Raw genomic sequence first — 72,089 nt, 5'->3', positions numbered from 1 at the left:
AAATACATCCGTTACCCTTGTGTGGGAATCGTATCCTGTTGGCTCTTATCTGTGTGTGTCATGTCTGGCAGTTCCCACACTGCTGCCTCAGCAGCATTTCTGGGACACGTAGCAAGTGGGGATATTTATTTTTGGTTTGGATGATGGGCATGGATGCAGCACTGGGCTGTTAAGATAACACACATAAAGAGGCATTAGGTATTTCAAAGCCTCAAGTCAGCCTTGGTGCAGGAGTTTCAAATCTCACTTTTAAACACACAGTTCTTGAGGCATAAAACATGGGCAAGTAATGTAGCCCTCAGGTAACTGATTTGTTCCTCCTCTTGTCCCTCTAAGGCTCATTTAACACTGCAACTCCCCAGTGATTCACTCCTGCTTGTACGCTGACTGTTCTCACTAGAACCGCAGGGAAAGTCCAGCTTGTTTTAGTCATTTTTAGTCCAACTCCTATCACTGTAACAAAGCTTAAACCTACATGGAACCGTAAGCACCAACCAGCTCCCATATCTCACCACTGGATGTCACTGTTTTCTCTCACTGCCAGAGCGGCACAGCATTTCAGCTGAAGAGAACTGCAATTCCAGTTTTAGGAACTGCTGTAGTTTTAGGGAGAACATCTCTCGGCTTCTCTCTGATGAGAGCTTTGTTGTTGTTCTTTTAAATGTGCCCATTGTCATGGCATCTGGGCAAAGGACATGTGTTTAAACCAGCCTTGAAAAGCTGGCATGAAAAATTTAAACAGCACCACTCCCCCCCCAAAAAAGCTGCTCATCAGCCCTTTACCATGGCAACAATGAAAAGACACCAATGCTGTTTTACTCATTGTCAAAAAAGTTACACACCCCGTAAGAGTAATATTTTGAGAGGAGGTGTGTTAAATTTCAAGGGTCAAAAGAGTTGAAGGTGTTATAAATTCTTTCACTGTCCAACAGAAAAAGACAGTGATACAAGGGGTCTTGGGTTTATTGTAAAGTTTAAAGTTTATTGATTGAACACAAGAAAGAACAAGAAATTAAAACAAGTCTTTATACTGAAACCGAAATTGAGTGATTGTGCAAAACAAATAATCAAAACCTTTAAAGTATCTCTCCTTTGGAGGCAAAATATTAGTCTCTTATTTTCAGAACAACCTTTCTTTGATGAAAAGGAAAGGATTAATTTTACTCAGTTGTTTACCTGATGTTTAAAGATGTGACATTACCCAGGGTACAATCTGGACTGATGGACAGCTGTGTCGCCTCAATTCTCCAACCTGGGGTTCCTCTTACGCTGCTTTGCTGTGAGAGCAACCACTCCTGGTCTGCCCCCACACAGCCTCTAGCATGTAAATCACTCCCAGCTATATTGTATGAGTGCTATAGCTAGCCACTCTTAAATTATACTGCAAGCAACACCAGAAAACTCCCAGTCCCAGACTTTCCGCCAGAAATGTGCATCTTATACTGCCCAGCTGTGATGGGCATCCGTGGGGTGCAACCTGGAACTGGGATACCACTGAGCCCTTTGTCTACCAACCTAGGCTCCCTCTCACACTGTGATTATGTGACAAGCTGCAAACCCCTCCAGGTCCTGCACTCACACAAATATTCACAGGCAGGGACACACCCAGCTGAGTTATATGAATGCTTTCGCCACATACTCACAAACCAACAATAGAGAGGCTCCAGCCAGTTCCACTCCCCAGCTCAGGACCCCAGAAACGTACTGTCTTGCTCTGGTTAGAAGCCTGACCAGTGTAAATTTATAATCCAGTCTGCCCCTCCCTTGATGTCGAGAGGAGATACACAGGTTTTTTTTAAGTGAGCTTAGATTTTTTTCATGCACTTCACTCAAACCACACTGTTTTTAGTTAAAATATAAAACAGATTTATTAACTGCAGAAAGATAGATTTTAAGTGATTATAAGTAATAAGTGTACAGATCAAAGTAGATTACCTAAGAAATAAAACAAAATTGCAATCTAAGTTCTATAAACTAGACAGGATTTGAATCAAGCAGTGTCTCACCCTGATGCACAACTGTTCACCAATCTTCCATACACAGGCTGGGATTCCTCCTTTCTTGCCTGGGACTACCTTCCCAGTCACAGTCTTTGTCTTCTAGATGTGTTTTCAGGTGTTCAGTTGTGGAGAAAGTGAGGTCAAAGTGATGATGTCACTTCCCCCTTTTATAGCTTCTTTTATCTTGCTGGAAAGATCCTTTGCTGAGAGGTGAGTCAAACAACCTCCACTATGTACGTGCTATCTCTGAGAGGTTTCCATTGTATAGTTCCTGGGGTAATCCTTGCAAGTGTGTGTATTTCCCTTAATGGGCCATCAACACTAGCTTCTGCACTGTTGTACCTGAAAGGCTGCTTGTGGATGTTCCCAACCTCACAACATATTTCAGTACAACATACATAGCAAAACTTCATAACTTCACATACAATGATAGCACATACAACTTAATAGAATATTAATGTTCAGCAGATTAAGACTTTTAAAATACCACCTCACAAGGCATATTTTGTACAAAACATATAATTATTATATCACCATGGTGAATAAGGGAGTGACAGGGTGTTGCTTTGGGGTATAGACTGTCACACCAGCTCTCTCCTGGACAATACCAGCTCATATAAAGACTGTCATTGCATTTATAGAAAATTATATGCACAAATCCTGTTATCCCAAAACACACTGGTTTAAATAAAAGAATAAAACAAATTTATTAACTATAGAAAGATAGATTTTAAGTGATTACAAGTAAAGGGGCATAAAAATCACAATTAGTTGTGTTTTACCTTTCTTTGTAACCAACACCTAACTTAACAAGCTAAGTGAATTCAAAGCAAAGGTCTCTCTCACCACAAGTTCCACAGTCTTAATGGGTGAATCTTTCTGTCAGGAAGCTCTGGTATGAACAACTGTTGGTGATGGGATACTAAGCAACATGGATCATGGTCTGACCCAGCATGGCTGTTCTTAAGCTCTTATGTTCTAGGCTGAGAGGCCCAGGTGAGGGAACCAAGGGGGTGAGGATGGGTGGAGGGGTGGGACACTGGGATGGAGGATGGAGGGATGACTAGCAGGAGGACTGGGGGAGAATAAGAGCAGGGGCACCTGTCAGCGACACATTTCCCCCCCATATGTCTGCCCAGATCTGGGAGCTATTGCCCCTCTGAGGGTGTCTAAACCCTCTTATTGCCCTTTGTACTTGTGCCAGTATCTGGGTGGGGCATGTCAGATACCCTCCCTGGCCTCCCCCCCATGTGACCCACACGTGGGGGTTTTGCACTTCTGGAAGGGTCTGAGGCCCCCTCCCCTGCCCTTTCCTCCCCACGTGACCCAGGGTCTGGGGAAGTCCTGCCCCTTTGGATGGGGAGCTGAGGACGAGCATAATTCATGTATATCATAGGTGCTAAAGCACACAGGAGGAGGCTGGGAACACCCTGTGTGATGAATGGAGGGGATCACATGGCTCAGAGCTATCATCTCAGGTTGTAATCACCTCCATGGGGTGTTCTCATTGAGCTGAGAATACCACACTTAGATGAACAGGCCACTTTTCCTGTTTAAAGGATGGAATTTAAGTGCTCCAAAATCTGCGTATTTGCATTGATTTTCTTCAAAGACAGCTCGTTAACCCTACTCGGCATTCCCACAAACCAAAGCAAATGTCAAGTCTCTTGAGTCAGGGATTCAGGAGATATAAGCGTCCCCCCACTCCCAAAAAGCTGTTTTTCAAAAGTTTCTAGGGGTTTTTGCTCAGAGCTAGAGATCAAACTTTTGCTGTGATGCAGGTCCAAAGGGTCTCAATCAGTCCATTTTTTTACCCAAGGAAGTGAGTGCATGGCACCCAATAAGCCTTTGGGGGACCCACATTGTAAACTGTATTAAGAACACGTTCATGTCTTTGTGTGCGCAGACGTGCAGTGTGGAAGGACTACAGCGCGCATACACGAACAAAGGGAAAAAACATGAGCGGGGTTCTATGCAGCCACTTTACGCTCACCCAGATAGTCTGAGGGAACGTGCCTATGCTGCTGCCCCTGAGGAAAACCCCGCCACTGATGTTTCTGAGCCAAACCTTTGTACACCTAGGCAATAAAGATGTAATAACTCATGTTACTGGGTGTGAGCTGTTTCTGTTATAGCATGTTTTTATTTTATGGGGAGGTTTGCTGGGAACACAGTTGACTAGGCAGAAGCCGGTCTAACCATCATTTCTGTTATATCAGGTGGGGAGGAGCCAGAGCCAGAAGTCTTTGTGGGTGAGTGGAGGAGAAGGACAGGGGGACAGGCCTAGGAGTTGAGGTGGGAAATGAGGACTGTTGGCAGGCAAGCCTTGGATTGGTTGGTTGTGACAATGTGTATTTGACTAGGCAGTGGTGGGGGAGGGAGAGGGAGTGGCCACCTTCTGATCTCATGGGAAATTACTGTGGTGTTTCCAAAGACATGTAGCATGGAGGTTTGGAACTGACAGCACAGGTACCTTGTCCACTGAAGGAAAAGAAATATGTGCACTGCCAGGATTGCTAACATGGGGATTCTGGGTGACTCCTAGATCACGAGGTTGCAGAAGTTTGTGGGAGAGCAAGGAATACGCCATGGCACGGGGATTGGTGACTACAGGCTGATTTGGGTGGGGAGAGGAGGCCTGCACTGGCATCATGTTTTTTACGCACTCTGCAGCCTCTAACCAGTGACTTAAGAGGTTGTGATTTACCACAGTGGTTCTCAAAGTTGGGCCGCCGCTTGTTCAGGGAAAGCCCCTGACAGACTGGGCCGGTTTGTTTACTTGCCACGTCCACAGGTTCGGCCAATCATGGCTCCCACTTGCCGCGGTTCACTGCTCCAAGCCAATGGGGGCTGCGGGAAGCGGCGCGGGCCGAGGGATGTGCTGGCTGCCGCTTCCCACAGCCCCCATTGGCCTGGAGCGCTGAACCGCGGCCAGTGGAAGCCGTGATTGGCTGAACCTGCGGATGCAGCAGTTAAACAAACCGGCCCAGCCCGCCAGGGGCTTTCCTGAACAAGCGGTGGACCGGCTTTGAGAACCACTGATCTACCGGACATTGTGGTGGTTCATTGTGGCAGAAATGATGTGGACCTCAGACAATGCATAGGAGCAAATCTGGACCACATCTGAGATTTGTGTCCAGGAGCTGGGACAGTTTTCTCTGATTTGGTGAGCGTCTGAATAATTGCTACAGCGACAATATGGAAGCGATTAGTAAGTGTGGGAAGGACATTCAACGGGAACTTGGAGGATTTCATGCCTGACCAGAAAACGTGTACGGTATGGCATAGAAACGCTACAAGCTCTGACACCTCACTGTCCTCAGAGGTGGGATGCATCTATTGGACAGGGTTCAGAGGATGTGAGTCTTAAACCTAAAACTTTGAATAGTTTGGAACGGACACAGTCTATGGTTTCTGTCACTGGCCCTGCCACAAACTCCACCCTCTAACCATTGTGAAACACAGCTCCACTGTAACACAGATGTCCTGCGCTCCAGGCACTGTGGATGAGTCAGGTTATAGGAAGAGGGAAGACTTCAGAGAGATGTGTTCCCTGCTTGCCATGGGGGAGTCTGGGTTGAGTAGTGGGGATGGAGCCAGGTTGGGGGGGGGTAGTGAACGGGTCAGGGGTGTGGCTAGGGAGGCATGCTGAAGCTCAAGTGTGGGATGGGGGGAAATGAGAAGGGGCTGGCTGGCTTGGTATGGAAATTGGAAGAGATGCTATACAGTTGTCTAACTGACTACCAACTCCTACCAACAACTCTCTTTTCCTGTTCAAAAAATTAGGACATTTAATGGCAAAAAAAGATACATTAACGCTGCTTGGTGGTATGTCGTCTCCTTGCAGAACGGTGAGTGGAACAAAACTGAAGCTACTAAAACCCAGGAAATGCACGGGTAAGGGTGCCCATGCAACCTGAACTCTACCCTCTTTCAGCAGTGCCCCAGTATGCCCAGCTAACACACATACCTTTAACTCTACCAACCCTGCAGTTGCTGAAATGTACAAACTCTTCACCTCCTTTCATAACCCCTTCACTCTCCTCCATAGGATTCCATCTAGCACTATCACAGGATAAAGAGGGGAACAACAACAACAACAACAAAGATTGGCCATGACCCCTTCCCTCCACCCTTTCTGAGCAATGTCTCAGTAGGCACACAGCAAAGACTCACATGGGCTCTATCAGATTCAGGAGGTCCCAGATCCTGGTGTATACTTACTCATTTAGGCCTACTTGCAGGATACCAGCTCAGTCTACCCTTTCACTTACCCATCATTAAAATCCACTCATATTCCACCTCACTGCCAACAATAGCCATTGTAATAAAAGTCCTATGCCCTGCCACAGGTATAACTTACACAATACTCCACAGAGGTGATGCGTACTGCACGCACCTCTCCCCTGTGCTCACACACATCAGGAGCTGCACAGATCTCCTCCTATCGCAGTCACAGCTCTGTCATACACCTCCAACTAAACCACAGATCTTATGTACACAGCTCTACCAAGCAGAGCTAGCTACAGTACCTCCGCCGTTCACTACAGCGTCACTTGACACGGACCGCACTCTCTTTGCCTGGAGGGCATGAAGATGAAAAATGCTTAGACTGCTCTCATATCCCAGCTCGCCATTGTCATAAAGCCCTTGTGCCCGGCTCCTGACACAACCTACACAATACTGCACCGACATGATGCATGCTGGGTACTGAAGGGACCCAGGCACCTCTTTTCCTTTCCTCATACACGAGAAGGTGAAAAACATAGATCTCCTCATATCACAAACACCCTCCCCCCCGCCCCAAGGAATCCACACATGTCCTCATATCCCAACACACCTTTACCAAGCTGGCCCAATTACTGCCTCCACCATTTCATATACGTACACCCAACACATTGATTACACCTGGAGTGCAAATAATTCCCCTTGGCCCTGGCCAGCTCCACAGCAGCAGAGAGAAGGTGGCATGGGCAGCCTCTCGCCTCCACTGTTGTCCTCCAATCGTGCTAGAGGGAATCCTGTGGAGGAGGTGAAGAGCTTGTACATGTCAGCAACCCCTCCTGGCTGTTTTACTACCATGAGCACAGGGTAGCTCGGTAAGTGCTACTGCCACAGGACCATCACAGAACACACAAGTCAAAGTGCAAGTTCCCAGGCACAATCACACGTGCTCCCCCTGTATGGCCATCAATCCATCCTAAGAAAAATCCTCCCAGCAGCGATGTGCGTTTGAACCACTGCATGACTGAATAGCTGTGCCTCATGCGAGGCTCTGAGTGTCACAGGCGGGGCTCTGATTGACTGCCAAAGGGAGCCAATTCATCAGCAAGGAACTCCTGGATTATACTCATAGACTCATAGACTCTAAGGTCAGAAGGGACCAGTATGATCATCTAGTCTGACCTCCCGCATGATGCAGGCCACAAAGCCGTCCCAACCCCTTTCCCTTGACTCTGCTGTTGAAGTCCCCAAATCCTGTGGTTTAAAGACTTCAAGTAGCAGAGAATCCTCCAGCTAGCGACTCCTGCCCCATGCTGCGGAGGAAGACAAAAAACCTCCAGGGCCTCTGCCAATCTACCCTGGAGGAAAATTCCTTCCCGACCCCAAATATGGCGATCAGTAGAACCCCGAGCATGTAGGCAAGATTCTCCAGCCAGACCCTCATTGGCCATTGATACTATTTACCACCGATGGCACGCTGTTTATTTGACTAAAATCACGTTATCCCATTAAACCATTCCCTCCATAAACTTATCTAGCTTAATCTTAAAGCCAGACAGGTCCTTCACCCCCACCGTTTCCCTCGGAAGCCACAGTCCTCAGGGTTCAGTCCCAGTAGCAAGTTGGCTGAGCTCAGGGGAAATGCAGGCTCTGAAAGAGAGCCGGCCGGGGCTCATGGCCATAGCTGTCCAGCTGCAGTCCCTTAAGCTACAAAAAGCAACTAACAAAATGCCACAAAAAATGTGTTCTAAGTAAACTGCTGGCCATGAATTATAAATGTATGAACTCCTACACCGTTATTTGGATGGGCAGTAAAAATGTGGCATTGTCTGAAACAGATGGCAAAACTCGGCCCTGTGGAAAGGACTGAATGGTTTGAATTAGGGTCTAGTGTCCAAGGCAACAAGTTAGGAATATACGCAACCCTCAGTCCACGGTCATTCTTCCACAGCTGTCTATAGTGTTGCCATGGTCTCAATGTACTAATTAAGGGCCTGATTTTCAGAGGTGCGGACGCTGATGACTGCGAGTGCTCCATACCCAGAAGCTGCTCAGGACAATGTGCTGCCATAGGTGACACTTCAGTGTGCTGCCCCGCTCCTCGTAGGCCAAGGACAGCAGATTTGGCCTGACCACCCCTCTCTCATGGAGGGGCAGCTGGACCAAATCTGCCAGCCAAGGCTCCCCGTGTTGTTTTTCACATACAAAAAGACCAATGGAGTATTTTCAGGCAGCACCACCTCTGCTCAAGTAGACTACAAACATCCCCCTGAGGAAGCACGCTGCCTGCGTCTTCTCCAGCAGTCAGCACTAACGTGACATACAGCGGCTGCCGTTCTCCGCAGCAGCCGGGGACTTCCCTCCATGTAAAGAAGAGGTAGAAATTAAAAACAAGTCATGGCAGATACGACCTGACTGCACCGCACAGAGATATGCTGCTCGTATGAGCTGGCTCCAGAAGGCCCTGAGGCAGCATATTCAGCGCCAAGCCTTTCTGATGCTTCAGAAAGGTGCAGCACACACTCATCTGCGCCTCTAGCCAACAGCGGCTCACTGGTGTGGTTGAGCCATGCCCTCAGACCAGCTAGCCCCTTCCCCCAAGTCCAAAGTGGCACATATTGAGGCGCATTAGAACAACATCAGCATCCTGCAGGGCTGAGCAGGAAGGAGCGTGGAAAGGAACTGGTTCTTTGTGCCCTCTTCATTCATAGGATGTTTGTGCAAGACAAGGGAAAACTTTGCTTAGATTTACAATGCCAAAAAATGACAAATTGCTCTGAGAAGGGAACTGGGCTGCATTTTACAATAAATCTGCACTGGATCTGAGCCATTGCCACCGGCATAAAACAAAACAAACCCCTTTGCCTCCCCAACGCTTGCAGCTTGTCACATTCAACAGCCAGTCTCCACTTGCCCTTTCTTTTTGCAGGATCTCTTTGAAGATTGGCTCCTTAAGTCTCTTGATCACACACTGCGGATAGCGCAGTTGGAATTATTTGGAAGTTCAGCCCAACCAGAGAGTTGCCTTTCAAAGAGAGGGTGGGTTGTGCAGAGGGCGGGCACAAAGTCGATACCACTTAAGCCCTCAAAGTAGGGATTAAGTGAGATTTCAGGACTGTGTATACTTTGTACCAGGCCTCTGATCTAGACCAAATTTCAGCCTTAATGAACAGAAGCTAAAACTGGTATCCCATCCACAATTTATAATACAGTCTACAAGGGGTAGGGACACACACATTATAATTTTCCTGCTTTGAGCTGGAGAGCAGACAAGGTAACAACAGTTTCACTTTTGACCCACAGCAACACAAAGCATTAAGCCATCATCACTGGATCTCCACCCACGCACATATTTTTCCTATTGTAAATTTCAATGAAGCCATGACAGCTTTTGTGAAACTCGTCCTGGATGTAGAGGGGTTCCAGGTAACAGAGTGATTCACACCACCACTCCATGAGCATGTGCTACTGTTTGTTACACTTCTGGCAGGTTTTGTGTTTCTAATTGGGCATTACTCATATAGGAGGCCACCCAGCTAAAGAGAAGTGAGAGCCACCGGAAGAATGTAAATGTCAGAACTATATTAGTGCTTTCATCAAGAATTCTGCAGCCACTTGAAATCAGTGTGAAGTTATTACTTAGAGCATTGTCATCACATTCAAGGTCTGAAGTCAATTGGTCACAGCAAGCTCACACCAAGTTACCTGGAAAACTCACTGTTGAATTTGTCATCCAGTTCCTTTGGTGTGGTCCCTCAATGGGGAGGGGAAGCTGAATCAGCAAAGACATTTTAGATAGAAGTTACAGTAAAAGCAAACAGGTCCAGGCATGGCTATATGAAGAAGTATGTGTCACAGCCAGAAGCTAAAACAATTAGTGTGTTCTTACAGGCAGGAAAATTTCCCCACAATATTACTAAGTAATAGAGGACCCCCATCACTGTAGTATCAGAGTGTTTTGGGTATAAAGGAGCAATTCTACAAAGTACCCAAGACTGCTAGTCCCAAAAGTGGAAGCTGAAATATTTAGAACAGTTCATATGTGGAATGTTTGCCAACGCTGTTGCCTCCAGCTGGAGGAGCGAGAGCATTTGGGCTAGCAGCGAAGAGTCTCAGGTGCGGCATGTACAGGTTGTATGTGAACTATGCCTTAAGGCAGTGGTTCCCAAACTTGTTCCGTCGCTTGTGCAGGGAAAGCCCCTGCTGGGCCGGGCTGGTTTGTTTAACTGCCACATCCGCAGGTTCTGTTACCTGTAACCCCTCTACATCCAGGACGAGTTTCACAAAAACTGTCATGGCTTCATTGAAATTTACAATAGGAAAAATACGTGGTTCTCTGCTCCAGGCCAATGGGAGCTGCTGGAAGCGGTGCGGGTCGAGGGATGTACTGGCTGCAACTTCCAGCAGCTCCCACTGGCCTGGAGCAGAGAACCGCGGCCACGGCAGGTAAACAAACCGGCCCGGCTCGCCAGGGGCTTTCCCTGCACAAGTGGCGGAACAAGTTTGGGAACCACGGCTATAAGATCAGCTCACGAACTGAAGAGCAACACCTGCTAGTTGTTGAGCCCCATCAACTCCCATGCAGCTCAAATAGGAACTTGATGTCCTCCAGGAGGTACTTGTTTCCTTGCAGAATCAGGCCCATGAATTCTATGGATACCACCACTTTCAAAGCCTGCCAGTTATAATTGTTTACATTTACACTATCTACTCAATCACAAGACATTTTATAAACATTATGTCTTATGCAGCAAATGATAACCATTTTGCAGGTAGGTAAACAGAGGCACCGGTGTTCGATTACTTACTCTAAAACTAGAGTGCCAGAAATATAGTTGGGAATTGAACTAATGATTCCTGACAATCATCTACTCTACATCCTAGACCACGCTCTCATTCTTAGTTTATAAGTATGTATTGCAGCTTGCAGCCACACAATATTAAGCTGTGCTACAAGTACATGAGAGTATTTAATAGCAGAATGCCTCAAGGATCCGTTCTAGGATCTTCTATTTATTCATGAGCTGGGGGAGGCAAACAGTGAGGCAGCAGTGTTTTTGGATGACATTATTTATGTTAGTTAAGGCTACAGGAATGAAGAATATTGGAAGGACTCGACATAGCTTGGCAACTGGGTGACACTAAGGCAGCTGAAATTCATTGCAGAAGCATGCAAGGTAAAGCACAGTGGTTGGAATGATTTGAACTATTTATGTATATTAATTGATTCTAAACTAACCACTTAGGAAAACATGGGCTTCCTCGTGGACAAGTCAATGTGAATATCTGCTAGATGCCCAACAGTGGTCATTACATATTAGGTCCACAACTCTAGAGGGCTGACATTTGTGCTGGATCATCCCATCAAACCCTAGGACTCGTGTCAATGTAGGAGGACCGGGGGGCCTGACCTAAATCTACATACAGGTCAAAGATCCCTGGGGCCAGGGTGAAAGACATCTAAACATGCCTACACCCTTTCTCCAGCACCAGATGAGTTCAGTACTGTCCTTCCACAACCCCTTAATTGTGATCACATGACACTTCCAAAATGGATCACGAAGATCAAAGAGTATTTTTGCCATCCATCGCATCCATAAAATCAGAGGAAAGACACCGTGTAGAGGCATTGTCCCTCTATTTGGTGCTGAGGGCCTGGTGAGCAGTATCAACACACAGCTGTGTGAAATAATAGATAGCCATACTATCACATCTCCACCCCCAACTCTCGTCTGCCTCACTTACATCCATCTTCTGCACCAAGAAGAGATGGAAGCATGTAGGCCCCGATGTCTGATTGTGCAACATTAGCTAATCTCGTTACAGTGGCTCATCTCATTCCCCATATCATGTAGTCATTTATATAAGAAGAGTTTCATATCTGCCCACTTTCATATCCATTTAAACCTTCATATTGATCTGGAACACAATTTGTCATAGTAATCTTAGACTGGTGTAATCATGTTGGCTGGCTGATATTCAATAAACTGTTCTATAGTTTTCATTGCAGTCTTCTTTTGTACAAACAGACTCTCTAGAAATGAGATAGTTACAGCATTGCTACTGCCTTTCTGATTCAATTAATGTTTACACTGCTGCTGCCTCAAAGATGCTGCTTTAATTTTCTGGAAGAACTGTCGGTATAGAACAGGGGTTAACATTCACCAACATCTATGGCTTCAAAGCTGTAGGGCTGAGGCCTTTCAGTGAGAGAACAACTTCTCTCCAAGTCAAAAAGAGAACAGAGAAAAGGACAGGCTGAATAGCACAAACAAGAAGTTCCAAAATGTGGTGGTGTCCCATGAAAATGAACCCCAGCCTCATCTCCTCTCTTACCATAAAAGTTGTTGGTAGCATCAGAGAAATCCTGAATGGTTAATGTGACAGGAAAGGAAATATGTTTAAAGTGGGTAGAGAGACAGGAGAAACTGTATTCCTTTAAGCAGACCATGTTATTATTCTGGAATGCTGGGTCCTAGAGGTAAGTCTAAATGGGGCAAATAAACCAAATTCCCAGCTTCACTACAAATACAGCCATGTCAAGCGAACATGGTAACACTTTTCAATTTGTAGTGTAAACAGAACCTTAACCATCTTCCATAAATGGGTCAAAGTCTTGAACATATCTACATTACCAATTCCAACCATGGTCCCCCTGTCTCAGTTGTATTTGTAGATGGCCTAAGCATATAAAACAAAAAACCAACCAGTTTTACAAGGGCCCTTGATTAGATTACACACTCAGGTCTGGGGCACAATGACGATATTATCCATGGAGGTTTCACCTATGATCCCACGCTACTAGTTGATTATTTATGTCACTGCAAATCTGAATGGTGAAACGTCCTATTGGCTTGATTTTCAAAGGTGCTGCATTTCAAGCCATAGCCCATTGTAGGGGCCACAAAAACATAAGTTAATAATGCTTGAGTTTGGTGTGAATGTTCTTTTTGATCAAACCAAAATTAATTTAAAAGCAACCTCATAAAATTCTCCCACCCACTCCATTTGATAGGCAAAGAGTAAATTTATGCTTGCACTGGTAAAGTTTCATGACAATTTTTCAAGGCTGATTTAAGGTATTTGAAATTTTGTTCTTCATTAACAAGCAGAACAGAGAATAGAGGGTGAATTGTAATGATCCATCTTTTTAATTTTTGAATTTGTTTGAAGAGACTAACTTAGATGTAAATGCTTGCTAATGGGGCAATTACACTAAAGGGTTTCATTATATCTTTGCATATCTTAAGAATAGCTTGTCACTTTTTAAACAAAAAACCCCCCACTCATTAGTTTGAAAAAAAATGAATGAAGGGAAAAAGAACCTTTTCAAGCTCTTGGACAGATAAGGCATCAAGCTGAAAAAATAATTACCAAATATCTAAACAGATTTGATTTAAGAGAGTGGAGCTAAAGTACCTTTCTTAATTTACATCAGAAATGCAATTCCCTCAAGATGCAAGCTCTTAGGTTTGGGGAAATTATAATGAGGTGTTTATTTTTATACCAAAGAAAATTAGAAAGTAGCTTTCAACTTTTTATTTTTAAAGAGATTCAACATTGAGTTATTCTTCTAAACAGCAAAGAACTTCAAAGTTTCTAAATATCCTGCACCATGTCACATAATAATGAACTGGTGGAGCCAGCAGCTCTTTGAAGTTAGTAGATAAATATGCCATCAGACCCTGAAGCATAAATGTACATTTTGTTTTGAACAAAACTGTATTCATCATCTTGAGTGTTCAGCAATCAGTTTTCTCCAGACAGAAAATGACTAGTTGGATATATAGTAAACTGCATTGTGATGGGGTGTCTGCTCCACACAAGCTTGGAAGGGGTTAAAATGGCCTGGCAGGCCAATTAACTCCTTAGGCTGTATGTGGAGGGGAAGCCAGAGAGCAGGCAACTGATTGAAAATAGGCTTAGCTGGGCAGGAATAGGTTGCACCTATAAAGCCAGGGAGCTGGTAACAGACACAGGTGGCTGGGAAAGGCTGCAGTCACTCCCTAGGAAGAGGGAGTTGGAAGTTGGAGCTGGTATGCCCAGAGAAAGCGGGGGAACCAAGAAGAGCAGGAAACAGTCCAGGGGAAGAGCAGTGAGGGCTGGAAGAGGAAAGCCCAGAACTGCTGGGTTGAGGGTTCCTGGACTGGAACCCAGAGTAGTGGGAAGGCCACATTCCCCTGCTGGGCACTGGGGAAGTGGCACCATCAGAGCAGCACCAGGGAAAACTGCCTGAGATTGCTCACATGGAAGGTCTTTGGGTAACCCCCTGGAAGGGAAAACTATGTAGTGACCCAGCTGGAGGGCCGAGTCACGAAGAGGAGGCTGCGGTTCCTGGAATGGAAGGGGCCGCAGGGCGAGACAGGATGGGTGAAGACACCCCCAGAGGAGGGTGCTACCTCTGGCAGAGCTAATCCCTAGGACAGCCAGGAGGAGGTGCCACTAACAATGAGTGAACCCCGGGACATGCACATTACAGCAGATCACAGAAAAACTATGGATATTTGGTTTTAGATTTTAATTTAAAAAACAATCATACAAATATTGCTTTAAAAAGCTGGACTTTAATTGGTTCTGCTTTCATAAGGGAACAGCTTTAATGTTTACAAAATTTGGTGTGGTGATGGACTAGGACCTGGATTTAAAACAAATTGTGGTCAGGGGTCTGCAGTTCATAGTCTGTGACTATTAGGTGAATTTCAGATCAAGTACTTTAATATAAACATTAGACTCTAAAACCCTAATCCTGCACCCAGGCACTGTCCCACTAATTTAAATTAAACAGAGCTCTGTCCACATGGTTCTCTCTGTAAGATCAGGGTCTAAGACCTTAAACAGAGATAGCAGTGAGGGTACCAGTCCCTTCAATACTGGTGAATCCCTTATGTCAGGTGTTTGGGACATCCATAAGGGACAGGTTAAGATGATATGTCCCTTGTCCCCCTTCTAAGGTCACTTTCTAACATTGAACCCAATCCTGCTTTCATTGAAGTCAAAGGGACATCCTGAATTAAACAGCCATGGGCCCCCATCTAAGAGACACTTACCCCAAAGTGAATAGGACACAACTGAACATTTTGGTATGTCCCACCTCAGCAAGAGCTTGGGATGGAGTCACTCTGGGAACAGAGTTGTGCAGGGGACAGAAATTCCATTTCCTGAAGAATTTCAAGATTTCAAAATTTGGCTTTGTTCCTAATCAGAACAACTGTCCTCACGCCCATTTCAAAATTCTTCAGGAAGGAAAATCCCACATTTTTTTTTCCATTTTAGGTGAATCAAAATGTTTTTTGATTTTGACTTTTGATTTGTACTATAATATATAGTACCAAATTTTTAAAAAACCCTGAAAAGTCATTTCAAAACAAAAAATATCAAAGTGTTCAGTTCCGACAGTGTCAAAATGGAACATTTCCACATTGTCAGAATTTTTTCTCTGGTTTCCTTCCAAAAAGAAGTTTTGACAAAATTGACTTCATTCTGTTTTTGAACAGAACAAAAACAATTCTGATTTTGACAAAAAGGCATGTGGTTCTGTCGGCGTTTCTCTGACCAGTTCCACCAGGGAACTGTCTCTCCACTGCTGTGAGTGGCTGGGTAAGTGAGCACCAGGGAAACACATTCTGAGTTTTCCCTTGTACCTATCCAAAAACAGTGTAAAGCCTGAGCTGTATAGGGCAAGGTGACTGTATCCTAAGGTGACCAGATGTCCCGATTTTATAGGGACAGTCCTGATATTTGGAGCTTTGTCTTATATAGGTGCCTATTACCCCTCACCCAGTCCTGATTTTTCATACTTACTATCTGGTCACCCTACTGCATCCTAACAGGAGAGTGTCAGTCAGACAAGAATAAGATGACTCCAGCCTGACCCAGAGGAGTAAGAGGTTTTATTATGGCCCCCTAGGGGGCAGAGGAACATTTGCTAGCTGAGCAGCCTTGAAGTTCCGAAGTCGACGGTGAGCGCGTTCGAGGATCGATATATCGCGTCTTAACGAGACGTGATATATCGATCCCGGATAAATCGATTGCTACCTGCCGATACGGCGGGTAGTGAAGATGCACCCCTTGATAGGACCATGCCTCTCAACCATCCCTCACTCACCCCAGAGTCCCCTGTGTTCCAAACAAAATTGTGTGCCCTACCCTTTAGGTTGTTTACATCAGAAATAAAGACTCACGGGGCTAGAAGTACAGAACAGTTATTTACATTAAATGAAGTAATCCCACAGCCTTTTACATTTCCTGCATGAGTAGTTTCTGGGTCTTTTCATTCTGGGTCTTTGCACGCATGGCATCCCACATTTGGGTCTTGGCAGGTTGACAGGTATGCCCAGGACTAGATTTTTAAATCTTCACTTTTCCCCCTTCTATCTATGCAATGTCCACAGTCTATAGTTTATTCTCGGTCAGCCACACAGCCATCCCAGTGGAGTTTCTACTTCACAATGATGTGGACTAATTGCACTGTTGCCCTTTTAAAAATCCTCAACATCAGTTTAAGCTCAACAAAAAGACTCATTCCTACAAGGTACTGGGCTATGAGGGCTCTGATCCAAATCACAGCACTTAAGCACTTACTTCACTTTGAAATCAACAGGACTATTCACATGCTTAAAGTTAAGCATGTTCTTAGGTGCTTTGCTGTTTTGGGGCCTGAGTATTAAGCACCTAGCAGGATCTAGATAAGAGAGATTATTCATCTAGGTCCTCTGCTCTTAGAGACAGAAGCTTCTGCTTAGCTGTACTCTCTAAAACAGTGGTTCTCAACCAGGGGTATGCGTACCCCTGAGGGTACACAGAGATCTTTGGGGGATACATCATATCATCTAGATATTTCCTGGTTTTACAACAGGCTACATAAAATGCACTAGCGAAGTCAGTACAAATTAAAATTTCATACTTGTTTATACTGCTCTATATACTCTACATTGAAATGTAAGTTCAATATTTATATTCCAATTGATTTATTTTATAATTATATGGTAAACATGAGAAAGTAGCAATTTTTCAGTAATAGTGTGCTGTGACACTCTTGTATTTTTAGGACTTGATTTTGTAAGTAAGCAGTTTTTAAGTGAGGTGAAACTTGGGGTACACAAGACAAATCAGACGCCTGAAAAGGGTACAGTAGTCTGGAAAGGTTGAGAGCCACGGGTCTAAAAGAAAGCTAGATCTTGGCTTAGAGCCACATAACTGTCTCAGGGGACTAAATAACAAACAGAATTCAGAAAGTTTAAGATCTCAACTCTGGCACAGATAAGTAGAGACCAGTTGTCATTACTGCACAGAAACTGTTTGGTGGCTCACGTGAGATGAAGCAATCTCTATCCAGTTCCTAGTGGACAAATGTCCGCATTTTAATTAATGATAATTTGCAATCTCAGAGGGGTTAAGGACTGACTGGACAGGTCAGCTTAACTTCCTTCTCATCACTAGAGGTGATCTGACTAGGTCATGGTTGAGGCCAATTGTTAAGGTGAGGCGGGGAAGCTTGAATTGCCATTGTCTACCCTGTAGTTGTTCTGCAGATAAAAGCAAATACTTCAGTCTCCAGGGATTTCAAGCAGGCTCTTTAATGAGCACAAAATGCACTTACCATTAAAACAAGAAAGCGGCTATGGATGCAGACGCCATAAAATTTATTGTAATCAAAACTACAAATTTCATACATTTTAATAAGGCTCTCTTTGGGATCAGATGCTTGCAGCGAGGTGTACTTTTGCACTATTCCCCCCAAAAATGATTATACTGGAACCCAAGGCCTGTGTCAATTTGGCTTAAATAATTACAAACATTATGATCTTGTGAAGGCACTGTTGGATCATGTATTCCGTTGCATACAAACATTTTACAAAAGAAACACCTAAAATATGAAAATACATATCTAAAACACATTTCTTTCTTAAAAAAGGAAATTAACAGGATACCACCACAGCTGTAAAACAAAATAGATATATACATTCAGTGAATAAGTTATTATCATGGTAAACTTTTTTCTACAGAAATACATTCTTATTGCCTGGGATTCTCTTTACAATAAGCTGTCAGATACAAAAAATACACAAGGGTGATCTGGCATTCCTTGAATAGACAAGACCGTCATTAAAGTCAATGGGAGTTTTGCCAGCATAAGGTCTGCAGGATTGAATCTTTATATGCTAGTTGATAGAATTCTTCCTCCCCTCTCCCTGGGAAAGTAAACTCATCCCCCAGAAATCATCTTACAGGAGAACTATTGGTTTCATGTAACTTAAGTGCAGTATTGGTGTACACTAAAATATCAAATCCCTACCAGATTTCCTTGATCACTCCTGTGTGGTTCATACGAATAGAGCTAATGCCATAGGGTAGCAGAGCTGCAGAGGTACTGTTCTGACCTGCCCAAGTGATCATTCCAGCTTGCTCAAGAGAAAAGATTCTCAGGCTCTCATTTAGCGCCACTCTAGCTACTTCAAAATCCAATTTACAAAAAGAAGAAATATAAAAGGGATGAAATTGTCCTGGTAACTACTCCAGTTTGTGCTCAGTTTAGTTCTATTTATTGTAATATTTTTTTAAACTGCAATTTTTCCTAACAAAAAGGAAACTGTGGCCAATGTTACAATTCCTGTACTTAATGCAGCGAAGTCCAAACTTGGCAAAGAGAGAATTGCAAAACATGATAAACACATTGTAACTTTGATTTCGTACCAACCAAAAAGTTAAACTATATCTAATAAAAACCATACAGCCACCAGAAGAGTTGGATAAATTGACAGTCACATTCTTCCCTCAAAATCAAGACATGGCAATAGAGAAAGTTTGGCTTATGTCATATGCTTTGTAGTTTGTTAGCCAGAGTAAGAACTAAAGGCTCTTTCCTAATAAATTGCAAAGATTAACACAGATGGATAACAGGGTTTACCTCTACAGAGCCCCCCAGCCCTTTCCCCAAAGAGATGGAAATTAAGTAACATGGACCAGCTGGAGACAGAATTTTATTGCCCCAAGAAAAATATATTGTGGAAGAAATTTGCCTGAGAAAAATAACTATAGTTATTGCAGGAATCAAGGCAGAATAGCATAATTTAAGTTCTCACATGGCATTTAAATGTTCTACTATACCTTGACATATGTGATCCCAACAACAAAGGGGAGATGGATACAAGATACACGTCTCCACTCAAGTGCAACACATAACCACTTAAGCTCCCTAAAACACAATTAAAAGTACTCTCAGATGACAGGGATCTCACAATATGCTAACAGAAATTCTATGATGAAACTGCTTCAGATGCAACGTAAATATGAAATGGATATTGATTCAAGGAGAATGTATTGTTCGTGTTTAGTTATGATAAAATATTTAGCACAGAAAGTGAAAATCCTTGCCCTGTTGATGTCAACAGAAAAATCCCCATTAACTTCAGATGGGCCAGGATTTCAGCCATAGACGGTTACAGTTGCTTGAAGTCTCCAGTTACTGTGCATAACTCATATAGTTTCTTCTATAAGTTATGTTGCCCTTCAAATATTGTTATGCAAGAGATCGTTCATAGCGTGACAAGCAGAGCCAGATCTCCAAGTAGTCAGCTGTAGTTCCATATGCAAAAGTGTGTAATCATAGTGATTGTGCACATACATAAATCAGGCACTTGTACACACAAGTGGCTAGGCCACTGACCATTTCTGTGGAAATACCCACAAGCCTTGTGCTCCTGCATCATTTAGGCACTGTTGTAAATCCAACACTAAAACTGTAATAAATACTGAGGCCTGCTTGGCAGATTAATTCATACATTTTGCACAGGAGTCTGACAGAGTAATTGCATGTTGGAAGCGGAACACATTTTTCCACTTCAATATTTGTCTTCCTTCAATAAACAAATCTCTCTTGCAGGTCAAGTGCAAAGTATTAGTAGCAGATGGGATGCCATTATTATTTCTTTAGAACACCTTCTGTCGTTACTGGAACAAGAAAGCACAGTGGAATAAGACAGACCTGAACTCTATAGACATCAGAGCGGGAGTGCAAGTTTTTTTAAGCTCTCAAAAATGATAATTTTTAAAAACAAATACTCAAGAGTATTATGCTTGCTGCTAAACTAGGAGATGCCGGGAGAAGAACTGGAATACAATACAGCTTCCTATGCTCTGACTTTAGGGAAGAAATCCAGCTTCTAGTAAGAACATTTCATAGATTTCAGAGCTGCCTTGAGTCAGTGGTGGGGGATACATCTTCAGTCAATACCCAGCAATCTTCAGGAGGAGGAGGAATTATTTGGAAGAGAGAAACTGTTGAGCAAATATTCTCCCAGTTCTGTTCTGTTCCTGAGCTTTTAAAAATCCATTTCCCCTCTGGCCTTATGATAAAAGTGGAAGCATACCTTTGCTTCCATTTCTAAAAGAGAACTACTTGCATTCATGGATGGTAACTGAACTGTTGATAGGTTTCCTAAAGGTTCATTCTAAAATTTGAAAACATCAGCAGTTGAGGTTAAAAACAACCCATGTCTATGTATGCTTAAAAAAATAAATCTCCTCTTCTGATTTTTCTACAGCACATGAGAGCACTTTTCTTCACAGTGTCACCCTCATTTCCAAACCAAAGTCATTCCTTTGGCATAAGTTGTTCCACCAAACCTTCTTGTTCCTTACTTTCCAACAAGGACATGCCCACATCTCCAATACTGTTCACACTTTTGTCTCCATTGCTCCTGGTCTCCTCTGGTTTGTGATGCGCAAAAGTGTATGGCTCACTGTCCCTCTCTGGGCAGAATGGGAGTTCCTCAGAGTTTGATATTTTAGTGGTTCTCTTGAAAGAGATGGGAGGTGGAGTAGGTGGTGTGTCACCCACAGGCCCATCAAAAGGCCGGTACACATCTACCTCTGGATTGACTGATCCATTGGATTCCTTCAGCAAATCTCCATAGACCATGGCATCATCAATGACTGCATAGACATGGGAGTCATTGTCCTGCCTCCTCTTTTTGAATAAGCCCTGTCTTCCAGGCATATGGGTATTGATGTTGGCATTGTATGTACCCACTCCAGGATTCTGGCTTTCCTTCTTCCTGTTATAAAATGAAAATTAACAAGTGAGAACCACTGTAAATCCATATGTTACTTGTGTATTTAAACTCTGTAAGGCAACATCCACTTATTTTTATATTTTATATTTAAATTATATTTCCATCAAGCCTATGCCTCAAGTATTTTCTCTGCAGGGCAGCAGAGCTTGTTCTCAAGTAGTAAAGGAGTTTATAGTTAGAAACATTGCCCTAGGACCAAGTGCCCCACCTTTTTACACCCAAGCTAGTGAAAAGTCCTACAATTTTCTAGCTTGTTTCAAGGGAGATGATTTTGCAGAGCTCTAGTTACCACCTAGAACATCTTCATTACAGTTTACAAATGAGGACCCAAATCCTGCAAACACTTAATGTGCACAAGTATCCTCATTGGCTTCATCTGAGTAAAGTTATTTGCAGGATTGGGTTCCTTCTTTCAGGGCTCAAATTTAATTAAAACTACTCCTCCCAGTCCATGAAAACCAAGAGAGAATCTTCTAGGGCTAGAAGCTGGATGGATCTGATTGATTTTGGCCTTTTTCTATCCCACTCTCTTGCAAGTATGTACTAAAGAGGTTTTCAGTTTGTATCGTCTGTAGACAGTAGCTACCTATAACCATGAGAAACATTACTGACTCATCGTAATGTGACTTCCTTAAATCACCCAGAATTAGGAAATCAAATCTGTTCCGGACTGAATGCTGTGCAACGCATTGATACATAAACTGACTGACTTGTTTTATGAGATATCGACCGGTAAAGGGAGGGGGACACTTGTTTGAATAGTGACTGTACAGCGCTTTCAGGGAAAGCAGCCAAATTAACTTGGAAACCTTTTTTGAAGTTCAGGTGATATATACCTTAATGCATTCAAACAAATGCCAGAAGTCTATGCTAGTGCAAAGTGCATTAGTAAAGTGATCTACAATATTGTTGCAAGAGTCTTAAGCTTTTTAGCTGCAACCCGTTGTGCCTCTCTATTCTACACCTTTCACTGCACACTCCAGACCCTTCTTCAAGGGTCACCTATCCAGTATGTTAAAGAAGAGGAATGGTACCCCCTGGCAACACTGCTTCTTAATCTGCCTAAATCCACATCTTGAGTAATGAACATACTTCTTCCTAGTGCAGCATATGATGATTCCGATAATTGACAGCGCTCCAGCCACACCAACTACCACAGCAATTATCACTGACAGATCTATTAAAAAAAAAAAATAGATATAAGGAAGAGAAATAAAGTCATTCAACAATATGCAACCACAGTTAACCTATTGAAATCTAGTTGTCATACTTGACGTGCATCATTGCTGCTTAACATACCAGGTCTGCGCAGAGAATCAGCCAGTTCTTTTGCTTCTACACTTACCTCCTACATCTCACTTACTTACATCTGATTGACTGATTAAACACAAGTGTGAAGAGGAAGGAAAAAGGATCCAACAGCAAAGGAGTGAAATAACAGGATCATTTCATTAACTCTCCTTCAACCTATTTAAAGATGTAAAAAACAAAAAAACAAAAAGCCACCCAACAGATCTTTAAGGTGCCTTAAATGAAAGCCTCACAAAAATCAATCAAGCAGGTCAATGTACCCAGGGTGCAGGAGTTTATAGAAATGGAGCTATAGAAGTTTTCTTTTTGTTTTAATTCAGTAAAAGTTTAAAAAAGAAAAAAACATTTAAAAGAAATAAGTTTACAGGCAATGAAGTGTGAACTAAAGAGGAAAAGAATTAGAGGTTCATTAGAAGGTGATGTAATCTGTTCTAATCTGCATTGCCAACTCTAGCTCTAGGCCTCAAATCTGTACGCACATGCACAGCTATGAATGCAAGTACTGCCATTGAGCTGAATGGGACTACTTGCAGAAATAAGGGTTTTGCATGACTGGGGCCTTGGAGCTGAAGAATAAGGTGCACTAAATTTTATCCCGACAGGCAGGATGTTCTTGTAGATTGGACACATGAGTTGGAGCAAGGAACTCCCAAATCCTAATCCTAGTTCTGACATTGAATGAATCTCAGCGGAGAGGCACTTCTTAGGCTATGTCTATACTACACAGCTTTTAGCAACATGGCTGTGTTGCCACAGCCGTGCTGCTAAAAGTCACGCAGCGTAGATGCCGTTTGTTGGTTCTCCCGCCGACAATGCCCTGTTCACACTGGCACTTGTCACGGCAAAACTTTTGTCTTTTGGGGGGTGGGTGGGGGTGGGAGCTTTAACACCTCTGAAAGACAAAGGTTTTGTCGTTCAATTGCCAGTGTAGACATAGCCTTAGAAGCGAGTGTGACAGAGGAAGTGCATATTGTGTGGTTCAGGCACGATCTGGAGGTGCACAGGAAGAGTCATTATTGATCTCAGTTTGCCAGACGACTGAAAATTCAATGGTGACTTTTTATCAGCTACCACAGAATTGACACTTGTCAAGCAGACCATATGATAGCAGGATTTAATTTTGTCTTTATATGGGCATACAGAGTCAGAGGTAATGCTTTAACTATTGTACACTCTGAAAATAAGTCCCAGACTCTTAAGTGAGTCTCTCTATAAACCTACCTTTCAGTATAGACCATTGCCTGTTCATTAATGTGGCGAGTAGCTTAAAAAACCCCACTACATTTGTTTTTCTACATGGTATTTAAGGTGTTTTTTTAAATAAACATATTCAGAAGACACACAAAGATCAAGTGACATTTTAATTCCCAAGGTCACAGACCTAGGTTTGGTATACATTACCAACGTATGTCAATAGAATTGTCGCTCAGAGGTGTGGAAAATCCACACCCCTGAGCAATGCAGTTATACCAATCTAATTCCCGATGTAGACAGAGCTATGTCAACAGGAGAAGTGCTATGTTGACATAGCCCTGTCTACATCGGGAGTTCGGTTGGTATAATTATTGCCTCTCGGAGAGGTGGAGTACCTACACCTGCACCAACGGGAGAAGCCCTTCCGTCGGTGTAGGTAGTGTTTTCACTATGTGCTACAGTGGCACAGCTGCAGCGCTGTAAGTGACCTGATCATACAGTTTTACTCATCCAAGAAGTTCTTACTTATGTGAACTCCCAAACATGAGTAATCAAAGATTTATTACATACTGCAGGCCTCATTTCCAGCGGAGAGAGTAGTCTTTTTACAGTACATTGTGTGTCTTTCATTTAGAAAGATCCTCCTTTACAAACCTATTTTCCTAGCAATTAGTTCCTGAGTCTGCGCACGCGCGCACCCCCCCCCCCCCCCCCCCCCCCCTCCTATTTATGGCACTACTGTGTACAACAATATAGGCAGATGGATATGACTCTCAAATTTGCTACCACTGGTGCTTACCCATCCATGATAGATACCAGAGTTTGCAGCAGAGCTTTGAAATTGGGGAGCACAGTATATTATGTTGATGATGATATTCTGATTTCAAGGAATAATACTAATCAGAAAAAAGTGTGGTCTAGTCTGAGGAGAGGGCAGGGCACCACGATCTCCTGAGTTCTAATCCTAGCTGAAAGATTCCTTCTGCAGCTTTGGGCAAAACACCCAGTCTCTGCCTGAGTTTCCCCATCCTTAAAAATTAGAGTAATTAAATAGTTATTATTTACCTCATAGCACCATTGCAATGATTAGTTAATGTCAGTAAAGTGATTTGAAGATTAAAAGTACTACATAAGTGTTAATGATCTTCATTGTACGAAATATCAGAGACAGAAGTCAATCACATACTTTGTTTCTAGAGCAAGGAAAGTTCTCCAAATTCATAAGCAAATTTTAATCTATGTGGATGAACTGGGGAGAATTAGGGCAATAAGAACAAAACACTAGATGTAGACAATTACTGATGTCTAGGGGGAACAAAATCTTCTAAAGTACATGTTTATGGCTCTCAAAGATTTTTGAAGCTCAGGTATTTCAAAGTGCAGGGATTTTATGATTAATATTAATTAGGAGTAATATTAGTAGCCATTCCAGAAAAAAAATCTGTGCCACATTTTCTCATCGATGCTTGTTAAAAAGCAGAGACAGACAGAGACACAATGTGCATTTAATATGTACCTTCATTATTTACACAGTGCCAAAGCATGCCAGGTCTTTTACAGACACACAGGATAAGTTTCTATATCAAGTAACGTACAGATTAAGGCCCCACTTCTGCAATCAGATCCATGTGACTGTAAGGATCCACTAGTCCTGACCAGATCAGATTGCTGGATTTGTGCCTAACTAGACACCCTACAAAGAGGAAAGGCAGTTGGAGGAAAGGATACAAAGATTTTAAGAAATCCTTACCAATGTGTCATTCTGTGGGTTGTTTGCCAATCTTAAACATGTGCGTTGTTTTGCTTTTCAGTTATTAAATACATACTGCGACTTCAGGATTATTTCAGACTTCTCCCAATGCTTAAAATGATTACCAAACTTAGGTAGCAAAGACTGACTTAATAAAAAGCTCCAAGACTCAGGGAACTGATTCTAGGTATTGTCCTTAATTTTATTTGAAATTTTTTTATGACTGTACAGTGGATATTTGTTCTAGGCCCTGATTTCTTAGGTCCGATAGTGACGATCTGTGTGCAGCCCTATTGAAATTAGCACATCCAAATACCAAGGTTCAGACTTGGAGTCTAATCCCACAGGAGGCTGCAGCTCTTTTGTCCATCTTCAATTAAGAAGAGAACATCCTTCCCTTACTTACTTTTGAGCTAAATGTACCAAAGAGGAAACTGAAAAACAAGACTGATAATGCAATTGAAAACATCTAATCATTTATATATATAAATGTATTCCTAAATATTCTCGAATATGGTGTCTGAAATACAGATTGGTCCTTAAATATCTTGGAATTTATACATCAAGTTTTACATTCTGTTTCAACTAAATTCAGAATCATCTCTCACAATTCTGCTACTTCAATCTCTTTAGAGACTAACAAATTTATTAGAGCATAAGCTTTCGTGGACTACAGCCCACTTCTTCGGATGCATATAGAATGGAACATATATTGAGGAGATATATATACACACACATACAGAGAGCATAAACAGGTGGGAGTTGTCTTACCAACTCTGAGAGGCCAATTAATTAAGAGAAAAAAAAACTTTTGAAGTGATAATCAAGCTAGGCCAGTACAGACAGTTTGATAATAGGTGTGAGAGTACTTACAAGGGGAGATAGAGTCAATGTCTGTAATGGCTCAGCCATTCCCAGTCCTTATTCAAACCGGAGTTGATTGTGTCTAGTTTGCATATCAATTCTAGCTCTGCAGTCTCTCTTTGGAGTCTGTTTTTGAAGTTTTTCTGTTGTAACTGTCTGTACTGGCCTAGCTTGATTATCACTTCAAAAGTTTTTTTTTTCTCTTAATTAATTGGCCTCTCAGAGTTGGTAAGACAACTCCCACCTGTTTATGCTCTCTGTATGTGTGTATATATATCTCCTCAATATATGTTCCATTCTATATGCATCCGAAGAAGTGGGCTGTAGTCCACGAAAGCTTATGCTCTAATAAATTTGTTAGTCTCTAAGGTGCCACAAGTACTCCTGTTCTTCTTTTTGCGGATACAGACTAACACGGCTGTTACTCTGAAAATTCAATCTCTTTAGCATTTGAACACTTTCTACTTCTTTTGATTGTTTCCTAAGACAATACATCCAAAAAAAGAGAGGATCCTGACAGAGTTTAGGCATCTGATGCTGTATGTTACAAAATGTAGAAAAAGCTGCAGTTTTGTAAAGCTGCTGAGAAGCATCTCTCTGTACAACAAATTGATGGAGCAAACAGTCTACTAGTACATCCACACCTGTGTACAGAAAACACCAGAGCATCCATACTGCAGAGCATTATCCTCCCTCAGTACAGAAAGACAGCGACAACTCACCTGTCTTTTGTGAGACAAATGTCACCCAGAACTGTAGGCTCAGCTGTTTCTTGGGCACTGGGTTACAGTTAGAGATGTTTACCCAGAAGTGGTGATACATATGCAGGGGCTCAGGAAGCAGCTCATCTTCACGGCGCACAGTTTCTTCAGCCTTTGGTTTCTGTTCCTTTATGTTGACATAGGCACGCCCTGTTTCACAAATAATGTCCATCCGCTCCTTCAAGAATGCTAAGCGAGCAACTTGCTTACTGGGGACTGTGATGTTCCAGGACACGGAGACATAAGGAGGCAAACCCTCGAACCAGTTAGGGGTCTGTAGATAAACTTGAGCTTTTGGGTCTGGGGTCACAGTGAAGATACATTCCTCTGTAGTATGGGAAGAGATAGATTGTATACATAGTATTGCCAATGCTCTTGGCTTTCTCTTTAAATACATTACTGTGATTTTCTAAAAATAAAACATGCATCACTTACAATGGTGACTAGAGAGTCACACAGAAAAATCACAGTATCTTAATAGTAATAACACATATCACTTATAACCATTTTTGTGTAACACAGTTATAACATGGTTTACCTGCAGGATTTCCCTCATAACTACCCACCCACAACTCCAAGGTCTGGTCTACACTGGGGGTGGGGGGGTGGGGGTGTGTGAGTGGGTGTCAATGTAAGATCCTGTAGCTGAAGTTGACATATCTTATTCCGACTTACCTCCCGTCCTCACCGCGCGGGATCGAAGGCCGCGGCTCCCCCGTCAACTCCACTACCGCCACTCACTCCAGTGGAGTTCCAGAGTCGACGGGGAGCACATTTGGGGATCGATATATCATGTCTTAACGAGACGCAGTATATCAATCCCCGATAAATCAATCGCTACCCGCCGATACAATGGGTAGTGTGGACGTACCCCAAGTCTGAAGGTTTTATTCCCTCCTTACAGAGGCAAAACTCCCCATTGATTCAAAGGAAGCTTTGCTCAAGTAATGACATCGGAATTGGACGCTAAGAAATTTAACTTCTGTTATTTTATTATCAGATGTACAATGGTTATTTGTAAATGGATATATTGAAGGAGTTGGGGAATGGAGTGAGGGAACAGACGTCCACCTTACCTTTAATAAATGGCACAAAAGACATTTTCAGATCCTGATTAAGAGAATCATTGAGGAATCCTCTGCCAAATGTTTTTAGGGATATGGTGATATTGTCTCTCATCTGAATCTTTTCAATGGATCCACCAGGACAGAATATACCAAGGCTTAACTCCTTTCCCTTGGTGGTGCTGACAATGCTGTAGCTGTAACTTTTATTGCACCTCTGCTCTTGGATGTGTTGTTGTAGCTTCAAGGATGGAGAAATTATTTCCACATTGATCTCTTCTGGAGCCAATAGCTTCCAAGTAAACTTATCCAGCCGAACTGGGAGCTGGGAAATAGCCCTGGGCACAGTGAGGTCATAGATCTTCTTTTGGCAGTATCTGAGATGCCAACAGGCTGCAGTCACAGAGACACAGATTATAGCTATACTTTTCACATTGAGCAGAGCTATTAAAATGAGGTTTTACTATGTGCTAGAGTGGTTAGGTCTGTACAAACACAAAACAACAGAGTTCCATTGTTTGGTATTGGGGATATATGTGCTGAAAGATGGAAATAACTCAAATTGCCCATTAGCTCTGGTCCTGTGGGGATGTACTATAGAGTACATCCATATAGTCACCTTCAGGGCTGCCCGGGGAGACGGGGGGGGGGCAAGTGGGGCAATTTGCCCCAGGCCCCGCAGGGGCCCCCCATGAGAATATAGTATTCTATAGTATTGCAACTTTTTTTATGGAAGGGGCCCCCGAAATTGCTTTGCCCCAGGCCCCCTGAATCCTCTGGGCAGCCCTGGTCACTTTTCCCCACTATATTTTCCATAGTAACCATTAATAAAATGAGTGTTTCTCCTGACTGTTACAGGATATTAAGGGAAACCAAGAAATACAAATGCACAGAGTTTGCCTGATGGCACTTGGTCAGCACACAGGATATTATCTTCCCTTCACCATTTGTCTACACACTTCATGGGATTTTCCATAGAATTGTGTAGACACCTGGTATAAGAAGCATGGATGTCACCGGCCCCATGTTTGAAGGAGAGCTTTGCTACAGCTCTGTCCTAAGACAGGTTCCAGTGCTAAGCAAGAAGCTTCCCTCTCACTTGCTAGGATTGAATTTTTCCAGAAACTAGCTATGCTGTTCTTTTCTGTTACCAAATCCCTACATCTTAAACACAAACTGGTTTATTTACTGACTTACTTACTGTACCCACCACCTATTTGTTCAGCGCCTGTCTGCAAGCCAAAGCACACTTAAACACAAATGAAAGACAGGATTTACAAGTCTGACCCTTCAGTAGAATATTGCGGAAATGAGAACATGTAGAACCCTTCTGTAGGTAACAAAATACAAGGCTCTTGTCATACCTATGGTTTTTTCAGCTGTGATCCTCAGATGCTCCAAATCATAACACAGGAAGAAAATCCCGTACATGGTGCCTGATGTTAAAGTTACATTACGTTCACAGGTTCTAGGATCTTTACAGATCAAACATTCTGGCTCAAACAGCAACGGATGCCCACTGTGTGGTGATTTTGGCTCTATGGTTATACTCATGTCCCTCTCTCTGCGTAAGTCAATCAAGTATGTTACATCTGAAATGGGGAAAAAAAAAAAAAGAATTAGATCAACACAGCAATTAAATAAATGTGGTGAACTGGAACCTCATCATCCCATTCCTCTCTTCTCCAAAAATCAGATGTTGGACTTATCTTTACATTAGCTAGGAAAGCATTATTTACTTTTTACACTATTGGAATTAATACAAATAACTGTTCTTCTAGATTAGGCCTGTTATAACAAAGTCCAATTCCACTTCCTATCCTTTCCAGCTTCAGAAGGATCATATGTAGAGCTGAGTAAACAGCTGATATTTAGTTCTGGTTCTGGAAAAAAAAAATCAGATCATTTTGAAACGAAACCGGATCTTTCCAGTTTCAGTCACCGAAACACAAAACACACCAAAAAAAGTGTTCGACCCACAGGAAAAGAAATGTCGTTTTGAAACATTTCATTTTGGAAATGTCAATATGGTTCATTCTGAAAGTGTCAAATGTTTCAATATTTCCAAAAGATTTTTCTTTTTGGATGAAACTTTCAGCTGACTTTGATATGAATTTGTGAATAGCTTTGATGCCCCTCCAAAGTGTATTTTTAGCAAATTTATTATTTGCCAAATTTCCCTCCCCCACATAATCTCATGTATGCTAGTCCCTTCTGAAAAGGCTATGCAAGAATACAAGGAGCTTGCTATAGAAAATTCTTTAGGTCACAACTATAGTATTCACAGTAGGTGCTATAGAATGGTCATAAAAGACCAGTGGATTGGGCACCAGACTGAGTCAGAAGTTCTGGGTCCTATTGCCAGCTCTGTCAGACCTGTTGTGTGACCTTGAGCAAGTAAAGTCACCTTTCTGTGTCTCAGTTTCCCCACCTGTGAAATGGAGATAATGCTTTCTTACCCATGTAAAGTGGTTTGAGATCTGTGGATGAATCTTGCTGAGTAAGTATGGAGTACTGGTACTATGTAGCTAATTAATTTCATTTCTTTATATTACATACTATAAACTACAGCAATACTGTTCTGATGTTACTTTCACAAAGGACTACAGTACTTTTTTGTGATGTTTACATTTTGGGTTTGTTTGTTTTTATTTTAAACCTTAAAAAACAAAATTGAGAATGAAGAACTCGGGAGATAGTGGTACATTTTTTTCTGAGTACTATGTGACCCTCTGTTTGATGGTTAAGATGCTGCTTGTTAAAGGATAACTAGGGATTAAGTCAGCCAGGTGGTTTTGCATTATTGCAGGAATCAAAGTCAATGGGTCCAGATAGCCAATCACCTGTACTTAAACAATACAGGTGTCAATTCCTTTGAAGTTTTGCCCCCTCTGATCAACATGGCAGCTGGTAATTGGGCCAGGGGAGATGGGAATCCAAATGGGGAAAATGAAATGGTTTGGGAGAGCTTAAAAGAAAGCCTGAGGCCAAAAGCTGAGAGAGGCAGGATCTGCAGGAATGCAGATGGCACCCTGATCCCCAGAAGTGGAGGAATGGTGGATGGTGAATTTAGGATAAGTGGGGCCTCCCTAAATTAAGGGAATTGCATGTAGGCCTTGTGTTGTTTTAGCCCTTTTCTCTGAATGCTATGTTCCTATGGATAAATAGTACTTTGTTTTCAAGAAGCTAATTGGAGTCATTGCTTTTTCATACTGATCACAGCTTCTGAAGAATTTTTTTGCAGGAACCAAAACCAGCTGGACCTGCCAGGAAACATGGTTGGCAAACAGTGGTGCTGTAGTCTCAAAAGCCAGGCAGAAAATTGGGCGAATCATGGGATTCCACCCTGAGAGGAGTGCAGGTACTGGGCCCGTCACCTGAAAGGGGTCCTAGGGAAGGACAGAGAGATGGATGGGTCAAAAAGTACTGCTCATGCTGGGCCACAACCGAGAACTAACGACCATTAGAACTGATGATTGTTTTGAAATTTTGAAAAATTGAAATGAAACTTTTGCCAAAAACAGTTTGCTAAACGGTTTCTACATTTTTTGACCAGCTCTACTGGTCACACACTAGTGATTTGAAATGGAAGAGTTCTCATTTCTCAGATTTACATCGATTGCAAGGTTGTCTTCACCCCCCATTTACAAGCATATCAGACAATTTAAGTTTCTTCAGCTTAGCTGAACAAAGTTGTCTGGTTGCCTAGAGTCTATTCGGAATCAAGCTCGGCCAACAAAGTCCAAAGAGAAGGGGAAACTGCCAAATATGGTAAATTTGCAAAATAGTTAAAGTTTATTGAGTTCATATCGTTTAAAAGAGGGCCTCCCAATACTTATTTCTTTAGATCGGACATTTAAAATGCACACATGTACAAAGCTGTGAGCAACTAACTATAATTTAATTTACAATAACCACTGAGCACTATTAATATTAGAGTTCTGTGAGCATTGGAATTTCCATTCCATGAAAAAAATTGAAGTCTTTTCGTTCTGAATCAGAAAAGAGTTGGAAATGTCAATTTTTCTATGGAACAGAAGTTCTAGAAAATTCTCTCTTGAGAGAACCGAAATAGAGTTTTTAAAAAAAAAAAAAAAAAAAAAACTCCAGGCAGAGAACACGGGGAGTCCTCCAAGCAGGCAGCTGGCTAGCTGGGGAGCCTAGAAGCTGAACAGCCTGCCTGGTTTCCATCAGAAGTGCGGATGGAATTGACACGTTCACATAGAACATTTCGATTCTGTAGAATCATTTTCTGACAGAAAACTATTTCACTGGAAAATTTACAGCCAGCTGTAATAAATACAAATATATTGACGACACCAACTAGCAGCCTTAAATAATCAAAAGTTGGTATTTAACAATCTGCCTCAGGCAGCAAACATGAAAAAAAAAAATCCGGAAAAATTGTCTGTCAGCCCCCACAACAGACCCTTATCCTTCACCGAAAACCCTATCACACACAAGATTTCTGCAGAATGCCTGGTCATCAAATATGGGCTATTTTGGGAGGTAGGGAGCAAGCTCCAGAATCCCTGGGCCCTCGCAGAGAATGCCGTGCCAATAGCCCCCCTCTCTTTTATAAAGAGCACAATCCTGCTCAAACAGCTCTGCTGGCTGTAGCTGTGTTACTATGGCATTGGGAGTTAAGCAGTCTCTCAGGTAGGTAGGATTCCAGGCCATTTGTCTTTGCAGGTTTATGGCACACACATGTAGAACTGATGAATGAAATTGTTTTTAATTGTTCACTTTATTAATGTAACTTCATAAGTAAAGTTTTATGAATGAAACAATATTCATTCATAAAACCGGTTACTCCAATAACTGGCTAATTAACAATTAAGATTAATTAATCTTGGGGGGGAGGGATAGCTCAGTGGTTTGAGCATTGGCCTACTAAACCCAGGATTGTGAGTTCAATCCTTGAGGGGGCCACTTAGGGATCTGGGGCAAAAATCTGTCTGGGAATTGGTCCTGCTTTGAGCAGGGGGTTGGACTAGATGACCTCCTGAGATCCCTTCCAACCTTGATATTCTATGATTCTATGATTCTAAGATGCTTGTGAAGAGTCATAGCTGTTCAGTCAGCTGCCTTTGTAAATTTCGCTATCAATCCAATTCCTGCTTAAATCACTATGGCCTGGTCCCCACTAAGTCCCCACTTCGGACTAAGGTACGCAAATTCAGCTACATTAATAACGTAGCTGAATTCGAAGTACCTTAGTCCGAACTTACTGCGGTCCAGACGCGGCAGGAAGGCTCCCCCGTTGATGCCGCGTACTTCTCTTGGCGAGCTGGAGTACTGGCGCCAACTGCGAGCACTTCCGGGATCGATCCGGGATCGATTTATCGCGTCTTAACCAGACGCGATAAATCAATCCCAGAACATCGATTGCCTGCCGCCGGACCCTCCGGTAAGTGAAGACAAGGCCTACTAAGACTTGCACTGTTTCAGTATTGTAATTTCTGTTCACCATTTATTACACTTGCCTACAGTGTAACTTCTGTTCACTGTTTGCCATATTGTAATTCAAACCCCATTTTAAAACGCTTACTCCATTTTGTAAGGGCTTGCTGCAACCTTCATTTTTGCAAACCCTGCTGTAATCTTATTAGTTTAGTTTAGATGTGTGAATGAGGTATGTATGGATGATGGAATCAACCTCCAGCCCCAGCCTGTCCTGATTAAATAGAGTTCAAACACCAACGGCTGAAGATGCAGACAAGAGCCCTAACAAAGTAAGAAGAATCCACCTTAAAAAGAAAAGGTACAATACAAGGAAGATCAAAGCCCGGTCCAAGGCTGAAAGTCATGTCTGCAATTGACGGGTGATCAATCACCAAACCTGGAGGCAGTATGACACAGCAAGACCTATAGACTCTGGATTCAAACTAAAGCCTACAAAAAGGATGGGTGAGATGGAAAACTTTGGAGGAGGGTAACATTCTGCTGCCAACATGGAAGGGCCCAACAGAGACCCAGCTCGTCATTGTGCCCGGCTTTCCTGGCCAGTTAGCCGCCACAAGCTACGAACCCAAGCTGCAAACTCAAGCAGGACTGGTAATTATGCAGCAGCTGCAGAACGTCTGATGGATATGTGTGTGTGTGTGTGTGTGTGTGTGTGTGTGTGTGTGTGTGTATATATAGGTATTAGGTATAATGTGTGTGTATAAGGATTAATATATTAGTTATTGGTCATAAATAAAATTGTTATCATAATAAATGTGGCATCTTTATCTTGTCCCCTTTAATAAGATCCTGCTAGTTTTTATTGGTATAACACACAGGGACTATAGGCTTTTTGTAAGAGACTTGTGCTTGTTTTTAAACCCAGAGAACACTGTTCCTTTTCAGAATGCCAATCATCTGAATGCTCTAGGGATGTGTCTGGTGTGTGCCTCCAGCGGGAGTAAAGAAAGGCTTTTTCCCACTGCTCAGGAAGTGTCATGCATGATATATGGTAAATGATAGATAGAGCTAGGGAGGTGTGACTAACCGAAGAGGACTGGGACTACTTAGTCTTATTGCACCTATTTTTGGGCCTCTTCCATTAACTGCAAGATAAGAGCCTCAGTTTGTGAGGTCCCACACAATGTTTTCTAAATGGAAATCAAAGGGGAAGAGAATTCTGTTAAATGTGGCTTTTTGCAGCATTTGCCCTGACAGACAGCAACTACTTTCTGTTCAATTCAGTCTAGTTTTTGAAAAGCTATTATTCAGTCACAGAAAGCTTGTAAGGTTCTGCTCCCTTAAGGTATGAGCTACTAGACTGATTTAGTAGTAAAGCAATCAATTAAACTCCTCTCAAGGGATAGAAGCACTGTGGTTAAGCAACTCCTCTGGCCAATTGAGTGGTACCATTGACAGACTCCAAAGGCTGTCCTCAACCAGAAGGATAAGTGGCGGTGACACAGGCCTTGAGGATGTGCATATACGAGCTGAGCACCTACATCAAGTATGGACCGAGAGGCCTGCATTTTCAGAGGCACTGCACAACCACAAGACCCACATAAGCATTTAGTACTTAATCAGGCAGCTTACTTAGGTGCTCAACATTGTATAGGCAAAATCTGAAAATTTTAGTCATTGTGCATAAAAATGGGGCCATTACAAAAGGTGGGTGAGCAGCATTATCCCCCATTTTATATATGGGAAACTGAGGCACAAAGAAAGAGACATGCCCAAGGTCACACAGTAACTCAATGGCTCAACAGGAAGAGAATCCCAGTCCAGTGCCCTAACCACCAGGTCATGCTTCCTCCATGATTTGGATCAGCTATATGTTGTAGCACAGATACGATATTTGTTTTTAATTGAGAACAGCTATATACGTTTCCCTGGCACCCAACTGTAAGCATTGCAGACAGGAGTAAAACTTGTCCAAGTGTTTGGGATGCCTTTAGAACATGCAGATATCAATTTTCTTTTTAATCTGGAAGTTAAATGTGGTTCTAATTAGTTTCTCATTACAGAGACAAAAAAAAAAAATCAACACAGTTTCAATAGATCCAATGCGTAAGAGGTATTTGGAGCCTTTGAAAGAAAAAATTATATAAAACTACTCATGAAATCCACAAAAATCCCCAGAGAAACCACTGTTCTTATTTAAACCCAGGAGATTATTTGCATTTTATAAAATACAAGAGCCAGCAAGGATTTTTAGGTTAACATCTGGTCTGCAGGACATAATGCATTAAAGTTCCACGTTACTGTCCAAAATAGAAAAGATGGATTAACTGAATAATGCTTTTACTCAATTAGGGTTTCAAGACACATTGTACACTGACTATAAGCAAACATGCTTTGTCAAACATGAACTTCCTCTTAGAATTTGAGGAATTTGCTGCTCACGAATGGAGCCAGATTAAAGGTTAAATCATACCCCAGGAACCAAAAAGGGGCACTGCTGATGTGTCACAACCACTACGGTGATAAAGTTCCTCCTCTACCTTGGTGGGTCCTGTTCTTATTGGCGGATTTTGCTAGCCTCAGAGATCTTCCTGTGTCTGATCAGGAGTTGGGAGGTTTTGGGGGGAACCCGGGCCCGCCCTCTACCCTGGGTTCCAGCCCAGGGCCCTGTGGACTGCAGCTGTCTAGAGTGCCTTCTGGAACAGCTACACGACAGCTACAATTCCCGGGCTACTTCCCCATGGCCTCCTCCCAACACCTTCTTTGTCCTCACCACAGGACCTTCCTCCTGATGTCTGTTAACACTTGTACTCCTCAGTCCTCCAGCAGCACGTCCTCTCACTCCCAGCTCCTTACACACACCTCACTAACTGGAGTGAGAGCCTTTTTATATCAGGTGTCCTGATTAGCCTTAATTAATTCTAATAACTTCCCAATTGGCTACAGGTGTCCTAAAAAGCAAGAAAGAGACATGGATCCTTTTTGGAGGTTATAAACTGCAGCGCTCCAAGCCCCCAAATACCTCCATAATAAACTCACTCAAAAAATGTTGTTTGCGCTACCTACAGGTATGCCCTATCACGGAGGCAAATCATATCCAATCAATTAGTCTTATCCATAAAGTAGTTGGAAAATTCTTCACAGTGAATAAACATGGGCCCTATTTTTAAGTAGAAGGCATCTCACATTAGCTAACTTGCTTCCTACCAGTAACAGTTCCACTGATCTGTTCCTCAAAGCAGGGATTTTATCTTATTGTATGAGCTATATTTTGTACATCACCAAGCACGTGTTGAATGAGGACAATCACCACAATTTCATGGATGGTGGAGAACACGAAAGTTTTCTTAGCCTTCCCTATTGCATGGCTCTTCCAGAAATTCTCTATTATAATCTGTCAGACTCCAAATGCAGTTTCCACACCATTGGTGCGGTGACTGCTTCCCCACATGCTTTGAAAGACATACATCATATCAAAATGACCCATGAGGATGGCATAAAGGGAGAGGAAATTTAGGAGACCTATTGATAGTCAAGTATAAGAGATAGTTATGATGTCCTACAAGCCCTGACAGAATGGCCCACTCTCTGTGTTCTACCTCACAGAATTCTGAAATTAAATAGGCCAATGAAGTAGGTACACCACCATGATGTACTTGACCTCTGTCTGAAGTAGGCAATAATGCCAGGACAACAACAGTTCCCTCCAATATGCCTTTGAATTGGGACTCGGAGAACCAGAATTTGCCCACCTCTATACATTGAGACACAAACCAACAGGTCAGTACTATTCTTATCATGGAGACCATGAGAGCCTAAACTAAACCAACAGTCATCTACATAAGTACATAAGAACGGCCATATTGGGTCAGACCAAAGGTCCATCTAGCCCAGTATCCTGTCTTCCGACAGCAGCCAATGCCAGGTGCCCCAGAGGGAATGATCAGAACAGTAATCATCAATTTTGATATAGCAAGGACAAGGTGTGCTGACTCTAACATGATAGACAAGAAGTTGGTCTATATCAAGAGGAACTGTGAGGTAGAATGGGGCACCCTATATCCCCATCACATTTTCTGTGATAACCCTAATTTGGGACTCACAAGAGGGCACACTCTTGGATACAAGTGTGGAGTGGGAAAAGGTCCTTTGTACAAAGTCAGATGACAACAGAATGGTTATACTATCTCTCAAACTCTTCCTTGGCTAATATTGAGCCAGCAACCATCTAGAGACAAACAGAATAAAACAAATTCAAACACTTCCACCCTCTCTCCCACCCCCATCATCATCATCCAGTCAGGGCACCTCCTCTATTCTGAAATCATGGATGTTGATAAGCCTTGTTAGCTACAGATCTTGCATTCATTTGTTCACTCATAAATAGACAGAATCACAAAATCCCTGTAAATGTACTCTAGAAAGCAGTCAACACATCTAATCTAAGAGTCTCTGACCCTTAATGTCTCTGGTACTTTCAGAAACAATTATAGTCACAATAAAACAAGAAAAGAAAATTTAAATTCCATGCAAAGAATATGAAGCATCAGACAAATTAAAAAAAAAAAAAAAAGGGAATTATCTTTAACACAGTCCATTATATTGTCTGAATATTATAGTAGTCTCCAAAATGTTGGATGTTGATCCTATACGTTGTATGGACAGCACAGGTTTTTGGGTTTTTTTAAGTTACACCTTTAACATTATCAGAACATATTCTCTGTAACTAAGTACACATACAAAGCGGACTCTTTTTCTAGTGAGGTAAGTTTAGATTAGTAGGCATACAGTGCAATAAAATAGGATTTCGATTTTTAAAAGCACTTCATATTGGCCTAACAGGGCTTCCATTGAATTCAAGGATTCCAGTGAAAGCAGAATTAAGCCAACACGGAGTACTTTTGAAAATCACAGCTGATCTCTTCAAGTGTTTGAGTTTCAGAAACTGATTCCACTTCTTCCCCAAAAGAGCAAAGATTTCTGCAAAGTTGTTAAAGTCTCTTATGCTTTGCAGACAAGGACAGGTTTCCCTCTAAAATCATTCACTGTGAAAAAGGCCATGTGCTCCTCTGTGATAAGAAATTTCAATCAGTGTTTTAAATGGAGTTCTTTATATTGACTTTAAAGTGACCACTAAAACCATTAAAGAGAGTCTGTTTAATATCCAGTAGTATGGCCCCCAACCCCATAGATTTTAGCAACAGTTGGTCAAACAACTTATTCTGTTTTAGATGCTAACAGTTGATGTATGTGTTATTCCAATCACAGTTGGAGATTAGAAGATACAAAATGACCTGGCTAACCTAGTCTGAGTGACAAATGGCATGATATAGGAGAATGTCCTACACATTCACATAGTCCTACTAGTAGAGGGACAACATCCAGATAAAAGTAATCTTGCTTATTACCCTACTGGAAGGTTCTCAGATATCATGGTAATGGGCACTGTACAAGGACTTGCACAGAATAGTAAAAAAGTCCTTATTTATATTACTAATACCACATCTAGGATTAAAAGTGAAATAATTTTTAATATCCAATTTACTTTCAACGCTCTTGCCATTGGTTTTCATTTTATTGAGCTTGATCAGTTAAACTGGTCGGTTTATGCTGTAGTGAGCTCCAGTCTCTGGCTCTCATGTACTAGCACAGTGCTGCTGTGTTTGGCTTTCCAACCCCGCAGCAAGTTATGAAAGTGTTTGAGTCAAATAAAGGAAAATAAAATTGCACGACTATGTCTAAAAAGGACCTTGATTTCTATACTGAAACACATTGCAGGACTAACCAGTTCAGTTAAGCAAACGGGAGTCTTTCCACTGACTTCAGTGAAAACTGAATCAGGTCCCAAGAGAGGGGATGCACTGATTACTGAAAAGCTGCCTCCTGCGTAGTTACTGTGTATAGAATGCAAGATATGACATTACAGACAATTTAAAAGAAAGATTTCAGTTACTCAATACATGTAACACAGAACATGTTGAAACAGAAGTGGGGGGTCTTAATTTGCTTTTGTTTTAAAAAATGCAGTGTAAATTTGTAGTACCTTTTACCCCTCCTTGCAGATTAGGGAATATGGTTAACCTTGCTGTAATGAAACCCCCCTGGCATCCAATGCAGTACCACAGACCTCTCAATGTTGCTTAGCAACCTGCTTGCTTAAACTCATGTTGCGTCCAAAGTTCAAAGATTCCAACAGCAGCCAGTCAGAAATAGTATTCTCTACCAAAATCACTCTGTGTGTAGCTCTACCCCAATGTTTATAAACAAAAGCAGGAAGCCTACTTTCATGTGATCTTTTTGCCCCGTTTACATTAACAAAAGAATTGAGAAAATGAAATAATCAGCATAAAGAGGGAATAATGGACAAGTGGCTACTTACTCTCTTGATTTTGAGGATGTTGAACTACAATCTGAAAACGCAGACTGAGGATCCCAGGGTTCTGATCATCATGATCGCAGCCCTGCAGGGACAAGTTGAAATTGCCAGGAATATTGGCAGGTTGTTTGTCACTCAGTTTCAAAACCTCAGGGCTACTGTACAATGCAGGTAAGTAATACTCCACCCTTTCCTCTTTCCTTTCACAGTTGGAAAGGCTATAGTTGCGGAAGATGATACTGGATCTAAGGTTAGAAGGAACGACAAACTGCCATGTCATGAGCTCATCTTCTGGGAATCCCAGTGGGTAGTTGGCAGACATTAGGGTTGCTGACGTCTCTCCTTTAAAAGTAGATTCAATAATACACAACCCTATTACAGAAAAAAATAAGGTGCCATTAAAGAAGATACATATTCACATGCACAGTACAGTACAATAGCAATGGACAAACAGTACCTTCAAATAAAAAAGCCTTTAATATACATCTCAGCAATAGGCTAAACAGAAGAAAACGGAGTGCATATATTGGAGTTGGTGATGTCGATCCACAGAGAAAGTAAAGAATCTGCTCTTGTTGTTGGCTTAGAGTTCAGCTCCAAAACCACAGGCCTGTCTACCACATGAGTGAAGGATCCAACTTTCAGCTTGGCTCCACAGGAGAATGTGTGTGACTTGTATAATTGTGTTTACTTACACTGCCCCTCTGAATTTCATGTACAATATCACAAGTGAAAGGACATTCAAATCACTGGAGAACTTAAGTGTAGTGGTTTGAGTCCAAGGATTTAAGAGCTCTAGAAAGAGCACACAAGGCAAAAGTCTCAAATATGTAAGGCGGTAGCTGAATCCCGGCCATAGACGGCCTTGTAACATGCCTGACATGTGAATTAAAAACTAACTCCCTGACTAAGCAGGTGTCAGTTCAGAAAGCAAAATGCAGGAGAACTACTAATATATTCAGGACTCACTGCTGACCAGCAGCAGCAAGGAGGACAAAACCCTGTCTACGCAACAGCTAAAACTAGTGGTACTGCACTGGTGATGAATTACATATCTGATTTTTGCCTGTGTAGATGCACCTATGTTGTGTGTTTGAAGCAGTTTCCAACCACAACTAATGCTGACTGAGGCATTCAGGTAAAAGGTGGGAACGTCTCACAACCAAAAGGTATTTGTTTGAGCAAGGCACAGAGGGCTCCATCCTTTGCCACGGCTCTTACAGATTAAAAATCCAGTTGTGCAAGTTTCACATTACGGAATGGGCTGAAACAGACTATTATGCATATGCAAACATGAGCAGGAAGGCTGAAGTACCTTCCAGGCATCCTTCTTCCAGTTTCCTAAACTGCAATGTAAGCCTGAGGAGTTCAGCAAGTTATGAAGAAAGAAGCTGTTAAAATAGACTCAATAGCAGTCTTCATCCATTCTCCTCATTTTGTTATTTATATGTTTTTACTGTTCTGCAAATACTTTTGGTTTGTTTTTAAAATCCTATAAAGTCTCAATTTAAGAAGAGTTTGGGTAGTTCTGTTTGATTCACAAATAGAAACATCACTTTCATGATTTTTAGTTCAATCAGTTCACATAATAATTATGAAAAGTAAGAGGACAATCTAAAAACCTTTTTTAAAAATAGGATAACTACAAGAAGGGAGAGGGAAGTAAGTAAATTAGAGTAATTACAAAACTAAAAGTTGATAGCAAGGATCTCTGAAGCAAGGAACATGACTGAGTACTGGAAATATTTCAGTTGATTTTAATAAGATGGGACTAAGGTGTGAGGATGTAGAGAAAATAGGAAAGTACTAATGATTAGACCTATATTGCCTGTGATTTTTAGTTTTGTGATTTTTTTTACTGTTTCAAGTTAACCAAGTACAAAGATTAAAAAAACCTTTTGCAAGCTACAGGAGCTAATTATAACTGCAAATAAATAAGTAAATAGTATACTGTACCTACTTTTTATGGAAGATCTGTTTGCTATGTTAAAGCCAGAGGTGGTGAGATCTGAATTCCATGGGAGCTGTAAAGCCATGACAACTCCCCCCTGCACCTTGACCCGAGACACTGAGCCATTTCTGCAGAAGGTTCCAATGCTGACTCTGGTAGTGTCAATACAGCTGCTGATACTGTAAGTGATTAAATCTGGACAAGTGTCTGTGGGCCCAATCTGCCTTAACCATGGTGTAGAAAATTTCAGTTCAAGTCCAACCTTCTTATTGGCTTTCACATCCCAGATGTAGGTCCTGTTAAGGCGAGGCAGTGCGGATGGCTGAAGATGAACATCTCCAAAGGGGCACGGGCCTGACATACAATCTAAAACAGACACACAAAGCAGGTGCACAAACCATGAACAGTTGAGGAACTTGCTGTTTTCCTCCCCACATTGTGTTCAGATTTTTCTATTAAATTATACCTAAATCCCCACCACCACTTAAATTACAGCGTGCAACATTCCCTCACTGTTTTAACAGCTAGCAAATCAAAGCAAACAGTTTTAAGACATGAAATTACATGCACTGTACACTTCCCAGCAGGCCTCTTGAGAAAGCTGGAACAGTATTGACAACCTTGGGTGTTCAAAAATCATAAGTCAGGCCCCCCATAATAATGAGATTCATTATCTTTTAAGTCAGATTTTGAAAAACAAGTACATTTTGGGTTCTTTTGAGACTTTATAGTTCATGTTTTCTATCTTTCCTCCACATCCATGAGGGCAAAAAATGCTCTTTTTAAATGAAAGCTGAGATTCGTGACTCCAGGAACTGGGGCGTTTAAGAAAAACATCAAATATAGCAAGACTCTTGACACAATCATAAGAGTTGGCAACACTGCTTGAGTGTTTGAAGCACCTACAAGACTTGCCTCTGAAATCGTGCTGCACAGAATGCGCTACCAGGCATCCAGAAGGGACTGGTGTACCAGAGCATTCAGGGACATCCTGCAGTGGTTGGTTACAATATTTCAATTGCATGGTAGTCAGGAAATGCCAACTTACAGCTTCCACATCAATCCTGCCCCTTGTTTATTTTGTCACGAACTGGATAATTATAGGTAACGCTAGTAACATCATTATTATATAAGACAACCTTAAACTAATACCCTATTTTCAGCTGTTTACAAAACTTTACCAATCTTTAACCATATAGGCTGAAATTTTCCATGCCAGATGTCTGTCTCGGGCTGAATTTTTCTGGAAAATTTCAGCCAAAATGGTTCAGCCGTTTCTAAGACCAAAAGGGCAAAATATGTTGTTTTTCCCCCATGTTAAAAAAATCTGGCAAACTTTTTTTTGAAATCCTCTAGTACCCCCATGCTTTAGACCAGCAACCTGAAGTTTGGCAAGGGAGTGGCCTTTCTGTCAGAGATGTGCCTTCTGCCCTCCCATGAAAATCTACCCAAATTTGACCAAATTATAAGGCTTTGAATAACTGTAGTTTGGGCATGCTTGGTAGAGACTTGCTAGATCTTAAAAGCTACAGTCCGCAAAGATTCTGTCCTCACTGAGTATGCTCCAACCCCTCACAACTCCTAGTGTTGACGGACTGTGCACACACCCTCCTCACAGAATAAATGAGCTTGTGCCAGCCCAGGACCACCAGGCCACAGAAGGACTTTCTCTGAAGTAATTGCTCCACATCAGGGTGGGGCTGGGCATTGTGCTCTCCATGACCCGTTGGCTGGAAACATTCACTGTCTCTTGTTTGAATGCAGAGGGGTGTGAAAGGAGTATATTGGGACTAGGGGTCTGGTGAGATTGGGACTGGAGGGAGTGGGGGAGGAGAGAAATGGGGGCTGGGGGATGACTGGCTGGGCAAAGAGACTGAGCTGGTGCGGGAGGGCAGACTGGGACTGGGAGCTAGTGAGAGAAAAGCGGGGAGGACAATGAAGCCAGATAAGGCGCTGGGGCAGGGCCGGCTCCAGCATTTCTGCCACCCCAATCATAAAAAAAAAAAGCCGCGATCGGCGGCGGCAGTTCAGCGGCAGGTCCTTCGCTCCTAGAGGGACCTGCTGCCCCTGAAATTGCCACAGGTGCCGCCCTTCTCCCTTGGCCGCCCCAAGCACCTGCTTGCTAAGCTGGTGCCTGGAGCTGGCCCTGCGCTGGGGAGACTGGGACTAGGAACTGGGAGAAAGAGACAGATCTGACAAGGACATGGAGTGCGGGGGAGAGGGGGTGTAGGACTGGATGGGCAGAGTTGTCTGTAGGAACTCTACCTCATTTGCTGAAGAAGTTGGTAGTAAATGAGGCAGGAGATTACAGGAAGGCGGGAGGGGTGCAGTGGTTAAGCCAGTTGAATGATGCCCTGCAGAACTGGATTCTTTCCCTGACTCTCCCACAGAGTTCCTATATAATGCTAAGCAAGCCACTTAAACAAAATTTTTCACAGATGTGAATCACTAATTATGTGTTGCTCATGTTCTGGATGCGCAACTTGATATGCTGGGGTCTGATTTGTACAAGTGCTAAACATTCAAAACTTCAACTGTAAGTCAGTGGGAGCTATAAAGTGCTATAAAGTGCTAGGTACTCTCAAAAATCAGGTCCTTGGAGTCTCAAATTGGGCATCCAAAATTAGTGGATACCTTTGACCTTACCTGCTGTGCCTTAGCTACCCAACTATAAAATGGGGATAATATAGCACGCTCACCTCACAAGGATGTTGTGACGATGCATCCATTAATGTTTGTAAAGCTCTCAGATATAGCCAAGGATTAGTTCTGATTTCCCAATGTTGGATAGGGGTCTGTGTTTTGGAATATGAGGATGAGAGTATCTCCACTGTCATATCATCATAGTGAGAGGCTCAGATGTGCAGCATGGCGATAACCATTAAGTCCTAGGTACCTATCAATTTGTTATACTATGCAGTAGTCCTACTGTACATGGTTGTTAACTTTAATGACCATATATAAACAGTGCGCGCGCAATGTGGAAAAGATATATAATCACTGTGTTATGAGCCAACATGCATGGATAAATGTTTATGCATTACAATCAACACAGGGTGACTCATCCCAGTAACTCATTCTACACCATACCTACAAAGGCCACCCCTACAGCAGCCAGATCTGCTAGCACAAGCCCCTGCTCTCATGCAGAAGCCTGTTAAAGTCAAAGGAGATGTTCTGAGGTCTGTGCTAGGAGATTCAGTTGCAGTGGGCCTGTAAATTAATAAGAACAATAAAGGAATTGTATATAATATTTTCATTTATTCAGAACTGTTTCTGCAACAACTTGGTTTCAAAGGTGGCAAGTCCATATTTCACATTGTGAGCTGCAAACATGCAACGTTCAGCAAACAGCTTCTGCAGTTCCCACACATAAGCAGCTATATATCAACTTTCCACCCTGAATGATTTCTCCCTAGCTCTGCCTGTAGTAGATGGTATAATGAACAAGATATTCCTATGTGTTATTATGAACCAGACACTAAACGAGAATGTCAGGGGGATTCAGAAATTCTAAAAGGGGAAATTTTAAACACACATCTTACCGATGTTCTTCTGGATTTCCATGACTAAATATTTCTCTGGTGTTGCACACTGGAAAGTAAATTCTTCTTTTACCCCAGCAGTTATCCTGAGTTCAGATTTGCATATTTTTCTTGTACAGATTTTACAGTATTTTAGTTGTGGAACAGAAGACCCAGGTTTAATTGTCACAGTGATGTTGTCCGCAGCATGAAGGAATATTGCAAAAGAACCTGAAAAGAAAAAATAAATATGCTTCAAAGTAATTTGTATGTGAATATCAGATAATTTCCCCACACAGCCAAGGATGCTACATTTTTAAAGAGTAACATTTTAACCATGTTCTTAAAATTTGAAATGTTGAGCCTACAAAACACTCTTTATACCTACTTGAAACAGCTGCAAAAAATCTGCCTGTTGCATCTGCCAAATTTTTTGGTTATGCTAAATGAGAAAAGAAAGATGTTGAATGTCACATAAGAACAGTCATACTGGGTCAGACCAATGGTCCACCTAGCCCAGTATCCTGTCTTCTGTCATGGCCAATGCCAGATGCTTCAGAGAGAATGAACAGAACAGGTAACACTGGTCTACAATTTTTGAGAAGTCGTCTGCTTCAGAGATAAAATGTGCTATTTATTATGTATTTTGATGTGCTGAATTCAAATATGACAATTAAAACACCTGATTGGCTACTGTTTCTAAGATATTTAAGTTTTTACATTTTATGTCTATGTATATTGTGTAGATAGTAGAGTTTTAATCATAAATTGTAAACCTAGGTCTTTTCATGTGTTTATGGTTGCTTTACATGATAATATTTCACCTGTCCTGTTTATGTAACACTTTAAAAATCAGCAAAAAGGGTTATATAAATAAAATTTATTATGAAACAAAAGGCAAAAAACTATTATGTACATAGTTTAGTCCTATTCAATGTCTACTCGGCGCTTCTTGGCTTGTCTCTTGTATTCATTAAATGGAGCATCTCTTGTCACTGTCCAGCAATAGTCTGCAAGCATTGATTGGCTCCATTTGCCCTGATAGCATTTCTCCATTGTTGCAATGTCCTGGTGAAATCGCTCGCCGTGCTCGTCGCTCACTGCTCCGCAGTTCGGTGGAAAAAAATCTAGATGAGAGTGCAAAAAATGTATCTTTAGTGACATGTTGCAACCAAGGCTTTTGTATGCCTTGAGGTAGTTTTCCACCAACAACCTGTAGTTGTCTGCCTTGTTGTTTCCGAGAAAATTTATTGCCACTAACTGGAAGGCTTTCCATGCCGTCTTTTCCTTGCATTTGACCATGCACTGCGTGGCATCATCTTGAAGAAGTTCATGAATCTGAGGACCAACAAAGACACCTTCCTTTATCTTAGCTTCACTTAACCTTGGAAATTTTCCATGCAGGTACTTAAAGGTGCTTGTCTTTTGTCAATGGCCTTGACAAAATTCTTCATCAGACCCAGCTTGATGTGTAAGAGTGGTAACAAAATCTTCCTTGATTCAACAAGTGGTGGATGCTGAACACTTTTCCTCCCAGGCTCCAATGACTGTCGGAGTGGCCAATCTTTCTTGATGTAGTGGGAATCTCTTGCACGACTATCCCATTCGCAGAGAAAACAGCAGTACTTTGTGTATCCAGTCTGCAGACCAAGCAAGAGAGCAACAACCTTCAAATCGCCACAAAGCTGCCACTGATGTTGGTCATAGTTTATGCACCTCAAAAGTTGTTTCATGTTGTCATAGGTTTCCTTCATATGGACTGCATGACCAACTGGAATTGATGGCACAACATTGCCATTATGCAGTAAAACAGCTTTAAGACACGTCTTCAATGAATCAATGAACAGTCTCCACTCATCTGGATCGTGAACGATGTTGAGGGCTGCCATCACACCATCAATGTTGTTGCAGGCTACAAGATCACCTTCCATGAAGAAGAATGGGACAAGATCCTTTTGACGGTCACGGAACATGGAAACCCTAACATCACCTGCCAGGAGATTCCACTGCTGTAGTCTGGAGCCCAACAGTTCTGCCTTACTCTTGGGTAGTTCCAAATCCCTGACAAGGTCATTCAGTTCACCTTGTGTTATGAGGTGTGGTTCAGAGGAGGAGGACGGGAGAAAATGTGGGTCCTGTGACATTGATGGTTCAGGACCAGAAGTTTCATCCTCTTCCTCGTCTGACTCAAGTGAGAATGATTCTGGTGCATCAGGAACCGGCAGTCCTTCTCCGTGGGGTACTGGGCGTATAGTTGATGGAATGTTTGGATAATGCAGTCCACTTTTTCTTCTTTGACACACCTTTCCCAACTGGAGGCACCATGCAGAAGTAACAATTGCTGGTATGATCTGTTGGCTCTCTCCAAATCGTTGGCACTGCAAAAGGCATAGATTTCCTTCTCCTGTTCAACCACTGGTGAAGATTTGTTGCACAAATGTTGCAGCATATGTGTGGGGCCCACCTCTTGTCCTGATCTCCAATTTTGCAGCCAAAATAAAGGTGATAGGCTTTCTTAACCATAGTGGTTATACTGCGCTTTTTTGATGCAAAAGTCACTTCACCACAAACATAGCAGAAGTTATCTGCACTGTTCACACAAGTACGAGGCATCTCTACTCACTTTGGCTAAACAGAAATGTGTCCCTTTGCAAAATCAAACACTGACAAATGAGAGCACGACACTGTATGATTTCTAGAGCTGATATAGGGCAATTTGTTCAGCAGAGTGATGCAAGCTTCGTTATGATTGCATCATCCATGACTTCTAGGAATAACATGATGCAATTCATATCATGTTTGACGCAATACCAGCTTCAGATTGCATCATTCATTGTTTTGCCTAAAAAGCAAGTACTGTCCAAACCCAGTCATAGATTTATTCATAGATCCAGTCAAAGATGTATTTTAGTCATTTCTGGTTTAAATTGAGATCCCTTCCTTTTATAACTCACTTATCTTCTGCCATTCCCAAGTCAAGGGTCGTATATACTGACCCAATAGCATACCTTGAAAACTAGAGCCAATCAACAATTTTAAGCATCATTTTCATTCTCAGTGACCCAGAATTAGTAAAGTCTGACTTCATTTATTTCAGAAGCATTTTGGCTGTAGAGCAGTGTAATCATCAAGTGATCCATCCCCTGTCGCCCATTCCCAGCTTCTGGCAAAGAGAGGCTAGGGACACCATCCCTGCCCATTCTGGCTTATTGCCATTGCTGGACCTATCCTGTGTCACACACAGTATCATTCCTGCGTCAGTTCACTTGTATTGTCATTGTTTTAGTCCACTCACAATTGAGATACTGACATTGACAATGTTTGGGCCCAGATCCCTATGGGAGTTAGATGCCTAAATACCTTTGAGGATCTGGGCCTTACTACTCTCAGTTGCTAGTGTCCAAATTTTGTCTTTGGCCCTATTATCTCTACCACACAATATACAATCAGTTTCCATGTCTGCAGGCACATGTGAGGTTATGATTCAATTCAAGAAGTGTATATTGCAGTCAGATTAGAAAGTGAGCCTTAATTGGAACAACTGTACATAGCTGGAAGCACTCATATCCGTAAGAGTGCAGTGACAGTGCTATACACCTACTCACCACTATTAGTGACAATACATATGGGCAGGGCACTATGTTGATGTTGAGAAACAAAGGTAGAAGCAGGGCCGCCCCGGGGGGGTGGAGGAGGCAAGTGGGGCAATTTGCCCCAGGGCCCCCCATGAGAATATAGTATTCTATAGAATTGCAGCTTTTTTTTATGGAAGGGGCCCCCAAAATTGCTTTGCCTCAGGCCCCCTGAATCCTCTGGGCGGCCCTGGGTAGAAGGAAGTAACACAACCTAATACACGTTTTTAAAATATATAAATATTCTGGATTCTAAATGCAAGCTTCACCAGTTTTGTTCACAAGGAGTGAAGTGAATTCATGTTAAATTGAACAATGGAACTTTATTAAACCCTGTGAACTGCTCTGTCCATGTGGCTGAATTTACGCTCAGCCTAACTCCCTGCATTCCCTGTTCCACTGACATCCTCTCAATAACAGTCCCTCCAGGGAACATGGGCCCTCTGACTCCAGTTCCACTGATACATTGCTCTCACCACAATTCAGTGTGCTTAAGGACAAATCCTCCTTCCAGGCCACAACCTAAGTAGGAGACATTTTTAAGGAACAATCCCCTCTATTAGACCTCTGTGGATACGGTGGCCCCAGTTCCTCCATGAGTGGGAGGGTTGGCTAAAGGATCCACATAGATATGGCTTCACCTTCCCCACCCTTCACAGTCCATCCCAAAGGTTTGGGTGCCAGGAGCTCCACACCAGAGTCCTGTAACGTAAGGATTCAGATTCCTGCAGGGCTCTCCGTGTATCCTTTTTGCTGACCCTTACTTGTCATATGACTTGTCTCTTGGGAAATACAACAGAAGTCTAAGCAATCTGTATAATGAAATTGCACTTTTCATTCAGGGTTTTGTTCAGGGTACAGGACTGCCAGCAAGAGTTCAATCTCCAGATGATATTGTACGTTGGGTATAGTGCTAGTGTAAAACACTAAAAAAATCACAATCAATTGGCTGGTAGGGTAAGAATATTCAATGAACAGGTAGTAGTTTGCCAACACCTGAATCTATGAGCCAAATTTGACAGTGCTGTGGGTGATGGCATAAATGACATGGGGTGTAAAAAGCAAAGTAGCACAACTTTGCATTGATCTGGCATTCAAAGGGAATATGAGTGTAACTGTCACCACTTTGGTATTCTGCAAAGTTCAATTTCAGCCCTGGGGTAAGTGGGTGAAATCTGCATAGAAGTCAGTGGGACTTAGCCATGGCTGAATATAGCCCCAGAAATGTTGGGGACAGTAAGAGTACTTTGTTTTTACAGTCACCTATTAGTTGTTTATATTACCATCCGTTCCTTCCTACCTGCGGCCCTACTACCGCAGTGGGCAGTGTTGCCAATTCTCACTATTGTATCATGAGTCGTAAAGCTCCAGACCCTGGAGTCATGTGCCTATGCCAGAATTCCAGCTTTCATTTTTAAAAAGAAAAGTAAAAAGGAAAAAAATTAAGTTTCTAGCCTTCATGGGTACAGAGCTAAGCCTGAAAATATGAACCCTAGAGGCTCAAGAGCAAGAGGTAAACAAAAGGAATTCCAAGTGTATTATTTTTTCGTCTAATTTTTAAGCCAATTCCATGATTTTCTTAGAACCTGACAACACTGCATTTACTTTACACAACTTCCAAAAGCTAAATCTGCCCAAACTATTCTGTGCCACTTACACATTCCATGTAACTTACATACAGCATGCCATCCCCACAGGTTCAAAAATGACAATCTATACTCAATTTCCCCACCCCTAACATGGGCTATCAAAAAAATTCAAATTTTCGAGATTTTAAATGTTTGCTTATAACAATGCTTTCAATTGTGCTGTATTTAATCTAAGTCACAAGTACTTTCCTGGGGAACTTAAAAGACTTTTCAGGTTAAATCATACCAGAGTGGGTTGAACAGGCCAGTTCATGTTTATGAAGAAAAATCTGTTTGGCCGCATGGATTTAATGAAACAATCTTGTCTTCCTAACTCTTAAAGAGAATGATGTGCATAATTTTGTTATGCAACAACTGAGAATAGTGGGCTTGATTCATAGCACAGAGGGACTGAAATGTACCTCTGTGCTACTGAGGGCTGCTGTGCCTCATGGGGATACACCCACCTCCAGGAGCACTACTGCTCTTATGGGGGAAGGAGGGGGTTACATCAGGGAATGGAGGGAAACCTTCCCATTCAAGGAGCCCTGCATCCAGGTTTCATCAATATCAGTGCAACATGTTTGATGGGAAGTTTTAGAGGGAGCAAATTTGCACACTCCAGAAGCAACAGAAGGCTGACTTAATGCAGCATTATCGCTTCAATTCATCCCGGCAGTGACATCCTAATTCATCCATTTGTTCCTCTTCATTTCTAAAACTGCTGAAGAACCAGTATTATAAATGGCTACTGGCAAAAAAATCCTGACCATGTTCTTCCCTCATATCAATGCAATTAAAATATTCTTACTCAGTTTAGCTAAGAAGTGAAGACTAACATCGTAATTCCTCGTTTGGGCCCAATCCTGGTCTCACTGAAGTCAATGGGAACTGCTCATGCCTGCTATCTTCCCTTTAGGGCACTGGTTCTCCAAACACACACAGACCACCACACGGGAAGTTACGGGAGTGCAGTGGTGAGCCACAAGAGAGTTTCTCTTCTCCGCTTCCTATTCTCCCACGCAAAGCAGTTCTCATAGTGGAAATTTGATAAACTATTCTTAGGTTAATCCCTATTTTACTTTTTCATTCGGCTTTGTGCTATTCCATATACTTGATGCACAAAAGAATATACTTTCAGCATGACAGTTCTTAATTTCTCTGATATTTATTAGTACGGTAGCTGGATACAGAGGGAGTTAACAGGGCTTGATTGTGTGTATCTAAAGACTTCTTCCTTGCTTAAAGTAATTTTCATGTTTAACTCTTGTTTAGAAATTAAAAAAGCCTATTTTCCAAGGACAATGGTCCTAGCTTTCACTTTTCCCTTTATAGTCTCTGGAAACCCTGAAATAACAATTATTCTTGCAACAAACCAGGACAGAGCACAGACACTGTGGTCTTTAACAGAGATCAAGCACCAAGCTCTATGATTCAGGAAAGCACATCTGTGTAAATTGCTATTCCCCACGTCCCAGTAGGACTAAAGCACATCCTTAATCAGGGCCCCAAAGCAGGAGTCTTTACCATCTTGAGATAAAAAGAGATAATGCTATTGACGGTGACAAAGTAACAAACTCTTATCTTTGCTGGGGCCAACTACTAGAAATCTGCATAGACACCCCCCTTAGGCCAGATCATAGCACAAACACCTCCCTAAAATAAAACTTTGAAGATATGTTTACTGTCCAAAATAATTGAGAGCACAGTACAGGAACATCAGCAATGTCTTTATTGCAAACATTAGATTAGTGTAATTTACTGAATCAAATGTCATCTTCTTTAGGACCTTAAAAAAAAGCTCATATACAAACAAAAATGCATCCAGTGATCCCAGAGTCACTTAACATTTTGGACTGAATAGCTTAGAAAATATACTACAGAGCAGGCAGACAAGAGTATATAAATTACTTCTACTGTGGTGCTTTGTAGATCATGATCATGACTCACACTGATCTGTCTTTGTCTATGCTTTTCTCCACACGTCTCCTTATTAGGATACCAAGAATTGTATATACTGTTTGTAAGGACGGAATTTCCATGTACCATAAATGCTGCTCGGTACGATGACTCACAGGATATTTAACAAGCAAGAAGAAATAAAAAGACAGTTACTCTTCATCTGCACAATGTCATACAGATTCTGGGACAGAAGCAGACCACCCAGTCCTGCCCTTGCATTGTGGAAGGATTGATTTAAGTGACTTCCTAAATCATCTCTGACAGACAGGTGTCTAATCTAGCCCTAGCTTCCTCAAACAATGGCAATTCTGCAGCTACCATTGACAGTTTGTTCCACTGCCTAATTTTAACCATAAATTTTTCCCACTGCCACTTAAGCTCATTACGTTTTGTTCTGGCCTGGGCTCCTCATTGATAACTGATCCTTGTTCTCTTGGTAATGTCCCTTTATTTCTCAGTAATGCCCTCAGTAGGGTGACCAGATGTCCCGATAAAATCGGGACTGTCCTGATGTTGAGCAGTTTGTCCTGCGTCTTGACCGAACTACGGTTGGGACGCCATTTGTCCCGATATTTTGTCTCTTATTTGTGCGGCGGCCTGTTTTTTTTTTTTTTTTTTTTTGCTTAGATGGCAGTGAGAGGCAGAGGGAGTGCCTTTTCAATTGTTACACTTACCTGGCACGTCTGTGTCTTCGGCGGCATTTCAGCGGCAGGTCCTTTGCTCGCTGATGGTCTTCGGCGGCATTTCGGCGATGGGTACTTCTTTGTTTGGCGGCAAGATTTATTACCCACTGCTGAAATGCCGCCGAAGACCATCAGTGACTGAAGGACCCGCTGCCGGAGTGCCGCCAGAGACCTGGACGCAGTGAGTGTAACAATTAAAAAGGCACTCCTTCTGCAGTGGTCCCGATATTTTGAAGCTATTATCTGGTCACCCTATCCCTCAGTCTGAACACACCCATCTCCACCAGCCTTCCACTGTCAGTCTGATTTTTCATCAATTTAATTGCTCTGAACACTCTCCGATTTGTCTTATAATATACAATTTACTTTAGACACAACCTTAACAGCAGCCCAACTACCAGTAACAGCTGTGGAATTATCTCACTTGATTTACAATGCAGTCTCCTTGTACTATATCCCAATATAGCATTTGTTTACATTTGCAATAATAATGGATAATGTTGTGGAGAATAAATTGATACTGAAATAATAACTCTAAAATCTTTTTGTAGTATGTTACTGATTAGCCTTTATTTCACAAAGGTTTATTTCATTATACCTTCCTTAACGAACCTCTTTTACATTTGCCTTATTGAAGCTCGTTTTCTTGATTTTAAAACTTTTATCCAATTTATCTGTAGTCTCCGCAAGGCTGATTAGTGTTGATGACTTGAAGGATATAGTAGGGGGAGGGATAGCTCAGTGGTTTGAGCATTGGCCTGCTAAACCCAGGGTTGTAAACTCAATCCTTGAGGGGGCCATTTAGGGATTTGGGGCAAAAATCTGTCTGGGGATTGGTCCTGCTTTGAGCAGATGGGGATGGACTAGATGACCTTCCAACCCTGATATACTATGATAGTGAAGATAAAATGAGCCACCTAACCAGATTTGTTTTGTTTAGAGTCCTTAACCTGCAGAGCAAGATGTTAGTGACTTGACACCACACTATAGAACTAATGGGCCATTTGAAAATGATTGCTTGACAAAATCAAACTAAACAAACCAAGATTGAGGGAAGTAGTACAAACAAGGATTCAGATCCCCATTGTCACAATCATTAGTGGCTAAAACTGATTTTATCTTTTTTGCCACAAATACAGCAAAGAGCAGAATCAGTCTGAAGTATTCACTTACAAAGCAAACAGGCTTTTGTTTACACTTACAATCTAAACATCCTACAGTACTTGTTTATTTTTCTGGTGGCAATCTTGTTCCTTTGGTTAAATCAATGGCCTTTTTTCATTTTGGGCCTAATTTTAGCATCTAGTTTATTAGGGTTAGAGGGTTCATACTGCAGGATGGAAAGCAGATTGCCTTCAGGAGGTCATTGTGACAATTAAGGCCCCAATCCTGAAAAGATTTATTGAGTCCAGTGGGTCTACTCACATCCTTAACTTTCAGCACAAGCACAAGGCTTTGCAGAATAGGGGTCTACGTATTTAAGATTTGTAAAGTACTTTATGTGTTTCTTTAATGCATAGGTTTCAGCACTTGACTTTGAGAAATGAATGCTTTTTCAGAATGAGGATTATTAAAAATTTTAAGACACATTTTGGGTCTGTCAAGATTAATTGTTATTACAGAAATTCTCCTTTTACTCCAGGAACACACAAAATTTTGTTACATGTATAAAAAGGTAGGAAGTAGAGCCCTGCAGCAGGACTAGGATCCCGCAGGACCCACTGCCATAAGAGCAGGAGCGGGTAAAATGTACTTTGTGACAGGCAGGATTGGGTGTGCAAAAAACCTAGACTGCAGTAATTTGCAGGAAAACACTAAATCTCTCGTCAGTTTACCACATAAAAATTGTGCCTGAATTCCATTTATCTACGTAATATATTAACCAACCCGCCCTCCCCCACCCTTTTTTTTTAATGTAGCATGGGGGACTCTGTGTTTCTTGAGGGATTAGCAGGATCTAAGGTTTTTGCAGGTGAGAGCGGAATAAAAATGCAAAAAGCAATGCAGGAGCAGGTGGGAGTGGAAGTAGGTATTGCAGGGTGGGATGGCAGTGGGATTAAAAAAAAATAGTCCCACGTAGGGCTCTCATAGGAACAGAGCCGGCTTTAGGAAGTGCGGGGCCCAATTCGAACAGTTTTGACGGGGCCCCGGCAGGGATGACTGAAAGAAAAAAAAAAAACACTAAAAAACATGCTGGGCTTGTACTCACCGGGCAGCACTCGTAGTCTTCGGCGGTTTGTCCTTCACTCGCTCCAGGTCTTTGGTGGCACTGAAGGACCTGCTGCCGAAGTGCTGCCGAAGACCCAGAGCGAGTGAAGGACTCGCCGAAGCCCTGGAGCGCTGCCGGGTGAGTAAAAATTAAAAAGGAGCCTCTAGCCAGGGAAGGGATTCTCGGCCACTTGCCCCCACCCCAGCGGCCCTGCCACTGGGCGCGAGGCCCTCTTAGGCGCGGGGCCCGATTCGGGGGAATTGGTGGAATTGGCCTAAAGCCGGCTCTGCATAGGAAGTGGTAGTTTAGTCACCATGCTAGTTCTGTGCTTTGTAAAGTATGCAGCACAAGACAAAAAAAAGTGAGTACACAGCAACAGGATAAGGAAGTATCAGACTGGCCCAACGAAAAGAATGCAACAAAGACATGTTTACTCTGGTATCTATAACCTTTACAAACATTAAGCCACCACATCAAACCTATTTTGTAATAAAACTACCCATGACTGAGCTTTCTTACTTAATGTATCCCTAGCCAAGTCTACATGACAATGAGAAAAGAACAGGAGTACTTGTGGCACCTTAGAGACTAACAAATTTTACTCCTGTCCTTTTTACGGATACAGACTAACATGGCTGCTACACTGAAACATGACAATGAGAAGTTAGCATCCCAAAGAGAACTCAGAACTGGAATTTCAAGGTTGGCATTAGTCTAATTGGGCTCTCCATTTCCATGCACCGTCCTGCTACACTCCCCCCCTGTTCTTTGGCTTCCAATATAGTGAATTTATAATTAGTCAGAGCCTTGTCCTTTCTGGCTGTTGAAAATTACTACAGAAATACTGGGACTTTTGTTGGCTGAGATTATCAGTGTTTGGCTACAGGGATGTGGGAAAGGTACAAGTGGTTCTCAAAGAAGCAATTGTGAGACCACTGATCAAGGAATCAACTTCTGACTATCAATGTGTGTCCAATTCCCATTTTTGGGAGCGTCATGGAGGATCTTTTGGCAAGGCAGTTCAAGTGGATACCTGAGTCTTCGGATTCCCTTTACAAGGAGAATCTGGCTATAGGCTTATTTATAAGGCGGCAACTGCACAAGCTGCGGCATCTCTTCCAAGTAATGGATGAGGTGTCCATGCTGATTCTTTTAGATCAGTGAGCAGCTGTTGATATTGTTGTTTAAAAGGCTTTCTTGACTTGCTTGCAGACTCTAGCAGAAGCAGACTGAGTTACTCAAATGGTTCTATTCTTTTTTTTTTTTTTTAAACCAAGAAAGCCCAAATGGTAGCCATGGACAACTGACCCTCTGGTTTGAGCATTCTCTCCTGCAAGATAACATAGTAGTCCATATTGTCATCCCATGTGTACCTGGGGCCCCTGGAAGGATTAGTGACAAGACATGGGCTGTGATACACTCAGAATGCTATTGACAGCTGGCTTTATTTCCATCATGCCTACTTGGCCAGAGCAGTGGAACAAATCTTTATGTCTTTATGAACTTGGGGCCTGGATGAGGGCTAACTGGCTGCAACTTAATCCGGACAAGACACATTGTGACGGGTTCGGTCACAGAGACCCCCTTGGAACTGTCACCTGACATGTTGAGATTACCTCTGAGCCTGTTTTCCCTGCGAGCTTGGGAGTCCAGAACCCTGCCTTGTTGAGACAGACACACTAGTCTGCTGCAACACAGACCCAGGTCTGGTCCACGCCCCCAAAGCTGCAGACTTTAACTAAAAGCTGCTCAGCAAGTTTCCTATCTCCAGCACCCAGACACCCAGCTCCCAATGGGATCCAAACCCCAAATAAATTCATTTTACTCTGTGTAAAGCTTACACAGGGTAAACTCATAAATTGTCCTCCCTCTATAACACTGATAGATATGCACAGCTGTTTGCTCCCCCAGGTATTAATCACTTACTCTGGATTCATTAATAAACAAAAGTGATTTTATTAAGTATAAAAAGTAGGATTTAAGTGGTTTCAAGTAATAACAGACAGAACAAAGTAAGTCACTAAGCAAAATAAAACAAAACACGCAAGTCTAAGCCTAATAAATTAAGAAACTGATTATAGGTAAATCTCACCCTCAGAGATGTTCCAATAAGCTTCTTTCACAGACTAGACTCCTTCCTAGTCTTGGCCCAATCCTTTCCCCTGGTACAATCCTTGTTAGTTCCAGCAGACATCTTAGGTGGAAAACAGGGGTATTCTCATGACTGGCAGCCCCCTTTGTTCTGTTCCACCCCATTTTATGGTTTTGGCACAAAGCGGGACTCTTGTCTCTCTGGGTCCCCACCCCTCCTTCTAAATGGAAAAGCTCCAGGTTTAAGATGGATTCCAGTATCAGGTGACATGTTCACATGTCCTGTGAGACCCCAGCCTCCATTCTTCCAGGGTTGTCCCACACCTACCCAGGAAGGTTTGCAAATAAACAGAGCCATTTACAGGTCATTGATTCTGAAGCACCCTTAATGGTTTCCACTTAATATGTTTACATCAATAATACAAGTTTATATCTTATTTTCCTAGCTCCAGACATAGAAATAATACATGCAAACAAATAGGATGAACACACTCAGTAGATCATAAGCTTTGTAATGATACCTTACAAGAGACCTTTTGCATGAAACATATTCCAGTTACATCCTATTCACACTCATAAGTATATTTCCATAAAACATTATGAAGTGCAACGTCACACACATGATATTGGTGGAAATGGAGGGAAGAGCTGGCAGAAGTTACATAGGTGCCTCCAATTCAGGAATTGGACCATAACCTCTAACACAGATGTACTTCTAAATTCTTGGCTGTTTCTGAATGCCCAGATAGCATGGCAATGGCCAACTGCTCTTTTCCACCCATGCCAGATGAGAAAAGTGTGACTTTTCCCCCAATCTGTACCTTATTACAATTATCTACACCTTGTCACCTCAAGATTAGATTGCCATAATGCACTCTACATCAGGCCACATGTTGAGGCCATTTGGAAAATGAAGTTACTAATCAAGTAGCTACATTCTGTAGTAAGTGGAGTTTCATTCTGGAGTCTATGTTGGCTGCCAGTAGGTCTCTGCATGGAATTTAGTTCTAGATGCCGGTTAACTGAGATGTTACCTCCCTCCGTGTGGTACACTGCCATGAGTGAGATCAGCTGAAGTACTTAAGCAGAAGTTCCCTAGATATAGAAGTGGGAGCAGCTGGCAGGGTGTTCCCAAGGGGTCCTTAAATTTGGAATGTACTCTCCAATCCCCATTTCACCACAGCCAAGATTAGCCTGTTTGCTGGGCACACAGCATAGCCCATCATTTCCCCCCTCAAGCTTTTGGATGGAGTTTATTTTTTTATTCTCGTGTTTGTGGGCAGTATCAAAATGGGATGAGCAACTCCTTTATATTATATAATGTGTACAGTATATATAATTTGTGCAACTGGTGTCTAGAGCATTACATTTACAAACACCTCTTGCACAAGTCTTAAGAAATAAATTCAAATGGTGTTAAGGCAGTTAATGCCTTTGGAGATCTAGGAATAAGCTTGTCTACGAAATCCACAGGAGATTATCAAAGAAAGCTTCTAAAGGTTTCCCCAAGAGATGAAGCCTTCCTGCTGCACACAGTTTCTATCTAAGTGTTTAGGTAGCAAATGCCCAATTTTCCTTTTATTCCCTCAAGTGTTCCTTTAAGGAAGGACACACAAATTGCCTCCTATTGATCTGCTGCATAAGTTTAGGTTTTCTGCATACAGTTTTACGTTACATGTATCCCACAGACTTAGTGTGAGATCCGGACTACTGTTCCCACCCCTTTACACCACGTAAGAGGTCCGTAATGATGTAAAGGGGCCCAGAAGCCCCATTTCCCAACAAGGGAGAATTCCCTCAGTGCAGGAACTGAGGAAGACAGCTGTAAGGCTGCTTTCCAAGGACCCCCTCATAAGTCCTGGAGATGGGAATGTTCTGGGAGTGGGGATTGGGGCAGACCACAGCCTGTGGGAATGCTGAAATACTGGGCAGTCGAAGTAGGCTGCCGTAAACATAGGCCTTGTCTACACTTGAAAAGGTTTGCTGGTACTGTTACATCCAGTGTAGAGAAGCAGTTTATACCAAATGGAGTAATCTGTACTGGCAAAAGTACTAAAATAACTCCATCTACACTAGGGCTTTTGCTGGCATTGTTATGTCGGTCTGGGACCAACTTTTAACTATAGACCAAGCCTTAGAGAGGTCCTCGGGACTCCCCAAGTTATGCCAAGGATCTCTCCAGCCCCTGGAACAGACCAGGATTGGGAGGGCACAATGGTAGCTAAAACCACCTTAGTCCCTCCACTCTCTGCCCCTCCTGGAAGGTCTCAGTGCTAATTTTGCACTGAATTATACATTATCAGTCCCAAACAGAATCATTAGGGATATACAAGCTGCAATACAAGCTACACTGGACTTGTTAGAAAATGAAAAGATGCATCTTGGACTGCTCCAGTCCACAGAAGAAGTCTTCCTGGAGACATTCAAGATACCATGTGGGCAATGGCTTCTGCCTGTAAAAACTGTGAGTCATGCATGGACATGTGACTTGCCCAGGTGACTCCAGAACTCCATCTTGGAGCTGGACTTTGCATAGGAGAGAGGAGGGGGGTCTCCACCCACAAGAGAAAATCTATATAAGCCTGTGGGAGAGACCCCTCCATTTGGTCTTCAGCTGCCTAAAGAGAGAGCCTCTCTACCCCAAGGATATCTGAAAGAAACTGGAACAAAGGACAATAACCACAGGGGGTGAGAGTGATTGCTGAACCCAGACTAGAAGGAGATTAGTCCGTAAAAGGAAACTGACTGGTGAGGTTTTTATCTGTACTCAGTTGTATTACTGTATTAGACTTAGATTTGCATGTTTTATTTTATTTTACTTGGTAATTCACTTTGTTCTGTCTGTTGCTACTTGAAACCACTTAAATCCTACTTTCTGTATTTAATAAAATCACTTTTTATTTATTAATTAACCCAGAGTATGTATTAATACCTGGAGGGGGGGCAAACAGCTGTGCGTATTTCTCTATCAGGGCTATAGAGGGCGAACAATTTGAGTTTTCCCTGTATAAGCTTTATACAGGGTAAAATGGATTTATTTGGGTTTAGACCCCATTGGGAGTTGGGCATCTGAGTGTTAAAAATAAGAACACTTCTGTAAGCTGCTTTCAGTCAAGCCTATAGCTGTTAGGGGACGTGGTTCAGAGCTCGGTCTGGGTTTGCAGCAGGTTAGCGAGTGTGGCTCAAACCAGGCAGGGCACTGAAGTCCTAAGCTGACTGGGCAGGAAAGCAGGGGCAGAAGTAGTCTTGGCACATCAATTGGCAGCTCCCAAGAGGGTTTCTGTGATCCAGCCCGGCACAGTGGCAACAGTCTGTCCACCTCTAGACAAATATAGCTCCAAAAAACATTACATTTAGTAGTGTTTCCAAGGCATGCTGACTTTAATAAGACTGTACATGAAAAGAAAGAGTAGGTTTCTGCATTCTCTGATAAATTGAGTCATTGAGGAGGGGGGAAAAGCCTATTTCCTGGTAGTATTTTTTTCAAAATTTTATTATTTTACTTCGATCTGCCAAAAGAGTTGATGAATTTTGACACCAAAAGGACCACCCAACTCTAACATTCTTGCCCTCTTAGCGGACAGAGGCCTGACTACTAACTCATGTATACTAGTGTTGGTGGAGTTGAATTAGTAAAACAAAGCAGAATTTGGTTCCAAGGGTCCCAGCAAAGAGTCGTTCCTCAGGTTGTGAATCCAACATTTCATGTTGGAGACAAACTAAGGTAAAGTTGTTCAACTCTCTCTAGGATCAGGCAGTGTTTTGTTTTGTTTCTTTTTTTAAGGACACACCCACACCCGCCCACCCTTCTACTAAAAATCAAAAAGCAAGCCAAGTTGATGAAAGCCAGCCTTGATAAAGCACGTTTTCTGTTGTGTCTTAATTATTGCCTAGCTGTTATACTGCATGCATAAACTAATGTCATAGCTCTGGGGTAAAATCCACCTCTGCCCCCTTTGTTGTCTGTTCATCGGCATCCCTTTAGGTCTCGGGCCCCCAGTAGTCACCTCTTTATGGGTGGGAACCCACTTCCCCTTGTCTCCATATAGGGGATTTAGGCTGCAGTCCTCCTCTAATTCAAAGATACAGATAAAATTTATGGATACGTAAATTTATGAATATTCTCTGGGCCCATAGGGTCATAGTTCCATGCTCCCAAGGTCTCACATCTGTCACATCTTACACAACAAATACCTACAGGTTACGATAAATATGAAAATAGAGGAGTTTTCCAGTTTGGACAGCTTGCCTCCTTCTCCCATCTCCTTTTTCCCCCTGTCACACAGAAGAATCCCACACAATTTACAAGCTGTAAAATCCTACTTACTGCAGTGTGTTCTCCTGCACACAGCCACTTTCCTCCTAACACTGCTGTCAACAGTTTGAAACGGACTAGAGTTCCGAATTAGGTACCACTCATAAGAAAAGGAAGTATTAGAATATTTTTTGTAGCAACATCATCAAGCACTGGACTACTCCCATTGTAGAAAACTTGTTTGTTAATTCACAATGTGAGGGAAATGCTCTGTTGATGTTCTCATGTGAGGTCACACAAACTGAGTTTCTCTGCTGTGAGATACACACTGCCAAAAGCTGTCTATAAAGTTTAGAGTATTAATACACACTTTCATGAACCTTTCACAGCCCCCTTCTCCATTTTATCCTTCAAACTGTCTCCACATTATTGACACCTCCCAGACAGAAAAGGTTTTAGTAAAGAAAACACAATCTAGAAGTCAGGGGGAAAAAATAAGTATATTTCCTGGTGATATGTTACGAGGGAAAAAATTAAGATACATGAGTCATAGATTATTAGGCCAGAAAGACCATTGTGGTCATCCAGTCTGACCTCCTGCATAATACAGGCTGTAACACTTCCATGAATTATTTCCTGTCTGAACTAGAGCTATCTTTTAGAAAAAGATCCAACCTCGATTTTTTTTTTGAAGTAAACTATTCCCTAAACCCACCCTAATTTCTGAAGAGAAAAACTAAATATTCTAGACTGACAAAGCACTGGTGAGACCTCATTTGGAGTACTGTGTGCAGTTCTGGTCTCCCATGTTTAAAAAAGATGAACTCAAACTGGAACGGATACAGAGAAGGGCCACTAGGATGATCAGAGGAATGGAAAACCTGTCGTATGACTCGAGGAGCTCGGGTTGTTTAGCCTAACCAAAAGAAGGCTGAGGGGGGATATGATTGCTCTCTTTAACTATATCAGAGGAATAAATACCAGGGAGGGAGAGGAATTATTTCAGCTCAGTCCTAATGTGGACACGAGAACGAATGGATATAAACTGGCTGTGGGGAAGTTTAGGCTTGAAATTAGACAAAGGTTTCTAACCGTCTGAGGGGTGAAATATTGGAACAGCCTTCCGAGGGAAACGGTGGGGGCAAAGGACCTGTCTGATTTTAAGATTAAGCTAGATAAGTTTATGGAGGGAATGGTTTAATGGGATAACATGATTTTAGTCAAATGAACAGCGTGCCATCGCTGGTAAATAGTATCAATGGCCAATGAGGGTCTGGCTGGAGAATCTTGCCTGCATGCTCGGGGTTCTACTGGTCGCCATATTTGGGGTCGGGAAGGAATTTTCCTCCAGGTTAGATTGGCAGAGGCCCTGGAGGTTTTTCGCCTTCCTCCGCAGCATGGGGCGGGGGTCGCTAGCTGGAGGATTCTCTGCTACTTGAAGTCTCTAAACCACAGGATTTGGGGACTTCAACAGCAGAGTCAAGGGAAAGGGGTTGGGACGGCTTTGTGGCCTGCATCATGCGGGAGGTCAGACTAGATGATCATAATGGTCCCTTCTGACCTTAAAGTCTATGAGTCTATGAGTCTATGACTATAGTATGTAGCATGCACACACATATACACCAGTTATGCTCTTAGAAAGAAAGATCTCTATCAGGGAAGAAAGTGGTACATGAACACGTAATAACAGGGGAAAGAATAACATTCCAGATGTGGTGATTTTAAGGCAAAGAGGGGGAAATAAAAATACAAAGAAAAAGAATGTTCTATTCTACTTTCAGTGCCCAAGAACAGGCAAGAATTTCTAAAAGGTAAAGAATCCCTTTCCTCCTTGGTAACCCCCTTCTGGATTGAGGAGTCATTCCATATAACTACAGACTGTAAATCCAAAACTGAAGTTAATATTAAAGCTGGTCAGAAAGTGTTATTTTTGCTCCTCATGGAAAGTTTTGATTTTTTTTTTTTTAACTGAACTATTTCATCCAGAAACAGAAATATTTCAATTCAAAAATGCTGTAATGATGCCTCTGGGAAATTGTAGTTTGGGTGTGTCATGTTCCCATTCCCCTCCATAGGCTGAGCTCCCTGGCTGGACTACATCTCCTATGATACACCATGGACACCAAGCCCTGGCTGTGGTGCATCATGGGAGATGTAGTCCAATAGGCAGTACAGTCCATACAGAAGAATGAGAACATGAAGCAACCGAACTAACACTCCCATGAAGCCCTACTGTAGCATATCCAAATTGAAATATTTCAGTTTTTGGCATTCAGCTTTTACATCATTTAAAAAATAATCCACAAAAGGCAGACAATTTTCTTAAAATGTTGTTTAATCAAAAACCCAGTTTTCCCTCAAACTGTTTTGATGGAAAATTTTCAACCAGTCTGAGTAAATATACTTCGTACTATCTAGTGAAGGATCTCCAAGGAACATACAACCATTACTGATCTTCATTACACCCCTGTGAAGTAGATAACTATTATCATCCTCATTTTACAGACTGAGGAATACAGTGGTTCCATGAGTTGTCCAAGGTCATACCATCAGCGGCAGTCAAGAAAAAGAACCTATATTTCTTGACTTCCAGACCTGCACTCCAAGCACTAGACTATGCCTCTGTACAAACAAAAAACATATTTTGTGAAATCAAAAATAGACTAGCTGTCCTTTTCCCTACCTCACCCTCCAGTCTCTAATCTGCACAATTTTACTCTGGAATTTTGTTTGCTACCACTCTAAGACAATTGTATACTATGCACATGTTATTTTATATTATAATTTCAGAAAAGGCTTTTAGAATTCAAAGATCAAATTAAATTGGGGATAGAGGCAGCAACCAGAACTCCCATTTCAGATGATAAACCAGTTTTCTGTCTCAACGCTTGGTTCTGCTAATCACCAAACATACTTGGAGGACTCAATTCCCCATCTAAGTAGTCATTTACTCCTACATAAAATAGATGTAAAACAAAAGCAGCAGGGCGAATGAATGGTTAATTCTGATCTGGATGTTTTTACCCACACTGTACAGGCACATAAAGAGTATAAGGGAAGAGGAGGTGACAACAGAGGAAATATGAGATGTAGGTTAAGATGTAGTTGAGTGGGGTCTTGAAAGCAAAGACAAGAAGTTTAAATGTTATGTGGTGTGTAAGAGAGAACTAGAGGAAAGACACAAAGGGGGTGGTAGCAGAGCCAAATCAGTAGTGAGAGACAGTTTGAATATCTACATTTGTTTGTTCTCCCAGAAGGTTAACAGGGTGCCCTACACCTCAATGAAGATCTAGATCCACAGTGTCATGTGCCAAAAATATACCACGATTTTAAGGTTTATTAGCTACTGAGGTTATGAGAGGCCTTGGGGATGCTTGCATTTTCTCCCTTTTACAAAGAAAGAGCTCAGTTTCATATATGTTTCTTTTCTAAAGAAGGGGTACCCTATAGATATATTGCTTCATCATCCTTTGAAGAGACTTGGGAGTATAAAGTGACAAAGAGTCCTGTGGCACCTTATAGATTTACAGACATTAGTCTGCTTATGCTCCAATACGTCTGTTAGTCTATAAGGTGCCACAGGACTCTTTGTCGCTTTTTACAGATCCAGACTCACATGGCTACCCCTCTGACACTTGGGAGTATAGTTATAATTTGATACTTAGGGGCTATGCTCACAAATCCTTCCACACAGATGAAAAATATATCATTTGGAAATTTTAGACTAGACAGTTTAAAAGCTTAATCACAATGCTGTCTGGTTATTTAGTCAACATTTAGCTATGCTTACCTGGCGCAAAGCCATGATTATCCTGAATAATATGGCCTATCCCTCCTCAAGGTAGTGGAAGTACTGAATAGGCATGAATTTCAGGCCATACTGTACAGACACTGTGTTTTTTCCATATTCAAACTTTGCAATTATCAAGGCTGATAATACTAGAAGTAAGCTTCACAGCTTTTTTTAGGTTTAGATCATGCTGTATCTCTGCTCTGGCTACTCCAGTCCTACCAGCAGACAGTCTTTGAACATTTACAAAAATCGAGTCTGAATTTCTTCAGTGTTATAGGACAGAATTTAATAAAATTTGTAATGAGAGATAATTGGTGGTGCTGGGTAATATCAAGCATCCCAGTAATGCAATACAACTTTTGGGCACAAATCTGCAACCCTTACTTATGGTAACAGTTCCCTTTCCTTTCCCTCTGTCTGTTTGGAAGGCTTCAGTTAGACTTCTTGTGAGAATAAGGGTTGCAGGATCATATAATGTCTCTCTCCCTATACTTAAGAAATCAAGACATTTTCAGGTAAGATTTAAAAAAATGAGTTCTCCTTTCCATACATTATTGTTGAAATTACACCTCTACCCCGACATAATGTGACCCGATATAACACGAATTCAGATATAAGGCAGTAAAGCAGCGCTCCAGGGGGGCGGGGCTGTGCGCTCCGGCAGATCAAAGCAAGTTCAATATAACGCGGTTTCACCTATAATATGGTAAGATTTTTTGGCTTCCAAGGACAGCGTTATATCAAGGTAGAGGTGTATATCCCAAAATGCCAGAACACAATTTGAGGCATTTAAGGAACTTGTTCCTCTCAAAACTCAGAGTCATCCTAAATAGAAATATACCACGTTAATTCTGGCAGCTGAATGCCAATACTAGGGCACATCAAACTCTCATAGGGTTTATTAGTATTTACACACATCAGTGGAAATATATCTCCCATCGTGGGGTAGTACAAAGAAAGCTAAGAAAAGATAAGAACTGCATGCAGTTAAAGCTCTAAATTACAAAAGCTCTTTGAAAAGTGGAAGTATTAAAATACTTCTCATTTTAAAAAGTAGCATTGAGTTATATGTGGACAAATTACCTCAGATTTAGAATATCTGAAAGAGCTTTTAAGAGAGAAGCATCGTGGGCTACAGCTCAAGTTTATGCTGAAATAAATTTGTTAGTCTCTAAGGTGCCACAAGTACTCCTGTTCTTTTTGCGGATACAGACTAACACGGCTGCTACTCTGAAACATGAAAGTTTATGGGATTCTAGATATGAAGGCAACATTTTAAAATTAAGATACTATGCAGTTATTCAATTACGAACATAGTTTTAAAGTATTCCAAGCTAAAACTAACTTTACTCTTATTTTACGCCACTGTGTCTACAATTTTCACTGTATCTTGACTGAGGTTTAAAGCCTACAGCTTTTCTCAGCTCACTGCAACACATTAGCACAGCCACACGAAATAAGGGCAAAGCAGGGAGCAACCATCTTTGGCAAACAAATTACTGGCGTATGTCATTAGCGTCTAAATGAGATCTTAATGTATTATTTTAAAAATGAGCATGCAATGAATAGCTTTTCTGTCCGCATGAAACACACACAAAAGAGTCAGATTTCAACAGGATGGACAATTTCATCAAGGCACCAAGAACTGCTCCCTTTTAAAAAGTTGGATCTACCTCTTAGCCACAAAAAAAAAAAAAAAACATTTGCAAAAGGATATACAAATAAAAGCAACTCGTGACTCTCCTTTCAAAACACTGTTGTAAATTATGTCCAAGAAGGCCAGACCGAAACTGAGCCGTCTTTCCTCCACTGGAGTGTTAAGAAAGAATAGACTCTGGAGAGGGAAAAGCAAGAACCTAGGGGTGGGGGCTACATTCATGCCTGGTGTAAGCCCATCCCCGCACCCATCAGTGATGACTGATGGCTCTTTAGAATAGTTACAAGGCCAAGTGGCAAGCTGGGAGCAGCACTCTCTTTTATTGGACCAACTTTAGTTGGCGAGAGACAAGCTTTGGAGCCACACAGAGCTCTGGGAAACGCGTCTCTCCCACCGCCAGAAGTTGGTCCAGTAAAAGATATTCACTCCCTCCCGCACCATGTCTCTCTAGCAGCCTGGGACCCACAGCACGGCCAGCAGCCAGGCGGACAGACGGCTCGAAACTCTTCAGGCCGGTGAGAAAAGGCTTGTGGAGAGCCCCAGGCTGAAGCCCCGAGGCGCCCTGAATTCAACCCAGCCCCGCTCCCGGGCACAGCTCACGGCGGGGCTCGCTGAGCTCCCGCGCTCTGCAGCGGTGCCTGCGCCAAGGGCTCGCTGCACCCCGCGCCCCAGCCCGCCAGGGAGGCTGCCCTGTAACTTCCCACCCCAGCCCTGGCCCCGCACAGCCACCACGCGGCATCCCTCGCCGCTTACCTGCCAGCTGCAGGAGCTGAGCCGCGGCCAGGAGGAGCCCGGCCGCCAGCGCCACGGACCGGCCACCCGCCATCTCCCAGCATCAGCAGCCCCAGGCGGGCACGGGCGCGGGTGGGGGGGCTCCCTGCTGCCACGGGCGCCCTCTGCTTCCTGCTCCGCCCTGTACCTGCGAGACAGCAGCTAGCCCCAGCTCCGCCCCGCGGGCTCCAGGTGAAACTCCGCCTCTTCCGCCTTGGTTGGGGAGAAGCCGCCGCTGACAAGCTGGTAGCCGGCACTGCGGTAGTCATTAGTCACTGTTCCGTCCCTGGCTCCACGCGCCGCCCTGCCCAGCACTGGAGGGCAGCCACCTCTGGGGTGGGGGGGCGGCAGCTGTTGGACAGCGCACAGCCACTGCACCCCCTACTATAGGGCGGCAAGAGGGGAAGCATGAAAAGATGGAAGGAGGGGGGTTAGTTTGGCGGAAGAGAGTTACCCCGGCTGGAACTGGGCCAGGGGTAAGGCTCCCCATTTGAATGACAGCTGCCACTGGATACCTCAGGACATCGCTGAAATCTGGGCAGCACCTTGGACTCCCCCCACTTTGAGGTGCCCCCCTGAAAGTCTCCCTCCATGGAGACTTGCCTTCTGCCCTCTCCCCGTGCATTGTAAATCTGTGTTCTAGGGATAGGAGAAGGGCATCACACTGAAGTTTAGCCCAGGGTGCAGATTGTCTTGAACAGCCTCTGTATGTTAGTAATTGTTCTTGGCACTTATCTATCCCTTTTCATTTTCGAATGATTTGCAAACATTAATTAATTAATCTTCATGGCACCCCGTTAGAAGTAGCTAAGCATTACCCCCATTTGATAGATGGGGGACCGAGGCACAGAGTTTTAGATACTTGCCCAATGCTGCCTGGCTAGCCATTGCAGAACCAAGACGACTTGCTGGCTCCCCTAGACCTGTGCTCAGACTTACTAGAAGTTACATGCCTTTTGCCCAGAGGACTGTATACTGTAAGAGCCTTAAGATCATCTCAAAGTTCTTTGGAGTTCCTGATGAATTCTGGAGGGTCATTGGGCTGATGTGCTAGTATCTAGCCTTGTTTTTATTTGTCTGACATTTAAATGGGAAGCTTTGAGTATTGCTTTGCTCCTTTAAATCTATCAGTTTTGCAAATTTACCTTTTAATATTCCCTGAATAATGAGGGAAGATGAATTAAGCTGCCTAAAAGATTTGAAATGTGAAAGCTCCATAAAAGATGTCATGTTTAGGGTGGGGAAAGGGGGCTGTATCTAGAAGTGATGGGATGAAACTGAAAACAGATAATATAGGTGGAACATCAAGAACAATTACCTCATTGTGAGATGTACTAGACTGTACTGTATAGTGGTTTCTTAAGGGAACAAGTGAAAACACCATTGCTTGAGTCATATAAATCTGGAATCTGAAAAGCACTGAAGAATATACTATAAGGAATAATCCTCTACTGTTAGGAGACAGCAATTAGAGATGGAAAAACCCATGATTCTGTGAAATTAATGAATTGCACTTTTTTCCAAAGTTGATGCAAAAGGGATCAATCCTGCTGCTATTGATGTCAGTGGCAAAAAGTCCATTAACGTGCAATAGAGCTGGATCAGGCCCATGATAAATAAAAATTCATAGAAGAAAACTCATATGTATATGTGTATACATTTTTCATGTACTCCCTCAGTCCATTGTGTATTACAGTGGCAAATTTACAAAACAAATCTAAATTGTATTCAAAGTAAGAGATTAAGCAGACAAGAGAGGGAGGAATTGGAGGCCAAGAGTTTCAAAAATTGGGCTTCAAAAATATTTTCTGGAGTTGGGATCCTTAGTTTCTCTGTGGGCACCTCTGAATGGCAGCCCTTTTTTAAAATCAGCCTCTTATTTAGGATAAACCTTGATTAGCTCAATGAGTACATGCAAAGCCCTAGCTTGCCCTTGTTGAGGGGTCAGCACTGGTGCAACTATTCTGATTGCTGGTGTCAAAGTTAGACTCAGGACTCATAGTTTGTCAGACCACTCTGATTTATTAGCACAGCGCTGTGCTAATACATTCGGATAATGTGAGCCCCCATGCAAGATTCAAACAGTCTTATTTATACAGATAAAAGGGTGCGAACTAAACAAAGGGACAGAGAGAGCAAAATTGTAAAATTTGCATGGGGCACAATATGCATATCCTGCTTCCTTATTAACTCTTATTGATCTAAGGCTAATGCTTCACCAATTGCCCTTAAGGGGGGGCAATTCATTAAGCAGTTAATGTCTGCTTTCCTGCCCCCGGCTTGCAGCATTTCTCATTTCTACTTAAAGGTACATATAGCATTCTTTAATTCATTCTATTTCTTTAATATAATTCATTTCATTTTCATACTGGCCACTGTTGCTGAATTGGAGCTATTCCTGAGGAAGGGCAAGGCCCTACTGTGGCAGTCAGTTGGTTCTTCCCAAAGCTTACCGAAATGCTGAGTTCAGTTTACAGTTAGATTATCCAGTCAGCATTGTGGTCAGCTTAATTATTTCATCTTATTATTTTTTTTAATGAAGAAATAAGAAAAAAGGCAGGGGAGAAGAAACGGAAAACGAGTTTTTTTTGCACAATGTATTCTATTAATGTCACCAGTATACCATGTCAGTGCAGAGTTTAGGGGAAGCACTCGTCATCAATGATTGACTAACACTTGGATGTGATCCATCAGACTTTCAAGCTGCTGCTTGCTAGCCTCTGCAGAAGAACCTCTCCCTTTTACGTGTCCTGTTACAGGGCTTTGCTGGGAAATACAGCCATTACTTTAGCTTGAGAATGCCTGGCTGAAAGGGTGAACATTCTTGTGATTTTTGTTTGTTTAAGGAACTTTAAGGAAGATACTTTCTGAAAAGAAGCCTTAGAATTGGAGATGATAGGGCCAAATGTGTCTCTCAGGATCTCTGCTTGACTTCAGTGCAGTTGTATGTGTATAACTGAGAGCAGAATTTGTCCCTGTCTACTTTTCCTAATGCAATTGACAGATCATTCCCTAAATTCACAATAACTACAATACATTTGACACAACAACCCACATGTTTATTTACTGCATTAGCCAGACCTAGGAAGAAGAAATGGTGTTGATTCTTTTGTTTATCTCCAGTGAATTCTTGTAGAATACTGATTTTCAAACTGTGGTCATGAAGAGCAGGCAGGTCACATAACACTGGCTCCTCCTACTTGCTTCTGGTCTAAACTAAGAACTAGAGCTGACTGGAGGATGGCAGTTCTGTTTCGCTGCAACGTTCAAGGTTTTGTTCCATCCTGGTAGACAACCTAAACCTCTAGAGCGTTTTCATTAAAACAGAATTGGGTCAAAATATCTGCTTTTGGAACAAAACCTGAGTTTTTGATTTGGGAAGGTGTGTGTGTGTGTGGTGGTGTGAGGATGCTGTCTGGGATGTGAGAAACCCAGATTCAAGTCTTTGCTCTGCCTGATTCAGAGCAGAGTTTTTCATCCCTGATCATGCTGAATCAGTGAAGAGGAGCCATGACGCTCAAAACCCTGGGAGCCCTAGGTAAGCTGGGAACCTCAGAGCTTGGAAGTTGGGGCTTTCAGGCTCCCAATTCCATGGCAGGGAGCTTGGAAGTGCCCCAACTCAAGAAGGGGTTCTTAGGGCTTCCAAGGCTTCATGCTTGGAGCCAGAAGCTAAGCCCCAGCTAGAACTAGAGCTTTCAGGCCCCATGCCATCGGAAGCTTCCAGGGTCCATCGCTCTATGCCAGTCCCACCATGTGGACTAGAAGCCAGGACCCCAGGGAAGTCCATGTGGCAGTCCCCCTGGATTATAATAATAATTAATGGAGATATCCCATCTCCTAGAACTGGAAGGGACCTTGAAAGGTCATCGAGTCCAGCCCCCTGCCTTCACTAGCAGGACCAAGTACTGA

At 42.4% G+C, this 72,089-nt stretch overlaps 1 protein-coding gene across 1 annotated transcript; it reads right to left on the bottom strand.

The window, feature by feature from the left end:
- Positions 1-17,821: 17,821 nt before the first annotated feature.
- CDCP1 (CUB domain containing protein 1) lies at positions 17,822-68,348 on the bottom strand. The gene is made up of 9 exons (XM_034760976.1): positions 68,163-68,348; positions 45,521-45,730; positions 41,985-42,341; positions 40,028-40,396; positions 29,607-29,834; positions 28,255-28,635; positions 27,140-27,505; positions 22,391-22,475; positions 17,822-21,280 (listed from the first exon to the last, which is right to left on the bottom strand). Exons 1-9 carry the CDS (start codon positions 68,233-68,235, stop codon positions 20,818-20,820), a joined length of 2,532 nt encoding a protein of 843 aa, XP_034616867.1. The 5' UTR covers positions 68,236-68,348; the 3' UTR covers positions 17,822-20,817.
- Between the last annotated feature and the right edge of the window lie 3,741 nt (positions 68,349-72,089).

The sequence above is a fragment of the Trachemys scripta genome, chromosome 2 (assembly GCF_013100865.1).
Source record: "Trachemys scripta elegans isolate TJP31775 chromosome 2, CAS_Tse_1.0, whole genome shotgun sequence".
NCBI lineage: Eukaryota > Metazoa > Chordata > Testudines > Emydidae > Trachemys > Trachemys scripta.
This window is presented reverse-complemented; position numbering and strand designations above follow the sequence as displayed.

Coding starts and splice junctions, on each gene's coding strand:
- CDCP1 (XM_034760976.1), bottom strand. CDS start 68,235: ATGGCGGGTGGCCGGTCCGTGGCGCTGGCGGCCGGGCTCCTCCTGGCC. Junction 40,397..41,984: donor AAACAGATCTTCCATAAAAA/GTAGGTACAGTA, acceptor TTTCTGTAATAG/GGTTGTGTATTATTGAATCT. Junction 21,281..22,390: donor ATATGCTGCACTAGGAAGAA/GTATGTTCATTA, acceptor ATTTTATAACAG/GAAGAAGGAAAGCCAGAATC.